At 42.1% G+C, this 70,376-nt stretch overlaps 3 protein-coding genes, 1 long non-coding RNA gene and 1 other non-coding gene across 5 annotated transcripts in view; 2 read left to right on the top strand and 3 right to left on the bottom strand.

Annotated features, from left to right (window-relative positions):
- LOC115783246 (suppressor of tumorigenicity 14 protein-like) overlaps positions 1 to 22,478 on the top strand; it is a 28,267-nt gene extending 5,789 nt beyond the window's left edge. Inside the window, exons 3-19 of the mRNA XM_030733984.1 lie at positions 1,718 to 1,863; positions 3,451 to 3,521; positions 3,762 to 3,955; positions 8,485 to 8,520; positions 8,738 to 8,966; positions 9,369 to 9,505; positions 9,828 to 9,925; positions 11,450 to 11,550; positions 12,697 to 12,830; positions 12,939 to 13,043; positions 13,874 to 13,978; positions 14,509 to 14,613; positions 15,221 to 15,346; positions 15,432 to 15,615; positions 19,841 to 20,112; positions 20,566 to 20,699; positions 22,003 to 22,478. Of these exons, the coding sequence (XP_030589844.1) occupies positions 1,718 to 1,863; positions 3,451 to 3,521; positions 3,762 to 3,955; positions 8,485 to 8,520; positions 8,738 to 8,966; positions 9,369 to 9,505; positions 9,828 to 9,925; positions 11,450 to 11,550; positions 12,697 to 12,830; positions 12,939 to 13,043; positions 13,874 to 13,978; positions 14,509 to 14,613; positions 15,221 to 15,346; positions 15,432 to 15,615; positions 19,841 to 20,112; positions 20,566 to 20,699; positions 22,003 to 22,164 (2,339 nt within the window). The 3' untranslated portion in view covers positions 22,165 to 22,478. The remainder of the gene's footprint in view (positions 1 to 1,717; positions 1,864 to 3,450; positions 3,522 to 3,761; positions 3,956 to 8,484; positions 8,521 to 8,737; positions 8,967 to 9,368; positions 9,506 to 9,827; positions 9,926 to 11,449; positions 11,551 to 12,696; positions 12,831 to 12,938; positions 13,044 to 13,873; positions 13,979 to 14,508; positions 14,614 to 15,220; positions 15,347 to 15,431; positions 15,616 to 19,840; positions 20,113 to 20,565; positions 20,700 to 22,002) is intronic.
- A 3,548-nt stretch (positions 22,479 to 26,026) lies between these two features.
- Positions 26,027 to 43,310, top strand: LOC115783245 (suppressor of tumorigenicity 14 protein homolog). Its single transcript, XM_030733983.1, has 19 exons — positions 26,027 to 26,386; positions 29,432 to 29,588; positions 30,502 to 30,632; positions 30,842 to 30,912; positions 31,176 to 31,369; positions 32,074 to 32,109; positions 32,244 to 32,472; positions 33,135 to 33,271; positions 33,410 to 33,507; positions 36,315 to 36,415; positions 37,745 to 37,878; positions 37,963 to 38,067; positions 38,241 to 38,348; positions 39,145 to 39,258; positions 39,341 to 39,466; positions 39,584 to 39,767; positions 40,596 to 40,867; positions 41,088 to 41,224; positions 41,578 to 43,310. Exons 1-19 carry the CDS (start codon positions 26,345 to 26,347, stop codon positions 41,737 to 41,739), a joined length of 2,538 nt encoding a protein of 845 aa, XP_030589843.1. The 5' UTR covers positions 26,027 to 26,344; the 3' UTR covers positions 41,740 to 43,310.
- A 1,995-nt stretch (positions 43,311 to 45,305) lies between these two features.
- LOC115783243 (uncharacterized) lies at positions 45,306 to 52,808 on the bottom strand. The gene is made up of 17 exons (XM_030733979.1): positions 52,733 to 52,808; positions 51,505 to 51,528; positions 51,060 to 51,395; positions 50,789 to 50,979; positions 50,497 to 50,688; positions 50,336 to 50,412; positions 50,158 to 50,244; positions 49,482 to 49,717; positions 48,951 to 49,399; positions 48,535 to 48,859; positions 48,202 to 48,447; positions 47,483 to 48,044; positions 47,160 to 47,384; positions 46,743 to 47,068; positions 46,371 to 46,630; positions 46,038 to 46,286; positions 45,306 to 45,938 (listed from the first exon to the last, which is right to left on the bottom strand). The coding sequence occupies exons 3-17, from the start codon at positions 51,393 to 51,395 to the stop codon at positions 45,362 to 45,364; spliced, it is 4,338 nt and encodes a 1,445-aa protein (XP_030589839.1). The 5' UTR covers positions 51,505 to 51,528; positions 52,733 to 52,808; the 3' UTR covers positions 45,306 to 45,361.
- Positions 52,809 to 53,500: 692 nt separating this feature from the next.
- Positions 53,501 to 61,010, bottom strand: LOC115783249 (uncharacterized). The gene is made up of 5 exons (XR_004020198.1): positions 60,883 to 61,010; positions 59,872 to 59,915; positions 59,654 to 59,707; positions 56,473 to 56,563; positions 53,501 to 54,510 (listed from the first exon to the last, which is right to left on the bottom strand). It is a non-coding gene; the product is annotated as an uncharacterized LOC115783249 (long non-coding RNA).
- Positions 58,696 to 58,802, bottom strand: LOC115783838 (U6 spliceosomal RNA). The gene has a single exon (XR_004020249.1). It is a non-coding gene; the product is annotated as a U6 spliceosomal RNA (small nuclear RNA).
- Positions 61,011 to 70,376: the final 9,366 nt, after the last annotated feature.

The following is a 70,376-nucleotide window of genomic DNA, read 5'->3' as shown; positions in this document are numbered from 1 at the left end:
AAACTGGAAACATTAAAGCAGTAAATCTCATTTTTATCCAGTAATGGCAGAAATAATGAAATCCTCAATTAAATAAATGAATAAAGTGAGGGTGCTGTTCCATCAATAGATTCCATTTTTACTGTACAATTATTTAAACAAATAACCATAACATGAACTGTCATAAACTGCAGCAAAAACAGTTTTTATTAAGTAACAAACTGACCTGAGGTGAGCCCCCCGGGGTCTGCTGCTGTCTCAGTCTCTATCACACAGGTCGGTCAGTAAACTCTGAGATGTTTCTCCACAGTTTTATCTTCACTTTCTGTCTCCTGCAGTTTGTCCGTCAGGCTCAATAATCAGATTTTATAAATTAAATGTAAAATTAGGATTCAGCTTCATCTGATGGAGATTCAAGTTGTGTAAATGAGGACAGCAGACATTATAAAGAAATGATATATTTGATAACAAACTTTTATTCTGTCTGTGATGATGTCAGAGTGGGTCAGGCTGATTAAAGTGACTCGTCACGCTCCACACTGACACGTGCGATCCTCCATCATCGGATTAAAATGGAGGCTCCGCTCTTTATTTACCCATTGCCATGGTGACTCCTGGTATCAGCGCTCCATTGATGATGGCTTTCTTTCCTTACTCACGCACGCGCTAAATCAGGGTGATCATACTCAGAGCTGATTGAACTGACTCTGATCAGCTGTTCTGGAACAGGAAACTCAGAGTTGATCAACTCAGAGTCTGTTTATAAACTCGGAGTTTGTTGGACCTGCTTCCTGGAATAGGGCCCTGATGTCTCTGATAAGAGGAAGAGAATAAAACCCTCAGGAAGGTATGAATGCTCTTAAACAGAATTCAACAAGGCTGCCTCCATCTGCTGAGACCAGGAGATGGTGTCTTATACGGCAGTTGAGAAACTAAAGCGCATAACTTCAGAGCTCTAGCTTAGACAATACTGTTTATTCATAATGGACTTCAGGTTTGCTATTTTGCCCCTCCTCTGGGTCCTTAACAGCTGACATGTCCTTCTCTGAGCTTTCACCTTCTTGCTCTAATGTTTGTCCATCGTAAAATCCTGTCTGCCTCAAGCAGCCTTCTGTCAAACCATGCATGATCCTTATTAGTGCAATGAGTGACCGCACAACCCAGGTTTAGGGTCATATGAAGTCTGCAGGATGCAGTTTCATAAAAAAGCTTGACTATGAGAAGTTATGTTAAAACAGTGTTTTAGTGTCCAGATCTATTTCAGGTGTGTTTTAATATTTTTTAAAATAAAAAGAAATTTCACCAGAAATCTACACAAACATGAAGCAGTTTCATTACATCACATGATTCTATGATCACACAAATCCCGATGTCCGCTATAAAATCTTTTACACGCCGGACGCGTTGCGTTAAAACGACACGAAATTCCAATTTGTTTGGATGCAAACTTGTCCTCATAAAACAAATCCTCTTCATAAAAATGCGTGAAAAAAATTAATTGAATTAAGAACAGGTGAGTCTGAGAAATATTTTTTAACACATTCGCACAAACTTTACGCGTCCGGTGTGTAAAGGCTTTAAAGACCTTGTTTGGGGCACTTTCTGTAAACAGCTTAGTGTAGCGGCATCAGTCTTTATTGACAGACTGTTTAAAATGAGCTTTTTCAATATGAATAAAATAAAGAAAAATGTTCACATTGTTTATTAAAATATTTGAAACATCTCTGTGTGTCTTCAGCACCCAAAGAATCAGTGGAGATCAGTGAGCCAGTGAAGAGAACTTACATCGGCTCCATGAGAATCGACAACCAGAGGTTCCTGCCGGAGTACGAAGATCCCAGCAGCGCTCAGTTTGCTAACCTGTCTGCTCAGGTCGGCCAACAGGTGAGACTTTACAGACTCAAAGCATCATGGGAGTTCTCTGCATTTACTGTGTCACATGTAGAATTCGTGAGGCCTGGTTTGTCAAGAGACAGAAGAATAGTATGAAATATGGAGTGCTTACATATTTATTAGACCACCTTTCATAAGACAATTTTTTTAACTATAATTTGGCATCTTAGTGAAAAAATAACATGCTTTACAATTTTCTTGATGCTTTTTCTGTAAAACAGAATTGAAAATGTATGGATAACAACAATGATTATATTTAAGCATTAAAAATATAATTTTGATTAAAAAGCTTGAATATTCTAGTGGATTAAACATCACAGACACACAAAAATAATTTTGGTAACCAGTGCTGTTAATTTAAGGCAGCTGGGCATCAGCTTTACGCTGAATGATCTAATAAATCTGCTGAGCACAGTGGAAAAAATGATTGAGATTAGAATATTTGCAACGTTCTAATCTCAAACTGATCCCCAGGCTTACTGGTCACAGGCCTTCTGTCAGAATGACCTGACAGGAAGGCAACAGTAATTTAAATAACCACTGGTTACAACCAAGTTATGCAGAAAATAATCTCTGAATGCATAACACACTGAACCTTGACGCAGGTGGGCTACAGCAGCAGAAGACCACAGCAGATGTCACTCCTGTCAGCCAAGACCAGGAAACAGGTTACAGTTTGCACTGGCTCACCAAAACTGGACGGTATGAGACTGGAAAAACATTCCCCGGCAGGAAGACTCTTGATTTCTGCTGTAATATTTGGAAGTTAGAGTCAGAATTTGGGGTGAACAACAGGACGTCACATCTTCATCCGGGCTTGTGCCAGCAGTTCAGGCTGGTAGTGGGGGTGTGATGGTGTGGGGGATATTTTCTTTGGGCCCCTCAGTACCAACTGAACACCATTTAAACACCCCAGCCTCCCTGAGTATTGTTGAACACGTCCATCTCTATATGACCTCAGTGTACCCATCTTCTGATGTCTGCTTTCACCAGGACGATGCACCAGGTCACTGGTTTCTTGAACATGATCAGCCAGTTTCCCAGTCATGGATTAAGCACGGTCCTAGACTAAAAGGAAAAAGTCAATGAAGCCCAAAATAGGAAAAAGTATTTAGTCCAGGATTAGACATAATCCCTGTACGGGAAACTGGGCCGATGAATTCACTGTAGATAAAGTCACCAGATCACAATCTGATTTGGATCATTAATGTGCTGCTAAAAAACCTGCAGCAACTGGGTCAACTGTATCCTGTCAATATGGATCAAAATGAGGAATGTTTCCAGCATCTTGTTTCACCTGTGGCACAAAAAAAAAAAGCATTTCTGAAGGCAAAAGAGGATCCAAGTCCAACCGTGTGCTAGCAGGAGGTAGCTGATAATATCTAGGATTAACTGCCCAAAAAATCCATTGCAACATGGTCCGTTTTGCTAAATGACTGTGTGCTATGAATCTGTATTGTAATCTTGATGTTATCACAAACCACTTCTGCTCTGCGGCTTCTTTTGTTGTGTGTTTCTGTATTGTTGAGGTAATCAAAGGAAGTAGGTGTAATTACATGTGACCTTTTTCTCTTTCAGCTGAAACTGATTTACTCCAAAAACTCAGTGCTGGCCAAATACTTCAACCACAACAGTATCCAGGCCTTCAGGTACTGTGAAACACAAACCTGACTGACTGCCACTGAAGGCCACAGGAGGTCTCGAATCTGGTTATTGAGACAGTTTGTATGCGCTATGTGTAAAAGTTCCCAACTTTATGTGTGAGCTATTAGACAGGCAGTTTTAATGTGGTGGATGGTTTATGCCCAAAATGTTGAACTCTTTTTTTAAATGTTGCCCTTCAAAAATAAAATCTGTATAAATCCTCTGTGTGTGTACTTGTGCTGCAGTGAGGGTGACAGCGGTGATGACAGCATTGTGGTGTATTACGAGTCAGAGTTTGATGTCCCCGTCCCTCAGCAGACCTCGCTGGATGAAGCCATTGGATCTGTGGAACCTCCCACGGGAAGTCAGTGGGATCAGCAGGGACAAGGGCTGCAGAAACCCACAGACACTCTGAACATCAGCAGCATCACCGCACAAGGTTTGATGGCTCACAGATTCACTCAGTTTACACTTTTCCACAGGTTTGTTAATCATTTGTTAGCAACTTTATTAACCAAACAATGCTTCCATGTTTTATGGAAATTACCATGATTTAGTTCATGTCAAATCATTAAAGACTCAAAACTTGCAGTCAGTAATCTTAACCAGTATTACAATAGCATTCAAGCTTTAGCTGACTGTGAGGACTTAACCATTTACAGCTCTACGTGTATTTATTTCCTCTAGTTCACCGTTTTTTTTTTGTTTGTTTGTTTGTTTGTTTTTAAACATATCCTGACCAGAAGCTTTAGCAAGCAATTCAGTTCAGTTCAATTTGTATAGCCCCAAATCACAACAGTCGCCTCAAGGCGCTTTGTATTGTGGGTAAAGACCCTACAATAATACAGAGAAAACCCAACAGTCAAAACGACCCCCTATGAGCAGCACTTGGTGACAGTGGGAAGGAAAAACTCCCTTTTAACAGGAAGAAACCTCCATCAGAACCAGGCTCAGGGAGGGGGGGTCATCTGCTGAGAGGGGGGGGGGGGGGGGGGGGGGGGGGGCTGAGAGGAGAGAAAGACATGCTGTGGAAGAGAGCCAGAGATTAATATCAATTAATGATTAAATGCAGAGTGGAGTATAAACAAAGTAAATAAGATGAATGAAAAGAAACAGTGCATTATGTGAACCCCCCAGCAGACGAGGCCTATAGCAGCATAACTAAGGGATGGTTCAGGGTCACCTGATCCAGCCCTAACTATAAGCTTGATCAAAAAGGAAAGTTTTAAGCCTAATCTTAAAAATAGAGAGGGTGTCTGTCTCCTGAATCCAAGCTGGGAGCTGGTTCCACAGAAGAGGGGCCTGAAAGCTGAAGGCTCTGCCTCCCATTCTACTCTTAAGTATCCTAGGAACCACAAGTAAGCCAGCAGTCTGAGAGAGAAGTGCTCTGTTGGGGTGATATGGTACTATGAGGTCTTTGAGATAAGATGGTGCCTGATTATTCAAGACCTTGTAGGTGAGGAGAAGGATTTTAAATTCTATTCTAGATTTAACAGGGAGCCAATGAAGAGAAGCCAATATGGGAGAAATCTGCTCTCTCTTTCTAGTCCCTGTCAGTACTCTAGCTGCAGCATTTTGGATCAGCTGAAGGCTTTTCAGGGAGCTTTTAGGACTGGGGTTTAATCCCGGGAGCCGAGATTCCCGGGAAATGCGATCAGAACCATTTCCCGTTTCCTGGGAAACGTTAAGACGGGAAACCGGGGAAAAAAGTCGCGCGAAAGAAAAGAAAGCTTCAGAATGTTACATTTAAGGAAGTATTGAGAGAAGGGTTCGTTTAATGCCAGAAGCATTACTCTTCATTTCAGGCACGTTCAGCCTCCGTTTAAGGCTTCAGCCTTCATCTCAAGCGTTTTAATAGAGGTATTACACAGTTGTACTTTTTTCCTCTTTACTGTTGAAATCGTAGGCAATGTGTTTATCCTAAGGTATATTGTATTATATAATTTTATATTATTATATATTGTTATATTGCATTATATAGCCTATAAAATATGCCTGCCCTGAACAATAAAGAAATATCTGTTTAACTTCGAGTGTTTCTTTTCCTCGTTTGCAGCTGCTAACTCACAATCATGAATTAGGACACGGGCCTAATGTGTGAAGAAATTATCATGAAATAGATTACTTTAACATATTTCGCTTTTAAAATGGAGTTGAGTAAAATGTATATTTTTAAGGATATAAGGATTGGCGGCTAGTTTTTCAAAAGACGATTCACAATGAACCTACTTTAACTCTTAGACACGGCGTTATAAAATTGTTGTTGCCAAAATGGCAATGACCAAGTCGTAGTGCATTACTCAAGGCCCTGTGTTATGTCATGTTATAGTGTAGTACGGTAGTTAACTTTTCAATGACTATTACAGCGTTCCACTGGTGGAACGGTGTGCACGACAGCGCGAGTGTCTGAGCCATTATCAATGCTGTGTGGAGATGGACCGTATTGTTTTGCACCAGCAATTGTAAAATTTCTTGGTATAATTCCATGAACAATGGAGGAATATTCAAATTATATTTAAGGGAGTGTTGAGGAACGATACAACACCGCATAGCTCGAGCACTCCAATGCCGAGATGTAGGTTTTATTGCATTAATCAAGCCAACGTTGCCCCCTACTGGGCATAACAGGACATAGCTGGAACGCTACCTCTACAATATCAGAATAGGTTAAGCCCGACACAGGCTACAGAAGGCCTAATTAAAATAAAGAAAAAAAAAAATTTTCCCGGGATTCCCGGGAAATGGCTCGTCTTTTCCCGGGATTTGATTCATGTCATTTTCGGGAAAAATATTAAACCCTATTTAGGACAGCCTGATAATAATGAATTACAATAGTCCACCCTAGAAGTCATAAATGCATGAATTAGTTTTTCAGCATCAGTCTGAGAAAGGATGTTTCTAATTTTAGAAATATTGCACAAATGCAAAAAAGCAGTCCTACATATTTGTTTAATATGTGCATTGAAGGACAAATCCTGGTCAAAAATGACTCCGATTTCTCACAGCAAAATTAGCAAAGCAAAATTATTGTCTACATGCTCTGTGCCAGATTTGCTGTGCCAAGACGAGCTGTATTATAGGCTCCTGTTATTCATTTTTAGTTTTAAATTTCATGGCCCAACAACACCGGAGCAGACAGGCAGGAAGTCCCGGGGTGTGCGTCTGTGTGTGTGCATCTATAATAAAATATAAAGGCACACAAAAAAAAAAAAACAAAAAAGCCCCGGACCCAGGGCCAACCATACACGCACAGGGGCCGCACACGCAAAGGCTGCGCACGCATGCACACACACACACACACATGCATACACACACAAAGACAAAGGCACCATAGGACACATTCATCCACTCATCAACACATGTGGGTGAATGAGTACCCCGCAGTGTTCACCTTTTGTTTGGTCTGCTTTGTGGATGAGTTCCTGAACCTGTAGTAAGTGGTGCTTTCTGGGCACATGGTGGTTCTGTAAGGAACTGGTTCAGACTCCCAGTTTACTTCCAACTGGTAATCACTCAACTGTCACCAACAGATGGCAGCTTAGACAGGAAGACACACATACTCCATGAAGAAGCCACATGTCTTTGAATATCTGTATTTTGAAAAGCGAAAAATTATCTAAGTTCACATATTAGTCTTTAAATTTGGAGCACTGTACTCTCTGTTTGACAAATCTTAAATTAAAGTATATCTGACAGGCATTTGGATATTTTAAAGATGAATGTCGCTTCCAGTGGTTAATACAGTCTTTAATTTAACTATTATCATATTAAATGAGCTTCTAGTGACAGTGACCAAAATCATGCAAACATGAGTTTTAATCACAATGCTCCATTCTATTCATCCATTCAAAAATATATTTCTTTTCATTGTTATGCCAACAATTGTCAGGTCTATATTCCACTGAAGCACCAGCCTCTCCTCCACTGCCTTATTAGCATCAGGGGTTGGATGCACTAAAGTTTCTGAATTATGTTGTGTAGTTCCAGTAGCACCAGCAGTATCGCCCTGCCTTTCCTCTCTGGCCCCATGATAAAAATCATTATCACAAATTTAGATGTGAAAATGGATCTGACTTTAAAACTCGATACTCAGGTAGACACAGCGGTAAAATCCTGCTTTTTTTCACTTGCGGCAGTTGCCAAAAGTCAAGCCTCTTCTGTCCAAATACAGTCTTGAAACTATAATACGCTTTTACAACATCTCATCTTAAATACTGCAGTGTGTTTTTTATGTGAATTAGCCAGGCCTCCATTGCTCGCCTACAGCTGGTACAAAATGCTGCTTAATCTGGTGAAACCAAGCGACAGCACATCGCTCTAATTTTAGCTTGTCTTCACTGGCTTCCAGTTCATTTACAAATCCAATTTAAAATCCTTTTATTTGTTTTTAAGTCTCTTTCCGGTCAGGCACCATTGTATCTGTCTGAAATGCTGCACATATTCTCTAAAGTCAGCAGACTGCATGATTTTATTTCTTCCAAAGACACAACATAAACTCAGATGTGAGCTTTCAAAGTTGATTAGTTGCAGACGTTATGAATAATTCAGCTGGGTGAACAGTCAGCTGCTGAAGAAGGCACTTTAAAAGAAAAGCAAAGTGATTATGTAGAAATAATCTCTGAGGATGAAATAGGATCTTTTTTCTCCCATATTTTGTGTTTTGCTCTTGACTTTTTGCACTTTCCTTTTTAAACAAAAAAAGGAGATCAAAGTAAAAACATCTAAATAAAAGGATTCAAGACATGTGAAAAGTAAACACAATAAATCACTATGTAAAATATGTACAATAATGTGGCTCTATAGAGTAAAAATGCTGAATAAATTGAATGAAAGCAAAATAAAACAATACATTATTAAAAACATATTTTTGATTTTCAGCAATATTCATCTGAACATGTCGGCATTGTGTTGTGTTGTGTTGTGTTGTGTTGTGCTATGTTACTAATACATTTAACTTTGTGTTTGCAGCTATGGATCAGCGCTTGACCACGACCCCGTTAGCTGGTGAGATCTGGTTTTCTTGTTGGCATTCCTGTGTTCAAAGTTTGAATTTTAATCAAATGTAAACAGATTTAAGTTGGCTCATAATGTAAAGGAGCCTGTTTAAATATGTCGCAAAATGTGAGAGGGTGTACCTTCGTACCCTGGTGTAGATTAAATATACTTCATTGATTGTAGCACCACTGTGGCTAAATCTGCACTTTTGTCAACATATTTTCAGAGAGGAAGATCTTCAACATCCACGTCAGAAATCCGGGTCATGTGCATTCTCCGGGATTTCCAGGCTCTCTGTACCCTCCGAATATCAACATGCAGTGGAGGCTCCGGGCCGACCCGGGCCACCGAGTCCGGCTCGAATTTCACAATCTGGTCCTGGAGAACAACTGTCAGCACGACTTCATCAAAGTCTATGATTCACTGGCCCCCATAGAGAAACACGCTCTGACAGAGTGAGACAAATATCACTTTCCCAGAATTTAAACTGTCGCAGTTTGAGTAAACTGAATGTTTTGGTTTTGAAGGTTGGGTCTGACAAGAGACATTTGAAGATAGTTTGAATTACTAATATAAATGTTTGGCATTAAATATACACTGCTCAAAAAATGGCTCATTCTACCAGCAATGACACTGAGCCTAGCCAAACGCAAAACATTCAGAAATGATGAGGAGGGAAAAAATGTCAGCGACGTCCACTTTTAAAAACACCCCTGGTTTTTTTGGGGGGAAGTTGCTTCATTGTTGCCCCTCTAGTGCGCCTGTCGTTTGATTATCATCAAAGCAGCTGAAAGTGATTAAAGACCCCCTCTGCTACTTAACTGACCAGTCTTTCTGTCTCCGTGTTTATTCCTCAGGCAGTGTGGAAACCCTCACCACTCACTGTCCTTCATCTCCTCTGGAAACATCATGTTACTGACGTTTGTCACCAACAAGGAGAAAAACTTCCCCGGCTTCAGAGCAAAATACTCCCAGATTCCTCTGACTAACCAAAGTAAATCAAGACTCCGTCTGAGCTGGAGTCACTTCTTCATTTTTTTTTTTTGTGGGGAAAATAACTTATTTTTACTGGGACTTAAAGGCATGAAAATGTAAAACTGTGAGGAAAATACATGAAACACGTGTCAAGTAGTTGAAATGTTACGACTGATGTTTACAGCTTAAACATTGTAAAGTTAAAATAGTAATTTTTCAGTCAGATGTTTTGTCTGAAGTGGGATCGCTGTCAGTGTGAACTCCATCTACTGACATTTCTGGTCTTCTGATAATCATGACAAAAGGAAGATGACCACAGTGATGATCTGTCTGTTGTTCAGGTTGTGGCGGCGCACTGACTGGAGACAAAGGCCTTTTCTCTTCACCATTTTTCCCCTCCAATTACCCACCACAGACATCGTGTGTCTGGAACATTGAGGTAAATCCACGAGATTCCTACCTTTGATTTTCTTTTCTAGTGAGAAGAACGACACACCAACAGGCCCTCAGCACCACATACAGAGAAGCAGGAGTCTATCACAGTCCACAGGACCCAAGCTGCAGACTGTGCAAAGGTGCCTCAGAGACAGTCCAGCACATAACAGAATATAAGATGCCAGCTTGGACAGCATACACTGACAGGCACAATCAAGTGCCTTAAAAGTCCCCATTTCCTGGTGGTTTAGAACAGCAGTTTGCCACGGACCGCTCTTTGGTAGGCATAAATGGGACCCCAGTGCAGGACTCAGAAGACAAGACTGAACTCAAAAATACTCAGTTTTATTTGCTGGCAACACACAGATTATACTAAATACAGAGAGCGCTGCACTGGAGCCAGGAGTACAAACTAAGAATCTGAGGAAAGACATAGAATTAAAGAACACACAGCAAGAGGGAACAGAGAAAGACTCAAACAATATGTACACATGAGGTAACCAGGGGAGAGGAAACAGGTGGGACCAGTCACTGAAGACAAAACGAGGGAAGTAGAACTAGATATAAAACACAAGATACAAGTGACTATCAAAATAAGACAAGAACTAACAAACGCTGAGACCAGGACTAAGACTTGACACATAAACACATTTAATGCAGGTTACACTAAGGATTAAACACAGAGCTCAAACTAGGACTGAATAGAAATACTAAAGGAAATGAATAACCTATCAGCTAAAGCAGGCAGGGAACAAAAGACAAAGAAAACAGAGGGACATAAGATAAACATTACACAACTAAACAGGAAACCAGACAATCAAGGGAACAGGGCACAGAGACAGGACTAAGACAGACTGCAAACTAAATGAATTTAATGAGGAACCAAGAACTAGTATCAAAGCAAACAAATTCAAAACCACTAGGAAATAAGGTCATATAGAAAAGAAGATGTAGAACCTGAAAATAAATCATATCTTCAATTCAAAAGAACGAAACCACAAAACTCAAAAGACTCCATTCAAGACCCAGGGACCATGACAAAGGTACTTTGGGACTTCAAGTCTCAGACAGACAGCAGCTGCTGGAAAAACCAACAAAACACAGTGATGACTGACGAGGAGCAGAAGACTGTGGTTGTGATAGATGTGGACAGCAACATCAGAAAGGAGGAGTAAATGAAAAAGTACCAGGGGTTGAAAGAATGACTGAAACAGATGTGGAAGGCAAAGTCCATACATGCAGATGACAACTCGCTCATTGTTCCATCCATCCATCCATCTTCTTTTGCTAGTCCTGGGTCGCAGCAACAGCCTAAACAGAGAAGCCCAGACCTCCCTCTCCCCAGCTACCTCCTCCAGCTCATCTGGGGGGACACAGACATTCCCAGGCCAGCTGAGAGGTCTCTCCAGCATGTCCTGGGTCTGCCCCGTGGCCTCGTCCCAGTGGAACATGCCTGGAACACGTCACCCAAGAGGCGGCCAGGAGGCATCATTTCTCATGTCTCATTTATGTTACATTTGTTTTTCAGGTTGCAAAGGAAAAGTTTGTGAAGGTTCGATTCAAAAAGTTTTTTGTGGGAAGTCAAAGCAAACGGTGCCTCCATGATTATGTTGACATCAATGGTGAAAGGTCAGTAAGCAGCAGTTTAATTCCTCTTTATCCTTTACCTGTTTTGTCCATCATCCATGGTCATTGGATGATTGCAGCAGTTCCAAATTTAGACTGCAGAGCTGTGAGTCAGAAAATCTCAAATCAAGACAAAAACTCCCCAGCATCACCGTGACTTCAGTAGACCTTTGTGTGGCCTCTCAGTTCTGTCTGAAACAAGCTCCTCCCCCTTTAAACTGACTTTCTTTAAATGGACCGACTCCCACAAACAGAATGTTAGAGCAGCGGTGGGTGGAGCTATGTGCCCGAGATGACCATATTAAGGTTTTCCCCTCTTACTGACGTCATACAGAGTCCAGCGTAGAAAATGATTAGAGAGTTCTGAAACCTGAAATTTTGACTCACTGCACTTATACTGACTCTTAAACTGCCCATTTCTAACACTCTGGGTGAGGGCCACCGAGGCGGGATGACTGTCGCTGTGGATGGTTATATGTAGACACAATACTGGCCCATCCCTTGAGTTATGTGCCTTTTTTATACTTGGATGATTCACAGGTCAGTGTTAAGTGGTTTGACAAGCAAAAAACAATATTCCTCTAAAAGTGGTCGGGTACAAGGACTGGACTTAAAGACTTCCATTTATTTATTTGATTGTTATTGTTTTATTCCTGGCTTTGTTTGAATTTAGTATTCTCTTTTTGATTGTCTGTCAAAGCATGTTTAAAACTCTGCTTTTAAACTTTGCAATTTAAATAAAGTTATTATGACTGAAGACATGAAACTTCTTCTACTGGCCATAATTGGTTAATTGACTGGTACTATATACTATACGGCACTTTTCTACTATATTTGAAAACTCAAGCACTTTCTTAATTGTATTCACGCACACGTTCATAAGCACTTTAACCTAAAACTCTGATGGATGCATCAGGAGCTACCCCAGGATTAAGTTTCTTCTTCAAGATTACTTTGACATGCAGACTACAGCAGATGAGGATCATTGTTCGTTATTGTTCAGCAGAGCCAAACTGTGTCTGTGCACAACTGAAAGATTTAGTTAGCAGTTCCTTTCTGTTGTAGACTGTGTTGCACTAGGTTATGTGTACGTGTGTGCATATACTGTATATAAAAAGTCCAATTAATAACTATTTCTTTTTGTTGTAGGCTGTGTGGCAGTGACTTAAAGAGAACAGTGATCACCATCAAAAGTAACAAGGTGACCATTAAGTTTAACTCAGACTCCTCCTACGTCGACCAGGGTTTCACTGCTGAGTACGAGGCCTTCAACCGACCTGATCGTAAAGAGAACTTTTTTTAAATAAACATTTAATTAAAGGATTGCAGCATTTTCTAAAGAATGTAATGAAATGAAAGCTTTTTTTTTTTTTTTTTTTAAATCTTACCAGCTTGTCCGGGAAGGTTCCAGTGCAGCAACAACCTCTGCATCAGCAAGAGTCTGCAGTGTGACGGCAGGAACGACTGTGGAGACAACAGCGATGAGCTCAACTGCAGTGAGTCCAAACCATCAAACATCTTTCTGTAAAGTCTGAAAAGAGTTTTAAAAAAGGGTTTAAAAAGAAATTTGGATTAAACTCAACTGGAAATGGTCTCCAAAGAGCTGAGAGCCACAAATAGTTATATATTCCCCAATCGCCCTGCAGGCGGTCTTTGTCCTCCAAGCTCAGGTCCTCTACCAGAAACCTGGGAGTTTGAGGGGCCTGCACAGTATCTTAGCTGTTCCCAGGACTGCACTCTTCTGGACTGAGATCTCAGATGTCGTTCCTGGGGTCTGCAGGAGCCACTCTCCCAGTTTGGTGGTCAATGCCCCGAGTGTTCCCATTACCGCAGGGACCACTGTTGCTGTCACTGTCCACATCCTTTCTAGCTTTTCTCTGAGCCCTTGGTATTTATGGAGCTTCTTGTGTTCCATGTATGCCCTGCCTGCCCTGCCTGCTAGCATCTTGCACCCTGCTGTTGTGTAATGGATTGTCTCAGGTGCATCTCTGCACAGCCTGCACCTGGGGTCTTGCCTGATGTGGTAGACTCCAGGCTCAATGGATCTTGTGCTTCAGAACTTGTTCCTATGCTGCCATGATTAGTGACTGTCTCACTGGGGATGAGACTCCCTTACTGGGATAAATGTGACTATAAAAAGCAGCAGGCTGACCATTAAGTTTAACTCAGACTCCTCTGATGTCAACCAGGGCTTCATTGCTGAGTACGAGGCCTTCAACCCACCTGATCATGAAGAGGATTTATTTTCAAATAAACATTTAATTAAAGGATTGCAGCATTTTCTGAAGAACGTATCCAAATGAAAGCTTTTTTTTTATTTTATCAGCTTGTCCGGGAAGGTTTAAGTGCAGCAACAACCTCTGCATCAGCAAGACTCTGCAGTGTGACGGCAGGAACGACTGTGGAGACAACAGTGATGAGCTCAACTGCAGTGAGTCCAAACCATCAAACATCTCTTTCTCTAAAGCCTAAAAAGAGTTTTAAAAAAGCTTTAAAAACAAATTTGGATTAAATCTCTGGAAATGGTCTCGGAGGCACTGACAGCCACATACAGTCTCTCTCAGCACATTCTTTTCTATTCCACCCATTGCTGGGTTTTCTTTGTGTCTCAGCTTGGGGGCCAATGCATCTCAGATACAACAAAATAAAAACAGTCACTGTAAACTAAAATTATGGCTGCATGATGGGCTTGATGACCGTGGAGACAACAGACAAAGAAAACTGTGTTGATTCCAACAGAAACTGAAATTTGATGTATCTATTTGATCTATTTTGTATTTACTGGGATATATGGTGACTATAAAAAGTAGCAGGCTGACCATTAATTTTAACTCAGACTCCTCCTACATTGACAGGGCTTCACTGCTGAGTACGAGGCCTTCAACTCATCTGATCCTAAAGAGGATTTCTTTTCAAATAAATGTAACAAAATGAAAGCTATTTTTTATTTTATTTTATCAGCTTGTCCGGGAAGGTTCCATTGCAGCAGCAACCTCTGCATCAGCAAGAGTCTGCAGTGTGACGGCAGGAACGACTGCGGAGACAACAGCGATGAGCTCAACTGCAGTGAGTCCAAACCATCAAACATCTCTTTCTGTAAAGTCTAAAAAGGGGTTGCTTTTGTTTTTTTATCCTCGAGACTTTCAGGTCATACTCGGCACAGATGTTCCTGTATACTATGCCGGCCGCTTGGTTATCTTAGATCCACTAGACACTGAGCATTGCTGTTATGTGCTGCAGCCGTCTCCAATATGCTCTTCCAGTATTGCTCCATCTCCAGCTTTGATGGGGCTGTTCTCGTGTATGAATGTAAGAAGTAAGGCTAAAATAAAGCCAATGCCAATTTATTTATAGAGCACTTTAAAACAGCAAGCACTGACCAAAGTGCTGAACATGGAAAAATAAAACACAACAATACACAAAGGTAAAAGTCAACACCCAAAATAAGAGCATCAATAAAATATAAAAATAAAAATAAAATACACAATTGGTCAAGAGTCAGGATAAAAAAAGAAACTAAATAAATAAATAAATACACAACAATACAAATGTCAAACTCCTGGCGTTTGACCAAGCTTGAAAAAGAAGAATGGTCTTCATGAAAATACCTTGACTGGTATTTAAACAACATCTGTCTATAACAGTTTCTTACTGTGTGTCTCCTGTCATTCAGCTGTTGTGTTGCAGCAGTGCTCAACGTTCAGCTTCCGCTGCAGGAACAGACACTGCATCAATAAACTGAACCCAGAGTGTGATGGAGTGCAGGACTGTGTGGACGGCTCTGATGAAGCGGACTGTGGTACGTTTACCACACACTCACCCACAGACGGCTGCAGTCTGACATTTCTAGTTACTTGTGTATTAAAATCTGTGTTTGCTTTCAGAGTGTGGGAGGAGTCTGTACCGGAACACTCGTATTGTGGGAGGTGAGGCATCTCGTGAGGGTGAGTGGCCCTGGCAGGTGAGCCTGCACTTCAAGGGGCTGGGACACCTGTGTGGAGCCTCTCTGCTGAGTGACCGCTGGCTGCTGACTGCTGCCCACTGTGTCCAAGACACCAGAAGACACAAGTAGGAGCTCCTCCCTCTGAAGTGATAGGGCTGTGTGATTGATAAAGTGTGACCTTGAATCTCTGGGTTCTGGCATCTAAAATTTTAAAACCTCACCTTAATCACTCTCCTCAAAATTTCCAGACTGCTTCCCAGAGCACATAATATGCCTCCCTGTGGCTTTATCAATAGATATGTGGAGACTGTTTCACTCGATCAAATCCAAACCACATATTTTTTTTTAGGGTTTGAAATAATATATTTAACTGATTTTTTAAGGTCTTTTTAATTGTCTCAAAAGTAGTAGTAGTAGTAGTATCAACTTGCCAGTAACAAATGTTAATTCACCTCGGTCTATTTCCTTTAGAAATGTAAAAAATATCGATCATCTCACCTTGCTTGACAGACTTCATAGTCTTCCTAGTAAAAATGATTTATCTACTCTGGATGACCTGGTTACTCATTATAATAGTGGACTTCAGAACATCTTGGATGATATTGCTCCTGTTAAAACTCGAACTGTATATTTTTCTCATTCTGCACCCTGGTATACTCCAGATCTTTGGCTCCTAAAAGCTAAGGGTCGCCGTCTAGAGCGCCTCTTTTGGAAGACTGGACTTAAGGTTCATAAAGATATGTATGCCAACCATATTCAGGCCTATAAGAATGCTCTGTCCACAACCAAGGCTGAGTATTATGCCAATCTCTTTACATCTGCTGAAGCAAATCCTAAAATACTGTTCTCTACTTTAAATTCTATCCTCAAACCTCCTCATCTGCTATCATGTCATATGTATACTACTGAATATTGCAATAATTTTATGAACTTCTTCAACTCTAAAATTGTACAGATCCACAAGCAATTAGCCTCTCAGAGCCTTTCTGTACCTGCTTCATCCCAAATAGTCTCTTGTAATTCACCTAACATTACTTTTTCTAGTTTTTTGCTTCCATCCACTAGTGAAATATCTGCCATTATTCAGAAATCCAAAGCTTCCACCTGCCAATTAGATCTCCTGCCAACCTACCTGGTCAAAATTAGCTTATCACCTCTGTCCCCACTTATAACAAATATCATGCATCTCTCTCTTACTTCTGGTCAAGTTCCTTCGCCATTTAAAACAGCTGTTATTTCTCCATTGTTAAAGAAGCAAGGGGCTGATCCCAGTAATTTGAATAATTTTCGGCCCATTTCTAATCTTCCATTCCTTGCTAAAATTCTCGAACGAATTGTAGCCAACCAGGTTTACAATTACCTCTCTAATAATAATCTTTTCGAGGAATTTCAGTCTGGTTTTCGTCCTCTACACAGCACCGAGTCTGCATTGGTTAAAATCACAAATGGCCTTTTAATGGCAGCTGACTCTGGTCTCCTAACCATACTCATTCTTCTCGACCTTAGTGCGGCTTTCGACACCATTTCCCATCCAATCCTCCTCCACAGATTAGCTTCACTAGGTTTTACAGGTATTCCTTTTCTTTGGTTTCAGTCATACCTTTCTGGTCGCACCCAATATGTACAGCTCAAAACTGCCAAGTCATTCATCACCCCAGTCTCCTCCGGTGTTCCTCAGGGCTCTGTCCTTGGTCCTCTTCTGTTTGTTATTTACTTATTACCCTTAGGACATATTTTTAGGAAACACGGCATCCATTTTCATTGTTATGCCGATGACACCCAGCTCTATGTCTCTTCTAAACCAAATGCTCTTCTCCCCCCGCCTTCCCTTTCTGACTGTCTTTCTCAAATAAAATCTTGGTTTTCTGACAATCTTCTCAAACTGAATAATGATAAAACAGAAATCCTGCTGATTGGTGCCAAATCCACCCTTGCAAAATCCAATCACTTCACACTCACCATTGATAATTTCACTGTCCCCATCTCCTCCCAAGTTAAGAGTCTGGGTGTCATCCTCGATAGCACTCTTTCTTTTGAGGCTCATGTCAAAAACCTCACTCGGTCTGCTTATTTTCACTTACGTAACATTAATCGTCTCCGTCCTTCTCTTACATCTACCAGTACTGCAACTCTTGTCCACGCCCTTGTCACTTCTCGACTGGATTACTGCAATTCACTTCTCGCTGGTTTACCACTCAAAATTCTCCGTAAAATCTCCAGATGGTTCAAAACTCTGCTGCACGTATCATTACCCAAACCTCCTCTACTCAACACATTACTCCCATCCTTCAGGACCTACATTGGCTTCCAATAGACTACCGTATCAAATACAAGATTCTTCTTCTCACCTTCAAATCTCTTCATAATCTTGCTCCCCCCTACATTGCTGCTCTAATCCATTACTATACTCCCTCACGCCCACTTCGTTCTTCTTCGTCACTGCTCCTCACTATACCTTCTGTCCATTTAGCAACTATGGGGTCTAGAGCCTTTTGTCATATAGCACCCCATCTCTGGAATGCTCTACCGCAACCATTAAAGGTCATAAACAGCTTATCTCTTTTTAAATCTCGTCTAAAAACCCATCTGTTCAAACAAGCTTTCGGCCTATGACTCAGTGGGTTCTTGGATTTTATCCTGGTCTTAACTATTGTTTTGCTTTTCTTCAATTTTTTTTATTGTGTAATTGTAATTGTGCCTTCTCTTTTGCTCTTTTTATTTTTCATTTTTGATTGTTTTTTACCTGTAAGGCGACCTTGAGTGCCCTGAAAGGCGCCTATAAATAAAATGTATTATTATTATTATTATTATTAAAAATACATCAGTATTTTACACCCTAAACATTAAATTTCATGCTTTGAATCATATTTATCTAATAGAATCCAATTTGTCTATGTAAATGGGGAGTCTTCACACATTAAGGTTAATTACCACATGGTTCCATGCTAGGACCAGTCCTATTTGCACTATAGATGTTCTTGTACTCGGCCCCACAAATCTTAGAAACATGGTGTCTAACCAGATACTTACTCTGGATGGTATTACTTTGGCCTCCAGTAACACTGTGAGAAATCTTGGAGTCATTTTTGACCAGGATATGTCCTTCAATGCACATATTAAACAAATATGTAGGACCGCTTTTTTGCATTTTGCGCAATATTTCTAAAATTAGAAACATCCTTTCTCAGAGTGCTGCTGAAAAGCTAATTCATGCATTTATTACTTCTAGGCTGTACTATTGTAATTCATTATTATCAGGCTGTCCTAAAAGCTCCCTGAAAAGCCTTCAGCTGATCCAAAATGCTGCAGCTAGAGTACTGACATGGACTAGAAAGAGAGAGCAGATTTCTCCCATATTGGCTTCTCTTCATTGGCTCCCTGTTAAATCTAGAATAGAATTTAAAATCCTTCTCCTCACATACAAGGTCTTGAATAATCAGGCCCCATCTTATCTCAAAGACCTCATAGTACCATATCACCCCAACAGAGCACTTCGCTCTCAGACTGCTGGCTTACTTGTGGTTCCTAGGATACTTAAGAGTAGAATGGGAGGCAGAGCCTTCAGCTTTCAGGCCCCTCTTCTGTGGAACCAGCTCCCAGCTTGGATTCGGGAGACAGACACCCTCTCTATTTTTAAGATTAGGCTTAAAACTTTCCTTTATGATCAAGCTTATAGTTAGGGCTGGATCAGGCGACCCTGAACCCTCCCTTAGTTATGCTGCAATAGGCCTCGGCTGCTGGGGGGTTCCCATGATGCAGTGAGTGTTTCTTCTTCGCCCACCTCTTTTCACATTCTATAATTATTATATTCACTCCCAGGTGGTGGCAGCAGATGGCTGCTCCTCCCTGACCTCTGTTGTACTTTAGGTTTCTTCCTGTGAAAAGGGAGTTTTTCTTTTACACTGTTACCAAGTGCTGCTCATAAGGGGGTCGTTTTGACTGCTGGGATTTTCTCAATATCACTGTGGAATTTGTGTTTTTGGTTTCTGTTTTTGAAGATGTGAAAACTTTTTTTTATTCAAACTTTGTGTAAACTATAATAACCCAGATAATTTACTGTTAGATTGTTCAACAGTTCAAGATGACATTTTGGCATTAAAAAAAACTGTAACTGGGGTGAAAATGCACAAAAGGCTGCGTTGTCTTTCCTCAGCATCACACCCTGTTTAATTCTTTGGTTAAAAGCACATGTCTAAAAGTAAAGGTGACCCCCTTAAATATAAGTATAAATACATTTTAAAAGCAACTATCTATTTATAGTCTTAACAACTGATATAACTGTTTTAAATAACTGTCATATTTTTTAATTCAAAGTATTAGTTGACAGCACTGCCTGTTTTATTGATGCAGGCTCTCTCAGGCTGACAAATGGGAGGCTTTGCTGGGCTTCAACGTGCAGAATGAGACCAATGAGTGGACAGCAAAGAGGGGCGTGAAGCGGATCATCCCTCACTACTTCTACAACAAATATAACAATGACAACGACATCGCTCTGATGGAGCTGGACGCCAGCGTCAACCTAACCCAGCACATCAGTCCCATCTGCCTGCCTTCCTCCACCTACTACTTCCCATCAGGCCGAGACGCTTGGATCACCGGGTGGGGGAGTACAATGCTGGGAGGTGAGCTGATAATAATCAACAGAGTTCATATCTTTCCACACTGGAAGTGATGAGGATGTTTTTGTTTTTCTGAAATAAAGAGGAAGACAGATGTTTGGGTCGTTAGAATGAGCCGAGCTGCAACCACAGAAACTGAATCTGTGGAGGTCATTTGGTTTATGTTGCACTATTCTATCTCACTTTTCCAGGTTCAACAATACAACTTTATTGATTATGATATATAGCTGTTCATAAGATGTGTCTGTCCAGACCATATTTTTCACTCCACAGTGTGTACTGCTGGAAGGTTTTTAAGAGATAACAAAATAGAAGACAAACGAATGAGTTCAAGCTTTTAGCCGCTTGTCACAAGCTAAGATCACTTCCTGCCTTTTGAACCTCATAAACAGGATCAAACATCTGTTTTGTTATCCATCTACGAACTCTACAGGATATGATTTTGTTGTCTGTCAGGCGATTCAGCCACCCTCCAGAAGGCGAAGGTTAAGGTCATCAACAGTTGGTTTTGCGATCTTTTCCTGAGTCACACAGTCACAGATAACATGCTGTGTGCCGGAGTCATTTCAGGAGGCGTCGACACCTGTCAGGTACAAATCATTTACACATGCTTGTGTTAGTGAGAGGAAATATGAAATAATATGCTACTGCAAACAGTCCCCACCTGTTCCTCCTGATGTTTCTACAGCGAGCAGCTGTTTTCGGAACGGGGATCTAAAAAAAAACGAAACGCATATTCAGAAGCAGAAACACTTTATTGATCCCAGCGGCAAATTTCAAACCAAGACCAAAAACACTCTGATAATATAAAAACCAAAAAGATAAATTTATGGTATCGACATGGAAATTGTTATGAATACAGTTAAGGCGGTGGCTGTGATAATAAATATAAATCTAGAATATAAATCTGGAACATACTGTATAAATGTACACACCGCTTTTTTGCATTTTGCACAATATTTCTAAAATTAGAAACATCCTTTCTCAGAGTGATGCTGAAAAGCTCATTCATGCATTTATTACTTCTAGGGTGGACTATTGTAATTCATTATTATCAGGCTGTCCTAAAAGCTCCCTGAAAAGCCTTCAGCTGATCCAAAATGCTGCAGCTAGAGTACTGACAGGGACTAGAAAGAGAGAGCAGATTTCTCCCATATTGGCTTTTCTTGATCGTATAATTGCGTTTAACTAAATTGAAAAATGTTATTTTCTGGAGACAACAGCGATCAAATTTGGGTGCAAAGATTAAATGTTATTAGCTAATGCTAGCTTGTTTAGCAAGCTGAATACAACAAGGCTGCACACATATACTTGCTAGTTAGTGCTAATGCAATAACAAAAAAACAATATACTGGAAGTAACATTTATTGTGAGGGTGGTATCATACAGCCATCACAGGTTTCAGTTAATTTAATTCAATATGCCTCAAGAGGCACCAACATCATAAATGTGGCAGAGAACTCAGTTTTCTGAAGTAAACTTTAAACCTTAAGGAAAACCGAGAGGGTGCTTGATTTCAAATATTCAAATATTCACAACCTTATAGATGTTAATTGGGGGAAATTGGCTATACAAACTAAAATGTACTACTTTTGGTGTAAACATGAGACTCTATTGTGAGTAACTCACAGAGACATACACAGTAGGAGCAAATGATTTCTGTATAAGTTGGATACATTTACTGACAATATTAAAAAATAGAATATTGCCAGCAGTGGATTTCAAAACAGTTCAATTATACAATTTATTAAAAAAAAAAAACACTTAAATTTTATTTTGTCTCTAAGATGAAAACACATTTAATATGTTAATGGGACTCAGTTGGACATATTTCAAAGTAAATTGATTGATTTTAAAAATCAGGCTCTCCTGTGACTCTCCTCTGACTCTCAGGGTGACTCCGGTGGGCCTCTGTCTGTCGCCAACCCCAGTGGGCGCTTCTTCCTGGCAGGTGTGACAAGTTGGGGGAACGGCTGTGGTCTCATGTACAGACCTGGCGTCTACACCCGAGTTACCAACTACCGCAGGTGGATAAAATACAAGAGTGGACTGTAGCAACAGGAAGGTGGGCAGGTTTTCTGGATTACGGGAATTTTTCTTGGAAATGGAGCCAGATGTTGGAATTTTTAAACCTGTTTTTTTGTTTTGTTTTGTTTTAGTTTGCAAATCATATTTCATCATACTAGCAGAAACTGAATGTGACTGTATTTTTTCTGTACTTCTCTGAATTATACCCAGTTAAATGTCAGTTAAAATGCAGATAGTCTTAGTCTTTCATTGAGGAGTCACTGAACGTAATTTGGGATTTTGCAGAAACAGCTGGCTGTGAGTCCTTCCTTTGCCCTCAATAAATACCTGCAGCCTCATGCGTCTCACACACACATTCACACACATGGTCCAGTAGCTGTGACTACATTAGTCCCTATCAGTGACCAAGAAATGAACAAAATAGCTGCGGTAACTGAACTTAAAGATACTGGACATGTGACTAAAAAACAATAAAAAATGCATATGCTAGGCTACACTTTTGTACGGTTTTTAACCTCACAATATAAAGCGCCTTGTGATGACTGTTGTTGTGATTTGGCACTAAATTGCATTGAATTGAATAAATCTTAAAACAAACAAGAACACAATAAACAGAAATGAGGAACTGATCAGAATGTTAAAAAAAGGAGAGAAAGTTAACATCACCTGTAGCAGCTGGTGGAAACAGCAAATTTGCATCAAGTCATCAGGTCATGGAAGTCCCATCTAATGCTAATTAGATAGGATGTCTGGTCTGGAATACATATTTCCTCGGAGGTAGGAGCATCAGAAACCGTGAGTTTGTGAGTGTATTTATTTTTTTGGTAAGTAGTTTGCCTGAAGCTACTTCAGAGTTACTGCCTGGAGATCTATCTTGGATGCCTTCATTGGTGTCAGTACATTATTGTTTCTCTCTGACTTCATGCACTTCGAATTTTTGTATCTTTTTACCAAATCAACCAATAACTCTAAATTCTGACTCTCACAGCAGTTACTGTTAGTACTGCTGAAGAGGCCGGTTCAAGTGGAAGAAAGCAGTTGAATACTTGAAGTGAACCGATATTTACTAACGTAATGTTCTTAATAATAAATGCACTTCAACCTCAAATTATGTTTCTAACACCAGCAGCTCTTGGTGTGTGGTGAGAGTGGGCTTCCCCTTGAATCTAATTTTACTCCTTATTTCAGAGCAGCTTTGGTTGGTCTGCTGTGCTCTGTATCTGGTATGTCTGCTGTTGTCCTGATGAACGACAAGAAAACCCTGCTGAGCTCATAAATGGACACAAAGGGGCCCATTTACTAATCAGGCAAATTAGAACGACGCCATGAAAAAAGCTTTAAAAGTTCTACAGGTGATCTGCTAACAATGCACTAATTTGTAACCAAAGATGCAGCAAGTTAATTTCGGTAATGACCAGGATTCTACCAAGAGCAGCATGAAATTGCAGTTTTAAGCATTTTAAGATATCAACATTGATCCGAGTCAGATCTGAGTCCCATTTGTTGTTGAATCTTCAGATATAGTGAATGGTAAATATGGTGATAGATCTGATACCCCAGAGCTTTTCTGGGGCTTTTGTCTCTACACATGAAGAGTGAGGCCTGAATAAAGGGTTAACTATCCACCAGTTATGAGCTTTGTATAATAATTTTGCCTCCAGGCTTCGCAAATGGACTGACTTTGGAAGCTGGAAATAAAGACCTGCTTTTTCAGTGTTAACTTTAGCTCTATTTGTAGTAAACTGTGTGCTGCAAACTTAGTAAATGCTGATGAGTAATCAGGAAGATCACAGTCATGTGAAACAGAACCCTGGTACACACCTTAACTTTTGATCTAACCTTTGAAAATCAATGAAGGTAATGAAATCAACCTTCCCACTATGTTTCAAAACTAAATTATTATAAAAACCTAAGTTAAAAATTGTTGTTCTGTTGTTTACTTCAAGGTTTAGTGTGTAAATATTCTGTATTTGCAGTAGTTTGGGGTCCTGGTGTTCCAAATTGGCCAAAAGCTGCAATTCAGGAATTCAATAAACTGATCCAACAAAATAAACTTCTCCCATAAATGTTTGTAACACAGTGTACAACTACACTAAACTACACGAATAGCATGGCCATGCACTGTACTGCCTGAAATACACCACATTTTGATGGCATTAATATATGATTTCATTTTAAAGGTTGAAGGTCACCAAAGATTTTTTAAAAATGTTACAAAATCCTCATCTCATCATCACCTAAATATTAAAATTCATATCTTAGTGAATGTGTCATCTAACGCAATGAAATTTGGCACTCAGGTGTGAACAATTACAGTTGATAATTCCCCATCTTTTTCTATTTAAAATTGAAATTGTATTTTAAATTATTAACTCTCAATAATGCAAAGTAAACTACAAATCCTACACAAAAATCACACACAATTCATATCTCAGCAAATGTTTGTTTTCCTTATTTTCATTTTGATTGTTTTTTTTAAAGAGGATGCTACATAAACATAAAACTATATATGCCATTTTCTGTTCATGTGGATCTAATTTTTAATTCAAATTTAAAATCATATTTTAGAGTTTTTAAAATCCAAAAGAGGAAATTTCTAGCCTTGTGTTGGTGTGCGTGTGTGTGTGTCCTGACCTGACTCCAAGAAGATCTCCACCTCTGTGTGTAATATTGTCATTGTACCTTTTATTAAAATTTTACATTTATTATCTTGTTTTTTTTTAAGGATTTTTCTGTTCTCATGGTTGATTTATGCTGTTATTTGGTCTGATTGTCATTTATTCTGATTGTGAATACCTTTGAAATATGTCATTCTTGCATCAAACCTGAATGACTTTGCACTCTGAATAAATTCTTTATTAATATCCAGTGAAAGTATTTTTCAGCTACTGTCTTGTCACAAGGGGTCCCCACATCGGGCTGCATCGTTGTGTTATTGTTCAATGTTACTGCACAATAATAAGCTCAAGAATTAAACTTTATTAAAATATCATTGTGTATATATAAAAGTAATAGTTCAGTTTCAATATTCCATTTTCTAAAAAGGCTTGAAAAATGATCCATTTGGTGGAAAGAAATTCATTATTTAATAGAATACATATCAGTGATTTGTAATTAATAAGTATAATTTTAATTGATTAGCAATTTACGTGGCCTGAACTAGCTGATGAATTTAGTAACCTTTTTAACTACGTAATATTGTGGGCTAGAGTTAAATAATAGAAAAGTTCTTTATGGATATCCATCAGTGAAAATGCCATCATTGAAAGAATAGAACAGATATGAAGAACACATTCTGTTGTTCAGTTTTCTTTTTAAAACATTTTTAAAAGGATGTTCCAGGGTCATAATAAATAAAATATGAAATAGATAAATAAAGGAATAGTAAGCAGTAATAAGTAATGATGAAGGACATCGTCATGCTTTCTTCATCAGCAAATCTGAGTCAGTAGAGGAAAACCTGATGAAACACTGCCCTCTGGTGTCTCTTAGTTATATTACAAGACAGTAAATTTCAGTGTAGCGAAAACTGGTTTGTTTTTATTACTTCATTTTCATATGAAACGCCAAATGCTTGCGCATAGAGGGTCGTTTGATTGTTGGGGTTTGTAATAAGCGCAGTATAAAACGCTCTGAGGCAGCTGTTGTGTTGTTTTGCTGTTGTATAAATAAAACTAAATTGAATTGAGACGAAACTTGTATTTTGTGTGTTGTGTTGAGTTTTCTGCAGCGAGGTCCTGATGGTGAGTGTGACGCACAGACGCATACTCATCTGGCTCTGGACCGATTCTCGTGAGTTTGGCCGCGCAGTGGCTGATGGGAACTATATGGGTCAGGTATGAGGCGTGCGGTCCACCTGCGGCACCCAGTCTCCTCCTCCTGTCAGGCTCTCCGGGCCCTGTGATCTCTGCCCCGTTTCCTCATTCTTGCCCCAGAACCCGCTCTGACACCGACCCGGAGACAGCACCGAGTCTCACGCTCAGGCTCCAGCGACCTCAAACTATCAGAAAAAACTTTTAACAAAGTAGAGTGCTGTTTAGGTTTCTACTCGGCTTCCACCGGGGAAAAGACAGACACACCTGCCGCTGCTCACCTGTCGGCGCCATGACAGCGCGACGCTATTACGGTTAGAGGAAAAAAAAAAAAAAAGAAAGAAAGAAAGTCAAAGTGACGGCGAATAAAAAAAAAAAAAAGGACGGACGGACAGATGGATTCACTGGATTCAGGAGAGAAGTTCAGTCCCACTCGGGTGAGTCCAATACCGGGAGTGTTAACCTGCCCGTGACGTCACATCGGGAACGGGCTTGTCGGTTTCACCTGAGATTAAAAAAACAAACAAATATGCCTGAGTTTATATCTAAATGATAAAAGTACTGATATGCGTGCTGAGCAGGAGAATGTCTGAACTGGTTTCCACATCACGCTGCACTGGTTTTATTGGTGTATGTGTGATCTGTACTGTGAGGACTGGTTTCTGTTAGACTCAAGTGAAACCTGACAGTGAACCCAAAGACTGCAGGTTTGGTGTCCACGTTTATTGATTATGTGATTTAACTGAATGAATCATTTGGTGCAGTTTCAATAATCAAAGACATTTAGAGACCTGTCAGTGTTTCCAGGTTATATGTGACGATTAGATGATGGTGAACTGATCATCATGTTTCTGATCAAATATCTAAAGCTAGAATCTGATGGCAGCAAAACATGGAAACAGCTGCTTTGCTTCACTGTCTCATTAATGTGGTAACATCGTTTAGTTTCACTGTGTGCGTGTTTTTGTTTTTGGCATCAACAACTGTGTCATTGCTAAACCAGAAGCAGACTGAAAAGTGGTCGTGCATTGAAGAGGTGGATGGTTCCACCTCCTCCGCACCTCCCAGCTGTGTCTACATCAGTAAGTGATCTGTGGACACGGTCTGTGGGCCCCTGTGATCGGTGACCCACAGCCGTCAGCTGGCGTTCTCCCAGGAAACCGCTGTTAGTGTGTTTTTTTTTCTTGGGCCCAGCAACGTTACAACTCTTGTCCCACAACCAGTGGTGTGTGTGTGTGTGTGTGTGTGTGTGTGTGTGTGTGTGTGTGTGTGTGTGTGTGTGTGTGTGTGTGTAAATATATAAAATGATTTCCATATTGACTACACTGATTATTTCTTGACCTTTGGCCATTTGTGATATTACAACATAACCTGTCTAACAAAGCATTTTTCCTCACAGACCTCAGTTAAAGCAGACTAACTCTGACCTTATTAATGTAACACGACGGGCTGTGTCATTGATCCGATTCTAACGTTAATGTTAAAACAACATGTTTTGGTTTTTGCCATAATGCTCGTTTTGTGCTTTATATTTGTCCCTCCATACAAACTCAAACAGTTCCACAGATTTCCTACACTCTAAAATTGATTGTGATAAATAATCATCATCTCACAGATAAACGATGTTATCCTCAACTAGAGTTTCACTGTATGTCAACATTAGTGGGCACACACACACACACACACACACACACACACACATGCGCACACACGCGCACACACAGGCTGAAAACTGCATCTTTTTGATTGTTGACTAATACAGCAGAACTCCTTAAAGATGATGGAAACATGAGGCTGCTTTGCTGAACAAAACTGGAGCTCATTCAGGAACCAGAAAAAGCTGCTTGAAAAGAAACTGATTTTCATTTTATCATCTGGAGAAAAAGCTTCTCTAAAAGTGTTTTCTCAGTAATTTCTCTCAGCGCGTCTCTGAAGCACTCAGTGACTGTTCTGCATGTACAGGATTAATAAGGAGACACAGTGTAGTTAGAGCAGCTCTTGACGTCTTCACGCAGCTTCGCCTCTGAGACAAACTGTTTTCTGGGTGTTGGGAGCATTTACGTCTCACCGACTCTTTTTTAAAGGACTGTATTAGAGTCTAATGACAGGTGCATGAATCAACATGCTGGTTTAACATCGAGTCACAGAGACATTCCTGTGCAGCACCACCCTGCTTCACCTTAGCACGGCCGAACAGGTTCACAGAGCAAAGAGCCTGAACACACCGTGTCCTCATTTACAGATGTCAGTACAAAAACAGAGACTGATACCTTTTCAGGACTCTGTCACCAACTTTGAACCAAAGGACCGGCTTTTTGTGACGTCCCTAAATCCCTTTACAAACTGCTGACTGTAGATTCTGTCTGTCTGCCGTTCACATCATTTGATCGCGTTCACAATGTCAGCAGTGACTTCAATGGAGGAAGAAGTTAAGGTATGTGTACTTGGTAAAGACTAGATAAAAAGAAATGAAAGTGAGAACAAACATGGAAATCTGGGTCAGGAACCAGCAAATGATTTTATGGTGTGGCTACAGTTAAAGAGATTTTGGAAAGACATACAAAGAAAGTTTTGAAAAATTCTCTACAAAACACAACTACAGCTGCCACCTAAAAATAAAAGGTCAGTGTCACTGAACTTCTGGGGGAAAAAACACAAAATGGAAAAAAGTCAAATTTACATGAGATGGCCTGAGAAGCTTTTGTTTCTCCCTAGCTGGGAAAGAGGAAGTATATTTGAAACAATGCTCCCACAGACTCCCATATTAAAATGTTGAAATTTACACCAGAAATAAACATGTTTACATCCTAGTGCAGTAAACTGGTTTGGCCTGTATGGCTAGTTTTTCCGTTTCATCATAACTGTTTTTATAACTCATCTGTTTGATATCTTTAAGGCTTTAAATTAGGGGTGTGGCTAATTTTATTGCCAGCTGAGCAAACACAGGCTGCTGAAGCAGGTAGCTGCTGACTAAAAGTCCACTAACTAACTTCATTTTGTTTGGTGCCTTTTGGGCTATTTTTAATGGAATTAATAGACTAACTCTTACGCCTCTGTTTCTCGAGCACTTGCTTGGCTCAACTTCGCTGGACTTGGTTTTCAGGGTTCTCCATTAGGGGGTAGTGCCTGGTACCAGGTGGTTTTTTTTAGTACCTACTCAGCCAGGGCTCCTGCCTTGCTAACCAAGCTTGTTAGTTGTTTGTCAGGAGTCCACTCTGTGGTCCAGTTATGGTTTAAAAACAGCAAACTGCTTGTCGAGGCCTCAGACATCACAGTGACCTCGTCTGTGGTGAAACAAAAGCTTCTGCTGTGGCACCACTGGACTCAGACTTCAGTCCAGTCTTAGAGACCACGATGCTGCTGTCACCATTGAACTCCACAAGTCCAAACCGTAGACCAAAACCAATGGGTGACCTCACAGTCACTAACCCCATCTTTTATGTAGAGTCTTGAACAAACTGTTAAACTCTCTCTGTGTGCAGGATCGTGACTGGGGTGCAGACCTACAGTTTCTGCCGGCTACAGACTCCAAGCAGCTGGAGAAGAAACTCTATGAAAAGAAGCGGCTGTGGATCGGAGTCGGCATGCTGATTTGTGCTCTGGCTTTGATGACTGGGCTGCTGGTCTGGCACTTTAACCGTAAGCTGACTTTATCAGACTTCGTTCATACATCCAGTGTTTCAGTGTCTAACTGAAACTAACCGAACCTCTCCTCCTGCTGACTGGAAGAAACAGGGAACATCTGTTTGAAATGACTGCGGCACTAATCATGTGAACAATCCCATAAAGCAACTCTAGCCTATCATATGTTAAAAAAAACAAATGCCTCCAAGGAACAGCAGTAATGAATGTGAACTTTTAAAAACTGCTATAAAAATAAAACAAATTAGTTTCATTTTTCTCAACATTTTAGAATCTATGAAATGGAAATTTAAAGCAAATAAATTAATTCAACTAAGAACATCTGAAAATGAAATAAGATCACCAACAACCATGTTCAGAATCACTTATATCACCTTTCTGCCCCCATTCTGATGCTCCGTTTGAACTTAGGCAGGTGTCACTGAGTTGCTGCCATGTGATTGGCTGATTCACTTTAATAAGCAGTTGAACAGGTGTAGTTAATAAAGTGGTTGTTAAGTGTGTATAAAAAGCAGTCACCATGATGTCACTCTTAGTTTCTGGAGTCTGAATGTTGAAGTCTCAGCGTGGGCGTTTTGGTGCCATCAGGCTGGTTTGGCTGAATTTAGAAAGCTGCATTCATGTGGATGCAAGACACAAACATGCAAAACTGATTTTAAGTAACAGACCAATAAAATACCTGAATTTCACTCACCAAGATTGAAGCACAGACTTCTGTATAACACACAGCAGGTCATATTATTCAGATAAACCACACTGAACTTTAAGCCTGAAGTCCAAAGGGGTGAATTATGAGAAAAATTAATCCATCAATTTTGAAGAATGGAAAAAATACACATTTATGAACAGAATAAAGTTTTTGTTTGATGATCATGTTGTGTATAAACATTTGAAACGTCTGTGTCGTCAGACCGCGACGGCGTCAAAATGAAGAGAATTTATGTCGGCGCCATGGAAATCAGCGACAAGCACTTCCTGCCAGAGTATGAAGATCCCAGCAGCTCCGAGTTTACTGAGCTGGCTGCTCAAGTCGGCCAACAGGTGAGACTTAACTGCCCCGAATCACCATGGGAACTTACAGCACATTACCGCTACAGTCACTAAACGATCGCCGACCGTGACACTCGATTGTAATACTGTCGTTATTTCCGACTGCTTCTCCTCTGTAGTTCCTCTGTCGTGTGTTTCTCTATTTGTTGAGGCAACAAATGTAAATATGTATAATAATATGTGACCTTTTTCTCTTTCAGCTGAAACTGATTTACTCCAAAAACTCAGTGCTGGCCAAATACTTCAACCGCTCCAGCGTCCAGGCCTTCAGGTACTGTGTGCAGATTTAGTTAGATAAGCTAATCGTGGACACTGATAACAAAATGAAGACAAAATGAAGATCTTATTAAGGGGTCAGATCCAAAGGCATCCAAAGTGTTATGCCGGAGCTGCATAACACTAATCAGAGTTTAGCTGAGGTGGCTGATTGGTTTATACCTGTAATGCTGAGCTATAGTGTGCAGTCACCTCTGTTTTAATGTTGCTCTCTGTAAATAAAGTCTGTGCAAATCCTCTGTGTGTCCTGCGGTGCAGTGAGGGCAACAGCGGTGATAATGGCATCGTGGCGTATTACCAGTCAGAGTTTGATGTCCCCGCCCCCCAGCAGACCTCACTGGATGAAGCCGTCAAGTCTCTGGAGCCTCCAGAAGAAAGTGCGGGGGGCCGACACGGGCGACTGCTGCTGAGACCCAAAGACTCTCTGAGTGTCAACAGCGTCATATCACAAGGTGTGACAGCTCACAGATTCACACAGATTACAGCTTTTCAGGGATTTTCATCATTAACCAAACAGATCAACAATATCACAATAACAGCTTTGCTTTCACTTCATACACGCAGTCAGAAAAGACAAGGAGGGAAAAATGTGAGTGTCCTCCAGCTGTAAAACCATTCCTGTTTGGGGGTGTCTCAGTGTTGCCCCTCTAGTGCACCTGTTGTTAGTTTCATTAAAACCAAAGCAGCTGAAACTGAGTGTAGTTATAGCCATAACTATAATGTTTGCTGGACAACAGTATTACATCTGTGTGTCACAGCTGTTCACACATGACGAGCAGTAGATTTGAACCAGATGCAGCAAAACTGCAGGATTGTTTCTGATTCGCTGCTCATACGAAAAGTTTCAGATGAGGAGAAATGAGACACCAGAACGTTCGGCCCAGATTCTTCTGTAAGGCTGAAACATCTGCTCTGAACTCCGTCACCAAGATTTTAACATCTTATATCAGAAATTCTATATTTGTGTTCATTTTTGACACTAGCAAATTGAATATATAAAAATATGTTAGGAGAATTTTTTATTTAATCCAATAAATAAATGATATATAATGATTAGATATACTTACTTATTATTCTGTATACTTTATGTGCCTGTTTTGGTTAGTAATGAAGAACTGATATGTGGTTTACTAATACATCATCTTTTTGTTCACAGTGATAGATCCACGCTTGACCCGGACGCCGTTATCTGGTGAGAACTGGTTTTCCTTTGCACAGATTTGTATGTAAAGACTGTTATTAAACTGTGTTCAAACAGCACTGCACTGATGCACTGGTGTGTGTTAAACAGAACTTCAAATCATATTTTTCTCATCATATTTTCAGAGAGGAAGTTCATTGATATCCACGTCAGAAGTCCCGGGCATGTTGATTCTCCGGGTTTTCCAGACTCTCCGTACCCTTCAAACGCCCACATGCAGTGGAAATTTCGTGCCGACCCGGGACACCGAATCCAGCTCGACTTCCAGGACCTGATCCTGGAGGACAACTGTCAGCGAGACTTAATCAAAATCTTCGATTCGCTGGCTCCCATAGAGAAACGCACGCTGACAGAGTGAGATAATCACTGTCCCAGAACTAAAGTGTCAGTTACCTCAAACCGAAAATGAGAGTATCCCCATGTTAATAATCAGTCAAAAATGATGCTTGGACTAACATAACCAGGGTGCTGATTATTGTTTACCCTGAGACACTGACTCCGGTCAGGTTAAAAAAAAAAAAGAAGATAAAGAAGGAAACAGTTGGGGAAGGAGACGCACCTGATACGTGTCAGCCTGAGATGAAAAAACTCACTGGAATAGTAAAAAAAAATAAAGATTATTCTTTCATTTTTAATAAAAGGTGAATCACGATTAGAAATGAGTCCATCAGAGGGACAGCTCAGGGTGAGCAGTTTGGAGACAACATTTAGAGAGGTGAGACTGAGACAGATTGGACATGTGCAGAAGAGGGAGAGTGGATAAAGGATGATGAAGATGGAGCTGCTAGGCAGGATGAAAAGAGGAAGACCTCAGAGAAGATTCATGGATGTAGTGAAGGAGGACATGCAGAGGGTTGGTGTGACAGAGGTGGATGGCTTGTTGGGGTCAGAAGCTTATATACACTCATCTTGGGCATTATGCAGGACTGTGTTATCAGGGATGAAACAGGATTTTCAGCCTTCTGTAAAATTCCTCTTTAAAAATGTGTCTTTTTGTCTCGGTGATGTCTTCTCAGACAGTGTGGATACCCTCACGGCTCACTGTCCTTCATCTCCTCTGGAAACGTCATGTTACTGATGCTGGTCACCAATGAGGACAAAAACTTCCCCGGCTTCAGAGCAGACTACTCCCAGATTCCTCTGACTGACCTAAGTAACAGAAGTCACTTCTTATTTGTGAAATAATTACTCCAATAATTACACGATCTTCTGACAGCTCATAAATGGAAGTTGGCTGGAGCGATTGTTCCTGTAGATGATCTTACGTCAGTATGAACTGTCTCTTGTTCAGACTGTGGTGGCACATTGACTGGAGAAAAAGGCTCCTTCACTTCACCGTTCTTCCCCTCCAATTACCCTCCTCAAACCTCGTGTGTCTGGAACATCGAGGTGAGTGCATGTTATTCCTTCATTTTATTGAAGCTTTTTGCGCAGTATCTTGGCCGTTCCAATGACTGCGCCCTTCTGGGCAGAGACCTCGCATGTTGCACCTGGAATTGTTGTAGCTGTTCTTCCAGTTTGGGGGTTACATGTCATAATGCTCCTGTCACCACCGGGCCCACTTTATCTGCTGCAGTTGTTCTTTCAGTCCCTGATATGTTTCAATTTGCTCAAAGTAAATTTAAAGGGTGGCTGTGATTCAGAAGGTAGCGCAGGTCATCTACTAATTGGAAGGTTGATGGTTTGATCCCAGGCTCCTCCAGTCTACATGCCAAAGTATCCTTGGCAAGTTAATGAACCCCAAGTTGCAAGTGTGAGTGTGTGTGAATGTTAGATAGAAAGCATGTAGATGTAGAAAGAAGTGCTTGTAAGAATGTGTGTGTGAATGGGACATCCATAAGAACTGGTCCATGTCCATCTACTCACGCTCCCTCAGTTTGATGTTGCTGTCAGCTCAGATTGCCGCATCTATCACAACTACAGTGTTCTGCTCCTTGTCACCCACGACTGTGTCTGACAGGTTAGTCAGCAGCTGCTTGTCTATGTGGAACTTCAAGTATCACAGTACTGTAGCCATGTTGTCCTCAGCCACCTTCTGAGGAATCTTTCATCAGGACTTTGGGACTTCTAATCCAAATGTGGCACAGATGTTCCTGTGCACCATCCCAGCTTTCATCATGAATCCTGCTACTATGTGCTGGACCTGCAAGTTGGATCCTGTTGACCACGGTAGAATCCTCTGTCCATGAATCTTGTGCTCAGAGCCTCAGTCTTTTTTTTTTTTAACTGTCAGGACTACCATTGAAACAATTTGGAAAGGCGCACCTTTTCCAAATTCCTCCTTGGACACTGTTATTTCAGTTTCTTCAGTTGGATTTTCTCCAGCCTTTTTGCCTTAGCAGTGCTGCCTTCTCTTTTACAGCGTCATTACTGCTCTCTCCACTTCACGTCGAGGTAAACCTGGTTCCTTACGTAAAGATGTAGGGTGTGGCTGTAGGCCAATAGCATGCAGATTACACAAGCTTGTTGATTTACAAGCTGTTTGATTCACTAACATACACACCACTGTGTGTATGTTGGCTAGTGTGAACCCACTGGTAATTTTCTGTGTGCACTTGCTTTTTGTGTAGGATAAGAAAATGTCCATGCACATATTAGTAAATGAGGTCCATTGGTCCAGAGGTCTGATGGTTTTTTTAGGTGCAGCTTTGCAAGTCTAAGCAGACTTTCTCCTGGAAACCCTTCCAAACAAGCTGTGTTTTGTCTTTTGAATGTTCCTTTAACATGCTAACTGGGACTTGATTTTCCTTATTTAATTAATGCTTTTCTTAGGGTTTATACTGTTTATGGTAAATGGACTAGATCTTACATAGCTTCTCTACTCATGTTTACATTTACCCATTCAGCAACTTGGGGCTCAGTATCTTGCCCAAGGACACTTTGGCATGGAGACTGGAGCAATCAGGAATCAAACCACCAACCTTCTTATTAGTAGATGACCTGCTCTACCTCCTGAGCCACAGCCACCACACAATTATTACCCCTATTTCACTTAGTGTGTTCTTAGTTCTGTTCTTGGTCCCTATTTAATTAGTATTCCATCCTTTTGTGCCAAATCTCCCTCAGTGATGTTTCCCATGTTTGATTATTTTGGTAAGCTGTGTCTTGTGTGTTTATTTAGTTTACTTCCCTTGTCTGGTCTTTCTTAATTTGTTTCAGCTGTGTTCCCCTCCAGTTTCCTCTTCCCTCATTAACTCTTGTATTTATTGTCATATTTATTGTGTTTATTGTTTCCTGTTGCCCTTTATTGAGTCATCCCACAGAGCTGTGCTGTTCCTGATGTTTTTCCCAGTGATCCTTCATGGCTTTTGGATTTTCTTACCCGTTTCGGGATTGCAAGTTACTCAGTCATCTCATCCAAACATTGAACTTTATGTTCCATGTCTGTCTCCTGCATTCTGCATTTGGGTCCTCAATCTACCACCACACCTTGCTGATACTTGGGAAGATTGGCATCAGTCGTGAATGTTTCCCACCTGTGAATAATCTTTCTCACTGTAGAATGATGGACTTGAAATTGTTTGGAAATGGCCCGATGGCTCCCAGATTGATGGGCAGTGACAGTTGTTTCTCAGAGATCATTGCTGAAGTCTTTCCTCATTAGTATTGTGTTAACACACACCTGAATGCTCCAGACCAGCAAGCTGCCAAAACATCTGCTTTTATAGAGGTGCTTGCACTGGTAATGATCAATGAATAAAGCTTTTTGTTCTGTTTCATGATCCATAAAACCTCAGAATTTAAATGGGATTTACAAATGTAAATTCTGCCTCTTAGCGGAGCAGCTCATTGGTCAGCTGAGAATGAAACGGACCCATATGTAAATCTGTGCTCAGGTTACAGATTTGCAAATGCTTTCCTGCAAACCTGAACAGGAACCTCTGAATCAAAATTCATTAAATTCCACTAAAATGACACACTTCAGGAAGTTTACCAAACTTCTCTCTGACACTGAGCAACTGCGTCTTCAGAAAAACAAAAATACATTTCTCAGTTATAAAGACAACACCCACAGATGATGAAATACTTCCATCATTGCTCATTATTTTAAGGTTACTGAAAGTACAAATCAGTAAACCTGACCACCCACACGAGTCCCTTAATTACAGACTTATTTTTTCAGTTAATAATATTTGGTATTTTGGTAATATTTGGTTAGTCTTGTTTAATAATTTTTTTGTTTTCTCGTTTTTCAGGTAGCAAAGGAAAAGTTTTTGAAGTTTCAGTTCAACAAATTCTTCGTGGGAAATCAAACTGAGCAGTGCCTCCACGATTATGTTGAAATCAACGGTGAAAGGTCAGGAAGCAGAAGTGTTATGCCTCATTATATTATTATTATTATTTCTTCATTTCTAGTATACATTATTGTGCAAAGGTCTTGAATTCCCACTTCATTTTGCTAGGATGGGAAGCAGGTGTAATGGAATATATAGAAATCCAGTAAATAAGACAGAAGAGTTTGTAAATTTCCAGAGTCTGAAAGTTGATGTTTGGTGTGACCACCTTTGATCTTCAGCACAGTCTGAACTCTCTCAGGCAGCTTTGTCGTATTTCTTTAAGAAGTCTTCAGAAAATGTTCTTCAGGCTTCTTGAAGGACATCAAAGCTCTTCTTTGGATGTCGGCTCTCATTTTGTTCATCTCTGTCTAGATGAGCCCAACCTGTTTCACTGATGTTGAGGTTCAGGCTCTGGGGAGGCCAATCCATGACTGATGGTGGTTAATTGTGTGTTTTTCTGCATTGCTGCACTGGCAGTGTGTTTGGGATCCTTGTCATGCTGAAAAATGAAACTGCTGCCAATCACATGTTTTCCAGATGGTTTTTATGGTGGATCAAAATCTGATGGTACTTTCCTGCATTCATAATTCCATCAGTTTTGACAGGATCTCCAACACCACCGACTGAAATGCCGCCCCAAACCATAACAGAACCTCCACCATATTTTACAGATGACTGTTGATACTCACTGCTGTACCTCTCCCCTGACCTCCTCTGTACCCTCTGCCACTGGTTTTCAGTCACTTAAGACTTTCACAAACTGTTCATCTGTTGTAGATCGCTTTTTTTCCTAGACTTGGCACTTCTTCTTTTGTCCTCCACTTGTTCAGTTTCCTCAATTTCTTCAGAAAAAAATTGGTGTAAATAATACTTTATGCCTGTCAAACTGTGTCATCATTTCATCGATTGATCTAAAGAAATGGGAACAAATGATGTGTTTTTGCTAGTAATAAAGTGCCTAAAGATATCATTTAAATTTTGTTATTTGTTAAGTTGTCTGTTGTGTGTGGATGTAACACTGGTTCATCCTTTGGGTTGGGTGGCTTTTTTATGCTTGGAGCAATTCACAGGTCAGGGTTCAGTGGTTCAACCCCAAAAGAAAGCATTCCTCTGAAAATGGTCAACAGGAACAATGGTCAGGTACAAGAAAATGAGCGAAAAAGCAGCCAATGTCCAAAGAAAGCTTTGAAGGGTCTTTGTTCAAGACCACTTTAAAATCTCACTAGAAAATCTGTCTCCTTTAAAGCAAAATATAAAGAAAGGAGGGGTGGCTCAAGACTTTTGCACAGGTGTGTGCGTGTGTGTGTGTGTGAGAGACGCATTGTAAAACCTCGCTATCTTTGTTGCAGACTGTGTGGCAGTGACTTAAAGAGCACAGTGCTCACCATCAAAAGCAACAAAGTTACCATTGAGTTTAACTCAGACTCCTCCTACGTGGACCAGGGCTTCGCTGCTGAGTACGAGGCCTTCACCCCAAACAATCGTAAGGATATATGTTCAAATTAAGGACTGCTGGCTTCTCTGAAGCAGGCGGACGGATGAAGGAATTTTGTGTTTATCTTCTCAGCTTGTCCGGGAAGGTTCCAGTGCAGCAACAACCTCTGCATCAACAAGACCCTGCAGTGTGACGGCTGGAACGACTGTGATGACGGCAACGATGAGGCCAACTGCAGTGAGTCCAAACCATCAAACAAACTTCTTTTTCTGTAAAATCTAAAAAGAGTTAAAGAAGGTTTATTAAAGCACCAAATATGGATTAAACCTCAGTCTCCAAAGATCTGGCAGCCACACGGTACATTCTTTTCTGTGCTGATCTGTGTTGGGTTTCTTTGTGTCTCTGCTCAGAGTGCGATGCGTCTCAGATACTGTGTAAAAATGGTCACTGTAAACCAAAATTATGGCTGTGTGATGGGCTGGATGACTGCGGAGACAACTCGGATGAGGAAAACTGTGGTGAGTGCCTCAGAAAGTTAAATTGGACCAATCTCAGTAGGTGCTGTTTGTCTTAAACATGGCGTAAAGTTTTTAATAAAGCTCTAAACACTCAGGCGGCATCATCAATAAGAGGAGATATCCCTAATATGGTCAAGTTAGACTCTGGGTACACTAGCCTCACTCACCTGCTATTCAGATTGTTAGTTTTAGGGAGGGGCAGCCAATCAGAAGAAACTTCTAACAGGATAAACTGAGGGTCTGCACAGAGATAAGTAAGGACCATTTCAATCCATGAATCCAACAAAGCCACTCTGAATTACTAAAATTAGCCAATTAGGTTCCCTTTCTAAATGAGTACTGACACACAGTCTGAGGACTTGGTACCAATACAAACCCAATGACTGTAGTTTTGTGTAATATATTGACTCTGTGGCCTCCAATGTTTCAATGCAAAGAATTTATTGAAACTTCGTCGCAGCAAGAGGCTAATTTTATCATTTTTCTCCATCCAGTTTCATGCAGTATGCACATAAGCAGTACTGAAATAAAAATGTGGCTACAAACACGAGCTGACAGATAAGTTATGAGGTGCTCCAGCCGGTGGAGCCAGTTTTGTTGAAGAATGTAGGAATGTGTGCAGAGACGTGGAAACATTGTGTCAGACCGGCCTTAGAAATGATTTCTACTGAAACAGACTTCTTCAAAAGAGCTTTGGAATTAAAATGATGACAGCTTAAATTATTGAAGTTAAGGTAGTAACAAAGCTCTAAATGTAACAGATTTTTATCAAAGTGAAGTTTCTTTTGCTTTATAGTAAAATGCAAAGGGCAGTTTTCCTGCAAAAATGGCCGCTGCGTTCCGGAGAACTTGAAGTGCAACGGCAAAGATGACTGCGGTGACGGATCTGATGAGTCCAGATGTGAAAAATGTAAGAAGGAAAGCTGCTGGGAATTCAAGGACACCTACAGATTAGAGTTTCTGACTGATACTGTGTGTCTCCTGTCACTCAGCTCTGGTACTGCAGCAGTGTTCAGAGTTCACCTTCCGCTGCAGGAACGGACGCTGCATCAGTAAACTGAACCCGGAGTGCGACGGAGAGCCGGACTGTGAGGACGGCTCTGATGAAGCTGACTGCGGTGTGTTTACCACACACTCACCTGCAGATGGTTGTAGTGTGACCTTCAGTAACTTGTGAGGTAACGCCTGTACGTGTGTGTGTGTGTGTGTGTGTGTGTGTGTGTGTGTGATTTCAGAGTGCGGGATAAGGCCGTACCGCAGCTCTCGCATCGTGGGAGGTCAGGCGTCTCAGGAGGGCGAGTGGCCCTGGCAGGTCAGCCTCCACTTCAAGGGAATGGGACATGTGTGTGGAGCCTCTGTGCTGAATAACCGCTGGCTGCTGACCGCTGCCCACTGCGTCCAGGACAAAGACAAACAGAAGTAGGAGCTCCTCCGTCAGTGTTTGTTCGTGTGAAGGATGATCAGAAAGTTCCAGGAACAGACCTCAAAAAAATCAAAAATGTTTTTTCCTCTTCAGTGTCCTCTTAGCAAGAAGTCGTGCTGCTGGTAGTTTAAGTTCCCCATTCCCACTGCTCACACTGATGGGCCTCAGTCCTGTGCAGAGAGCAAACATCAAACTGACTGAAACTATAACCGAGCAGTTTCCCAGTTTTTAGAGGGACCTGTCTGAGAGGGATCATTAAGCAGAAATGACTGTGGTCGTTCCATCATCTTCTTCCATCACCAGCAGCACTCTTTACCAGGTTTTCAGTTTTTAACTTTGCAGAGGAGTATAAGGTATAAGGGGACATAATGGGACTTCTGTGATCTAAAAATATGAGACACATTCAGCAGTTTCTTTGTGGTTCAGAATCACGATGTTTTAGTGCCGGTTAATTTGTATTAAATCCAGCTTCTGTTAAATTAAAGATGGCACATCTGAATTTATGAGCAGAAATACTTTTTAAATATTTTTTGGTAGAATATCTTTGTAATTATCGAAGGGCGTCTGTGACAGGGTCGTCTTGATATTCGTAACTACATTCCCATCTTCTGCTAACAAGTCTGTAAATAATTTATTTGTTACTTCATCCCGCTGATCGGATCTCTGACTAAAAAACCAGACCAAAGTCAAAGTGGAGACTCAGCTATTTGTGCACCACTGGTTTTATTGCTTTTTTTTTTTATGCCACAACTGATTATTAAACGTCATGAAAATCAGTTCTGTAAATGCATTGAAAGAGTTCCTTGCCTGTTCTTGTTGTGCAGGTTCTCTCAGGCTGACCAATGGGAGGCACTACTGGGGCTTCACGAGCAGAGTCAGACCAACAAGTGGACGGTGAGGAGGGGCGTGAAGCGGATCATCGCTCACCCGGACTACGACCATCTCTCCTACGATCACGATATCACTCTGATGGAACTGGACGCTAACGTCAACCTCAACCAGAACATCTGGCCCATCTGCCTGCCCTCCGCCACACACGACTTTCCAGAAGGCGAAGAGGCTTGGATCACTGGCTGGGGGGCTACCAGGGAGGAAGGTGAGCTGAGCGAGGGATGGCTGTCAACAAGCTACTCTTAAAGAAGGGAGAAAAGGCTGAGGTGTTCCAAATGGCACAAGAACTGGACTGAAAATTTGTGGCATCTAAAAGAGAGTAGCCAAATAAGTTCAGAGTTTTTGCTACACATGCTAATTTTTAAATGATTTTATGTAAGCATTAGATTTGTCTTCTGTGTGTAATGAAGTGATTTTGCTGTCAGGCCTCAGCGCGAACGTACTGCAGAAGGCGGCCGTGCGGATCATCAACAGCACGGTGTGTAAGAGTCTCCTGGAAGACTCGGTCACCGACAACATGCTGTGTGCTGGAGTCCTGAAGGGAGGCGTGGACGCCTGTCAGGTACAAACCATTCACACGTGCTTCTAATAAATAACAGGTGTGAGAACACCTGGAGGGATATGCCACTGAAAATATCTCCCACCATGTGGTGCCAAAAAAAAATGGAAATTATTTCACACACCAAAATTGGATCAGAAATTTCTTTGGCACATTAAAATACAGCAAGCCATAATTAATAACAAGGCAGCAACAGCACGAGGACAGTGACTTAAACTTTAATCCTTAGCAAAGTCCGAACAGTTAAAACATTCTTAAATTTTATTTAAGGGTTAACACGTCCTTTGGTTTTTATTGGGACTCAGCTGTAGATATTTTCACAGCAGGAAATGATGCGTCTGCTCTCTGATCCTCAGGGTGACTCTGGTGGACCCCTGTCTTTCACCAGCCCCAAGGGGCGAGTCTTCCAGGCGGGTGTGGTGAGCTGGGGCGAAGGCTGTGCTCGCAAGAACAAACCTGGCGTCTACACCCGAGTTACCAAATACCGCGACTGGATCAAGGCAAATAGCGGAGTGTAGGGGTGGGAGGGTGCACGGGTTCTCTGGATTTATGGGTATTTCTCTTGGATATTTGACACAAACGCCTCTGCATGGATTTCCTCAGCAGTGCAACACAAAACTCTGCAACAGCCAACATCAGCTCTCGTTTTTTTTTTTACTTCCCTGCAGTATCATATCTGTTACCTAACAGTGAAATGCCTTTCAAAATACATTTATTTACATGATGCAGGTATGAAGCTTGATGGATTAAGTCTGAATCATTTGTTGGGTGTTTGTTGCCTGCAGCTGACTGTGAGTCAGATTTTTTCCTTTGACTTTAACCGAAACACGAGGACAATGAGCACATTTCCACACACAGCAGCTCTAATTTGATCCACACCTGGAGTCTGATTGTTTGGCTTTTCTCTGTGACAGTTTTGGGATGCAGGTGAGTGTGTTGTTGTGAATTGTGAGTCCCTTATATCAGAACGTCCCACAGCTGCCTGTCGTTGATCTGAAGCTGCACTCTTACCTGTTATTTTTGTCAGGATATTACTCAGTTCTGCTCTCGTGTGCGACCCGCTGAACTGCGCTGCTGTTGGTTGTTTGTGAAATGTGTGTTTGTAAATCTAACCACACGTCTTCCTTGTGTGACGGTGAGCTGCTTGTAAATAATGGTGCTTGAAACATTCTCAGGGCAAAATGGAAACTTTGTGACTATAAACAGCTGCGTACATAAAAACTGCAAATATCTTTGAGGCTCAGGATTTTTTGAATATATTTATTTTTTATATCTCTGGGTTAATTATCATCAGCTCACCCAGTGCTGCAAATACTTAATTTGGAGTAAAAGTTCTGCTAAAGGTGTATTTTTAATTTGAAGTAAAAATGAGGAGCAGACCTGCTGTAAACGATCAGGTGGGAACTTTTATTGTAGCTTCACAAAATTAAATTCAGTTTAAATTTGTTCCAGCTGAGCATAAAAATGCAGCAAATTTAAAATTCAAAGAAAAGCTTTACCCAGTACTCTGTCTTTAAAAATGTATACACTCAAAATAAATGCATTTGATTGTTGAAATGATAAAAACTTTTATGAAATATTAATTTTTTTCTATAAATTATAAATATTTTGGATTAGAATAGTCATTAGCTAATAGGAAGTAGTTGTAGATCTGCAGTAGAAATTGACTTTAAAAAGTTTTGTATTTGTAATTTGAATTTTTTGGGTTAATTTTGTGTGTTTGTGCTGGTTTTTTTGTGCTGTTCTCTCTGAGCGACGATGCATTAAAGCAGCTGTTCTTACACTCATTTTTGTATTTGTGCTCTCCTGCTGGCTGTTTTTGTGTGCACAGTGTGCGTTTGTCCATCTTTTTATCCTAAACATACTTTTAATGAATGAATGCTTAACATTGAAAGAAATAATAACAATGTCAGACCATAGCAATAATCTGCTTCAGATTTATTATCTCAGATGTATTGACTGGACTTTATTTCTATGGCTAAAATGCAGGAAGAAAATGTGGCTGCAGTTTTTTGGCCTAAAAAAAAATGTTTTTGAATTTTTTTTTTTTTTTTTTTTGTCTTTGTTTACATTTTAAGCTCTAAAAATCCACACAGGTAATTGGTCATGTCAGTGTTTACTTTTAGGAAGCAGCTGCCAAAAATCATCCAATAAAAGCATTCATGAACAATACATTATATATTTATGTGGCTCCTTTATTGTTTTTGCTTATATTTAAATAAAGTGTTTGCTCATAGGGGGTCGTTTTGACTGTTGGGTTTTCTCTGTAATTATTGTAGGGTCTTTACCTTACAGTATATAGTGCATTGAGGCGACTGTTTATTGTGATTTGGTGCTATGTAAATAACATTGAATTGAATGATCTGAGGCATATTTTGCTGCTATTTTGGTGTCAAGTTAATTATGAACTTGTAAAATGCAATGGGGACAGGACTAAGGCTGCTGTCCGTTCTTCTCTGTGGGGTGAGGGGGAGAGGGGGGTCCTGCGCCATGGGTTTGCTGGGAAGCAGAAGGTCGCCGGTTCGATCCCAGCTCGGCACAAGGATGTCAGCTAAAGTTAGCGTGGGAAAAGAATGAAAGATAAGCCCTGCTGCTGATAAAGAACAGAGTTTATCAAACCCTATGATATCTTTGTGCAACTGTGTTTCAGATTCATAATGTACATATGTTTATTAATGCAATTTGCACTACTCTCCTGCACAATGTCAGTCTGTTACTTTTCTTTACTTAGATTTTAATATTTTCATTTTGTTCTATCACTATTATATAAAATTATATATAATTTATAGTTTGAGAAGGAAGGTAAGAAATCCCTTTATTAGTCCCACGATGGGAAAATTGAGTGTAGCATCAGCAAAGGTATTGCACAGAGGATAAACAGTAATGAGGTTACAATAAAATAAAAAGTGTCCTGTTGGCTTCTGAACTGAAGGCTGGTTTGGATGCTGCTTCAGTCCTGCGCCGGGACCAGATGGACTCTCATCCTTCACTCCAGCAGGAGGACAGAAAAGACTCCAGGAGGAGCTGAAGGCTCATTTAACTTCTTTACTGGAGTAAAAGTGAAAAACTGCTGGATCTGAAATGTACTCAGAGGATTCTTCTCGTGTTCTTCTCTGTGGGGGTGAGAAGAGAGGGGGGGGGGGGGGGGTTCTGCCCCATGCGTTTGCTGGGAAGGAGACGGTCGCCGGTTTGGGACCAAACGTTAGCATGGGACAAGAATGAAAGATAAACCCTGCTGCTGTTAAAGAATGTCCTTTTATAACACCTTTGTGACAGGTGAACACACCAGTCACACCAGTCAAGATCCCCAGTCGCCTTTTTTCAAGCTCCAGAGACTACTATGACCTGGATGACTGAGAATCCACACAGACACACTTCTGTATTACATCTTTTTGCAACTGTGTCTGTTTAGTGTAGATTGTACTATGTTCTTGCTGCTCTAACTCAATAATTTCCCTTGTGGGATCAATAAAGTATCTATCTGGAGTTTGTAGGCTGCGAACAATAAATGGAGAGAGCACTTCAGACTGAATGAGATGGCTGTCCTCACACAGATCCTGCATCAGAGCATCCTCACTTTCTGCACTACTGCTGCTGCAGTAACTTGTTACCTGCTAATAGATGGAGATCGCAAGGCCTCCTTTAGGAGCCTTAAAGGCCAAAATATTATGAAAACGTATTTTTAGCTCCACGCTGTGTATTAAAATGTGTTAAAGTAGGGACGTAGCACTGTGTGTGCTTTTGTCTGTCCGCAACGCCTCTGATGTCGCTCTGCACATTTTTTCTTTCTGCTTCAACATGACTCAGTTTGACACTCGGTGTGAGTGAAGAACTAAAATGTGTGGTTAAGGCAGGATACTGACTTTTTTTTATTTATTTTTTTTGGTTCTTGAAATGAAGTCCATGATGTAACTGTGAATAACTGTAATTCAGTGTTCAGGAGCTGAAATCACCTCTCAGAAACTGCTATGAAAGCAGGTGTGTTGTAAATAAAGTGTATATGAACTGTTTGACCTGTTGACCTTGTCAGGTTGTTTTTCCATGCAGAACAATGAAGGAAAGAAGTGTCAACAAAGATGCATCTTTAATTAAAAGAAAACATTAGTAAAATAACTTGAATACAGAACAAAATGAACATGTTCACGGCTTTGGGGGGTCACGCCGTTTCATGTCCTCCTTCCACTCCTCCACAGTCTTCCCACCGACAGCCGCACAGTAGGACACACCTGCAATGCGAGTGTGGCCAGTGTCGAGCCTTTTAGGCTGGCCACACTTGCTGCAGGTGTACTGCATGGGCTGCCGGCGGGCTTTGTGTCCTTGGGGGGGCACCTGCCCAGCAGCAGCAGCAGCAGCAGCAGCCTCCGCTGCTTTCCTCTTCCTGTAGGCGGTAGTCCGGGGAACACGCTGCGGTCCAGGAAAAGGAGCCGAGGGAGTAGCCGAACCTGAGGTGGGCAGGAGAGGTGTCCGCAGGTCAGGAGGAGATGGAGGAAGGACAGCAACGGGCCCAGGCTGGTCTGTTGGAGGTGGCAGTCCCCTGCTGGAGGGTCCCAGCTGCTCCTCTGGGAGGTTGTAACTGAAGGGCTGTCCTTGTCCCACCTGCTCCAAGGACAGTCCTTTAGCTGCTGGGAGAGGCTGGTCAGCAGCAGCTGGAGCAGGAACCATTCCAAGTCCCTGCTCCAGCACAGCCCTCTCGCAGGATTTCTGGCGTCTGCAGAACCTGAAAAACAAACCAAGGCTGCCTTTAGGCTCCTGATCTGCATCCCACGATAAACTTTAACATAGAGACACAGTAAAATAGTTTAATGTCAGCCCTTACCACTGTGACAGGGTCCGTTGATTCAGCTCGAAAAGCTGAATGTTGGTCTGAGCCATCAACCTCGGGCTTGTCAGCACTGCCTCTTTGATGGCCACATAATCAGTGAGAATGAGGGACCACCGAGTTCTCAGAATCCCACGGACACGCGTGGCTGCAGGGTGAAGACGGCAGAGCTGGCTGCAAATGGCCTCCACCAGGCGACTGGCGTTGGGCCAGCTTGCAGGGCCCGAGTTCAGTCCAAGAACACAGCTGGAGGACAGAAGGTGTTTTGTTAACATACATATTCACACATATTCACTGAAGGAGGAAACGGCATTTTGAAGAGCGTCGTACCGCTGGAGAGACTCCTTCCCCGGACAGGAGGTGTTTTTCCCCTTTGCTGCCTTAAACCGCCCCCTCAGTTGCCTCTCCCGGTGTCTGGGAGGGTAGACCACTCGCTGCTTGTCCCTCTCTGGCAGGCATTGCCAGAGAGTGACGAGTCTGTCTACCCTCTTGGTGGAAAGCCCCTGAAGGCTCCTCACGTTCACCAGGGCACGGGCAAGCTTTAAGACATGCTGATACCCTGGCTGACCATCAGGACCCTGGACCTCATCCTAAGAGTAATATCAGACACAAACGGAAGATGAGGAAGAGGAGAGCAGCATAAAATAATACAGTTCCCACGGTGACATCCTCATTAGCAATGTGTGTAGCACAGAGTGTTACCTCAGAGTCTGAGGAGTGCTGAGGAGCAGGAGCCTGGACCTCAGGGGCCTCAGCAGGGGCATGTTGATGGGGGGCAGCTGGAGTAGATGGCTCAGACTTGGGTGCTTCAGCTGGATCAGCTGACTGAGCTGCTGCCACTGTGCTGGTGGTCGGGGGTGGATCAGGTTTAAAGATGGTGGGGTCCCCGACGTCCTCCTCGATCCCCTCATCCACCTCCATGAGGGTGTCAACGGCAGTAGCCTCATCCGGAGTGTCAGGGTCCAGGCTGACATCCTCAAGCACGACGCCTGTTTGCTGGTACAGGTACTCCACCCCGATAAGCTCCCCTGTAACAGGGTTCAAGCTGGTTGAAGCTCATGAAAGCTGCTAAAATCTGCTGGTTTTAAAAGTGATGGGAATGTTTTTTGTTTTTATTACCTGTGTACGCAGCAGGCTTAGTGAAATCCTTAACCATCTGAAGGCCAAGCACCGTTTGGCTATTCTGGTTAAGGACGTGCTTGAGGTGGCCATTGTAAGAGTACAGAGATGCCACGTGACCCTCAGCTGCATCTCGGGGTGCAGCTGCTGCTGCGCGGTCCTCATTCCACCTCACCAGTCCATCAACCAGAAATGCCTGGAAGTACTTAGCGCTCGCCGTCGTCCCTGAGGAAATGTTTGATATTCAAATGTATTTTACATTTACATAAAATCAATATAATTAGAATATATTTCATCCCGGGCTGAGAGACACCTGTATTTACCTGGGATGAACTGGTTGAGGTGAAGGTGGAAGGACTCCAGAGAAGTGGAGCCCCTCGCGCAGCGATAAACTGGCAGACTGATTCCGCCCTTTGTCAGCCTGCCGGTCTCGGTGTACAGCTGCACACCCGGTGGGTCCTGAATACAGGTGAGGTGGCGCATCTGTGTCCTCCAGATGTCCTGGATGCGAAGCGCGTCAAGCAGCGGGACGTCCAGGGTGTCACGTCCTGCCGCACCACCAAAGGTGTCGAGGAGGTCCTGGATGAGGAGCGCAGTCTCCACGGCCCCGCGTGTCCTGCGACGACAGTGGAGCTTCCACTCCTCTCTGGAGATCCTCTGGATCACCTCGGCCTCTGTCAGGCCGACCATCCCGTGCTTCCCCTCCAGCTCGGACCGCTTGGCCTCGGTGAGACGGCGGGCATCCTCGGGGTCCACCTCGAAGATGCAGTGAGACAGCTGCCTCATGAAGGTGGGGTACAGCTGGTGGCTCTCTGTGGTGACACCTGATGCAAAGCGCCGCATCAGGTGCCAGATGTCAAGACGAACCACCAGCTGTCCCCACTCCTGTGACAGGGAAAAAATGATTTGTGTTTTAACACCTGAGATGAACCCATGTTTGTTTTTGGCTCATAGGAATAAAATGCAGTTTTGATGTTATGTTTTGCCTGTTTGTACTAAAATAAGACAAATGTACAGAATTAATAATAATGTCAGTTCTTACTGGAAATAAGGCAGCTGTCTTGGACACGCCGTCTCTGTTGCAGCAGTCCTGTTTCACATAGATCAGCTGGGGGGGAGGTACCCCAGCATCTCGGTACCGCCTCATTAATCCGGCCGCCATTCGGGTCAGGCCGTCAGAGCCCTCAGTGCAGGTTAGGACACTGATGAGCACCTGGCCGTGCTCGTTGCCGACATTAGTGACCCAGGCGGCCGTGTCTGAAGCGGTACCTGTGAGCTTCTTCGTCACCTGCACAGAGGGAGGCTTCAGTAAGTACAAACACAGGACTGTGGTTTTAAAAGCAGCTTCTCTCAAACAACAACAATTTTTGCTCACCTTCTTGGTGGAATCCATCTTTAGGATGGATCCAAAGGTGGATGTGATCCTGGCCTTGTTTTCGTGCAGCCGTGTCAGGACATCGTAGCCGTACACTGTCAGCAGACAGACAGGTGATGGCACAGGGGGCATCGGGGGCGGTGGTGGAAACTGCCCCCTCAAGTTGGACAAGGCCAGGAACTGCTCGCAAACGCCGAGGTACTGGATTGCTCTCCGCATCCAGGACTCCGAGTGCTGCTCCTGCAGGGTGTTGTAAAGCAGATTGGCACTGTTGCCCAGGGCGCGTGACCTCAGCTGTGCAATCACCCTCTGGTCACAGGACAGCCTGCACAACAACAAAAGCAGCATTATGCACAGCTTCATCAGATTAATGTTTGCAGCAGACAGCACACATGGATGGGATACTTGTCTCGTACTTGTACGTCAATACAGCAGGGAACTGGCAGCTGTAGGTGGGGGGCAGCTGCCTTATCATGCCCTGTGACCACCCTGCGACCTTCTTCTTACACCAACGGCACTCGAGGTACTCGGTGGCCATGAGATACCAGCCGTCGATGTCCAGAACCCTCCGGATGGTCCTGTACAGCCCAGCCTTTGCCATGGACCCATGACATAAAGGCTGGGGGCACGTCAGCTGCAGACGCCAGATCCTGTGGGGCATCCACAGGAACAGCCGACATGCAAAGAAGGGGTCAGGGGTTGCGGGAGGCTGATTGTAGACCGGCCGGGTTTGGGGAGGGTACCACCACAAGTTCAGCTCGGTGATGAGCCGCGGCCTCCCCGAGCTGTCGCTGGTAAACAGCACCCGGCTGATCCACTGCTGCTGCTCTGCAGTCAGAGCTGCCCTCCAGGACTCGGGTAACAGCTGAGGAGAGAACAGCAGCTTTATTATCTGTGGCACTGACAAGCACGACTGAAGAGACAGCGATTACTCTGTGCAGCCTCACCTCTGTGCTGCCAGCAGGTGCAGGGGGAGGGATGGAGGCTGTTCCTGCCTGGGGTGGTGGAGGAGCCAAAGATGGAGGGGGAGCCTCATGGGGAGGAGCAGCAGGAGCTGTTGTGTCCACAAGTGGATCCAGCTCCAGTGAGGCCTCCAGCAAATCCTCACCTATGGGCTCCTCCCATAAGAAAGTGGTAGGAGGTGGATGCAGGTGCTGTGAGAGAGGTGCCTGTACGTCAGAGGCTGAATGAAAGAGAAACAGATGTTTTAGTTCACGAAGAGTTTGATTTTTAAAGTAAAGACAGAGTAGAAGCAGGAGAGCAGAGAGACACAGGGGCCAGGGGAGGACGGAGTGGAAGGTGTTCAGATGAAGGTGGAGGACTGCACTTGTTGATGGAGGAATGCAGGAAGGTGGAGGAGAAGCCACGTGTTTAAATAATGAGATTAATTATCTGAGGGTGCTCTGATTAGCTGTGATGTCAAAGCTGAATGGCAGCAGCTCAGTTAGTGAGCAGAGAGGAAACCCACCGAGTATTTAATGAAACACAAACCTTCATCTGCTTTCCCCTCTTCTGTGTTTGCATCAAAATATAAGAAAGAAAGAATAAAAACAGCAGAGAACATGAATGCAAGTCTTTCTGTTATTATAAAAATGTGACATGGATAAAAGTTCAGTTACTTACACTCCTCAGTGTGAACTGCTGCCTGAACCAGCTCTTCATTTGTAGGTTCTTCAGATGTTCTGGAGGGAAGAGCTGGTGTGAAGGAGGCTGGAACAAGAACACACAAACAATAAATGAGGCTTGAAGAAAAAAAGCAAACAGCAGTTTTGTGTTTACATGAAACAGAGCTTCAGCTCACCTGGAAACACAGGTTTAGGGGCCGCCTGGTTTTTAACGTTCGCCTGCATTTCCACCACAGAGACAAAGGCTGCAAACCTGAAACAGGACACAACATGAGCATTTCTTCTTCAAATATGTTCAGATGATCAAACGCAGACAAACACTAAATGAAATGCGTACTGTGAAGTGCTTTTGGGCCCCATCTTTGCAGCCGAGACAGAGGCTGTGCTGCTGCTGATGCTGATGATGGCAGCTGTGGTGGCGGCTGTAGCAGCCCTCGCTCTCTGTCGGTCTCTCTTCTTGACATAACGGACGGCGTTCTCCATCTGTGAGCCAGGAGCTGGTGCCATATTTCGCAGGAAGTTGACAAACCTGCAGAGAAGAGCAAACTTAAAACTTACAACTGAGGTTATTCAGGAAGAAGCTGACTTAGATGTTAGTATGGAAATCTTTTATCACAGCTACAACATACTGTTTCTTCTTGGGCTCCTCACAGTCATACAGGCTCTGCAGGGTCTCAGATTTGAAGTCCCCAAAGCCAACCAGAGCCTGTCCCTCCTGATTGGGCTGGAGGGTCTTCACCTGCGTCTCTTCAAACGCACAGTGGCACCTGACCGCCTCCACAAAGTCAGGGTACGCTGAGGAGTAGCGGGTGAAGGCGTCCTTCAAGGCGAGTACACAAAGAAATGTTAATGCGTTCATCAGACTGTTCAATATGAATGAATCTGGCTGACAGAGCCCACCTTGTTGGCCATGAGTGGGGACTGAGACCCCGTCCTCTCTCGCTCCTTCTGATGGGAGGCAACCAGGTTGACAGCGTAGCCCACGTCGTTCTCCAGCAGCCAGTGGAAGGTCTGACCCTGATAACGGCCAAACTGAACCTTCCACCGGCTCAGCGTGAGGATGGTGTTGCTGGGATCACCACCTTCTGAGGCGACGTGTGCACAGGCCTCTGCATCCACCTCCTCCGGGCCCTTTGCTCTGTAGCATCCCTGCCGAGGCCCAATGGCCTGAGCCTCTTTGGAGGCCTTGAACACGAGGGTCCCATTGGGGGTCCTCCTAAATTTAGGATGCTCCATCTAAAGAGAAGACAAAAGTATGACTGCAAGAGCGCTTCGAGATAAGTCAGAAAGCTGCTGATTGTGTGCGAGATTAAATGGAGTGATTAAAATGAAAATTCAGACTCACTTTTTCTTTTAAAAGCTGGTGAAACTGAGAGGAGAAAACACAGAGTTCAATTATGCTTACATCATCTCATTTAAACTTTCAGTCATTTTCTACAGTTAGAAACAAGCTATAAGCTGACAGCTACAGATGTGAGTTTGTTAAACCGCACGAACACTACGCAAGAACATTGGAGGCAGGAGAGAGATGCACGTTTTCTAGCTGGAAATCCAGGAACTATTTAGAGTTTGTGTCAGCTAACGATGACAATATTAAGGTTTGTGCTGGTGACAGAGTGCTATCTAGCTTCAAAAACACTACGTCAGAAACATTTGGAGAAGTTGGTCGGATAGTGTGTAGTACAGGAAATGTTGCCCTTAAACACAGCTGACTCGCCCTCTTTTCCTGGTTGTCATTTTTATGTTGGGTGGGTGGGGTGGGGGGGGGGGGGGGGGGGGGGGGCGTTGTGCCATAAAGTGATCCTGATGTTTCTGTGTTTTTATGTGTAATATCTTTGCTTATATTGGTAAACAGAGTGCAGTCAGCATGATTTATGAAGGGCTTCTCTATAAAATGAAGAAATAACCTGGTTTTCAACAATCTTTAGGAGTCTGTGTTATTGTACCTACATTATAATCAAACCTGTGCTTTTTGGCTACTTCAAATATCTTTATAGATCTGTGATGTTATGTTTGTTGTGATTTCTGCAGCCTTGTGAGCCCGATTTCTGTTTAAAAAGACATTTTTAATGTCAGACAGTTTTTACCTTCATTTAAAAAAACAAATATATAAAAACCACTTTGCCAAAAACTGAGTGCAGCTTCTACCTTGTGATAGAAATGCTGTTTCTCACTCAGAATGACCTGAGAGAATGATTCATGAGAGATATGTCTGACATATAACTAATAAACTAATAAAGTAACTTGTAATCTAACATAGTTACTAAAATTAAGTAATCAGTAACGTAACTAAGTTACTTTTTAAAGGAGTAATCAGTAATCTGATTACTTGTTCACGGTTACTGTGCCGTGGCTGTCTGTTAGTGGCTGGGTGATCCGGGCTTTAAGTTCCGGCCGCTACGTTAGCTAAACATCGTAAAACAACAAGTTCACAAAGTCCGAGTAAACAAACAGCACGTTAGCTCAGAGAGCGTCGTGAGAGTCCCTGCGAATAATACATTTGTAACCGGTTTACATCAGTTTTTTTTCCCATTAAAATAGAGCATATAAAGTAAGCACAAATCGGTACTTACCGCCTCTCCGAAGCGCTGAGCTTTCTGCCGGTGGAGGGTCACAGGAGAAATTGAAACAAATCCGGCCCTCCCATTGGACGCTAAAAGTGTGATTCTCGAAATTAGAACAAATAGAGCGATGTGATTGGCCACGATTTTGGCCCGGGAAAGGCAGGGGGGAACGAGTTGGAACAAATGAGGCGCAGCGATTGATCACAAGTTGGAAACGATACTGCACCTCGATCCCGCTCCCTGTGAGAGAGGGCAGCCAATGGGAGCGGAGCAGAAAAATTTAAATTTGAACACTCCTCGTGCACATGAGCAGCAGCGGCTCCTTTCTGTGCTGCTCACATGCTGAGAGTTGAGGTCCCTCAGCCTCCCTGAGCTGCTCTCAATGTAACAGGGTTGTTACTAGATGAAGCTTCATGAAGCTTTGAAGCTTTCCATCCAATCAGCGAACCCATGGGGTCGAAGCTTCATGGTGCTTCATTTGCTGTATTACGCCATCAAGTGGACAGTGAATGTAAAACAGGTAGAGTGATTATAATCTAGTGACGGTGAGATGAAGCTTCAGGAAGCATTTAAGCTTTTCAGTCAATCGGTGAACCCATGGGTCGAAACTGCGCCATCAAGAGGACAGTCAATGTAAAACAGACAGACTGATTACAATCAGACCAAGACTTTGGTGCGTGAAGCTTTGAACAACGATTTTTGTGATGACAATAAATAAATCCTGAACTAACTAATATGGTGTCTGTCCTTATGATACAATGTTGGGAAATAAATTGGGGAGAGAGTTGTGACGTGATTGTGTTACTTGGTTGGTAAGTGTGCTCATTAGGGACATTTTACTTATTCGTTTTAGTTAGAAACAGCTTTGCCACAGAGCTGAGCTTCAGAAAAGTCTCCCTCAATTACTCGATACACGTTTCGAATCCTCGACACAGAACGACACATCACTAGTTGTTACATTCTGAATAAAGTTAACAGGTTAACCTGTTAACTTTGTAGCTTTATTCAGGGGGAGGTGCAGCAAATGAACACACAGGACCACAAGTTTAACATGTGCACGACATGTTACAGAGAGTGATGTGGCACTGAAAGCTTCCTGGATCAAAATTCAGAGTCAACCTTTGATTGGATTTGCTGCAGTTTTTGTGTCCTGTTGGCTTCTGAACTGAAGGCTGGTTTGGATGCTGCTTCAGTCCTGCGCCGGGACCAGATGGACTCTCATCCTTCACTCCAGCAGGAGGACAGAAAAGACTCCAGGAGGAGCTGAAGGCTCATTTAACTTCTTGGGAAGGAAAGGAGGGGCCCTTCCCCTTTGCTGCCTTGAACCTCCTCTGGTGTTGCCAGAGAGGGATGATTCTGTCTACCCTCTTACCAGAAAGCCTCTGCACATGTCAGCTGCAGACCCCAGACTCTGTGTGGCCTCCACAGGAACAGCACTGCATGCAGAGAGGGGTTTGGGGGGTGTAAACCGGCCGGGTGTGAGGATACCACCAAAAGTTCAGCTCAGTGATGAGCCGTGGCCTCGCTGAACTGTCTGCGGTAAACAGCACCTGGCTGATCCACTGCTGCTGCTCTACAATCAGAGCTGCCCTCGGCGACTGACCCAGCACTAGTGGAGGATCCACAGACAGACGGGCAGCCTCATGGTCAGGAGCACTAGGAGCTGGTATGTCCACAAGTGGAGCTCCTGTGAGGCCTCCAGCAGTTCCTCACCTGTGGGCTCCTCCCGTAAGGAAGTGCTGGAGGTAGATGCAGGTGTAGCAAGAGAGGTGTCTGTAGGTCAGAGGCTGAATGAAAGAGAAACAGACGTTTTAGTTCCATGAAAAGTTTGATTTTTAGAAGACGACAGTGGATCAGACTGCAGTTCATCGCCTTAGAATTATAAGGTTCTAAACCAATAGGAACTTGAAATGTTCACAAGAGAGCCAATCAGGTTGCTTCTTGTTTGTCATGTTGGTGCCCGGCACAATGACAAGCAAAGGAGATGCAAGAGAAAATGTTTCATGGTAAGCTGGGGCTGTTTACAAGACATCTAAAGGTTGAAGATTTCAAAAATGAGTTGACAACAGACAGAAGCACTAATGGCAGGAAACGAAATTGTCAGATTTTTCCTGAATAAATACAACCGAAACAAAGCAGTTCATTGTCAGTGACATTTTTATAGCAGAATAATTTTAATTAAAGATCCAAGTTTACAAATCTACCTTTTAACTGGAGTGAGTTTTTATTTGGATTTTTGTACTCATTGGACATGGACTCAGAATCTAAATGTTTATTCAGTATTTTAAAGAATGCTTTTTCAGGTATATTGCAGCTTGTAAAATGTAAAAAGATCTGGGCTAAATGGGGAAAAAAACATTCTGGCAAATTATCCAGAATTTATTTGACTCTGTACAAATTTTTATTGAAATTTGAATTTATTTATACGTCAAAATATACCCCTCCTAAATTTATATATAATGTTTATTTTATTCTATTTATTTATTATAAATTTAAATTTTACTTGTTGGTTTTCATATTGGTTTTCACTTTGGAAAAATAAAGGATGGGGAAAAAAGAGGGCTCAGTCTGCCAACATGAATTTAATGAAAAGTTTGTTTTTTTTAATTGTACAATTTTAAAATTGTGTAATAGATGTTGTGCAGCAAGGTAGCGTGGTGGTTAGCACTACTGCCTCACAGCTAGATTGACATCTAGGCCTGGGCTTGATTCCATCTTGGCCTGGGCCTCTCGCTCTCTCTCTTTGTGGAGTTTGCGTGTTTTCCCCGTGTCTGCGTGGGTTTCCTCCCACAGTCCAAAGACATGCACTTTGTGGGGTTAGGTTAATTGGTCACTCTAAATTGCCCGTGAGTGTGAGTGGTTGCCTTTCAGCTGTGATAGGTTCCAGACCCCCCCCCACGACCCTGAACAGGATAAGTGGAAGAGAATGGATGGATGGAGATGTTGTAGCATTGAAACATTCAAAGATAACACTTTGTCAAGCATCGTCTTCTTCTAGTAAAGGGAAATGTGTGCGTAAAACCAGTTTGCCATGAAATAAGAACCTTTAAAACTGCCACAGAGTTCATTAAATTTCATTTAACCATACTTGTGGACACTCGACTATATCTATAATTTTATGGTTTAAAATTACTATAAGTTAACTATTTTTCATTCCTTGAAAATCAGTAGTAGTTATCACATTTTGCAGATAGAACCTTAAAATTCCAAACAAAAAATGAGTTTTTAGAATTATAAGGTTCTATCTGCATTTTACTTGTTCAAAAAAACCCCATTTGCACATGTAATAGGATTTTGATATTACTGATTTAGAATACATAGAGGGTGTGTTTCATAATATTGTGTGAACGAAACTTACTCCATGTGTAATTTGGAGTAAGTTTTACAAAAACTTTAAAGCTCAATATCTCAAAACTGGTCAGAACGCAGATAGAACCTTATAATTCTAAGGGGACGAGTTGTTGATGCAGGAATGCAGGAAAGTGGAGGAGAAGCCACGTGTTTAAATAATGAGATTAATTATCTGTGGGTGTTCTGATCAGTTGTGATGTCAAAGCTGAACGGCAGCAGCTTGGTTAGCGAGCACAGAGGAAACCCACCGAGTATTTAATGAAACACAAACCTTCATCTGCTTTCGCCTCTTTTTCTGTGTTCACATCAAAATTGAATAAACTGAATAAAAATAGCAGAACATGAATGCAAGTCTTTCTATTATTATAAAAATGTGAGATGGATAAAAGTTCAGTTACTTATACTCCTCAGTGTGAACTGCTGCCTGAACCAGCTCTTCATCTGTAGGTTCTTCAGATGTTCTGGAGGGAAGAGCTGGTGTGAAGGAAGCTGTAACAAGAACACACAACAAATGAGTAATCACTATCTTTGCAGTCATGCTTGTCAGTGCCACAGATACTGAAGCTGCTGACCGACAACAGCACTTATTTTGTTTACCAGTTTATTAAAATATATTTTACATCCTTTTGGTTTATCTGTTGTTTATATTGCTTTTTATTTCCTGTTCTGGTTTTTAAATGTGACTTTTTGGCATCTTTGTGTCTCTCTGTGTTAGCCCTCCAACAGGTGTATCCTGCCTCTCGCCCTCTGACAGCTGAGATAGGCTCACTGACCCTGGATGGACATTTTAACAGCAGTTTAGTGACGGTGAGATGAAGCTTCACGGTGCTTTATTTGCTCTACTGCGCCATCAAGTGGGCAGTAAATGTAAAACAGGCAGAGTGATTATAACCACACTGTGGCTTTGGTGTGTAAGGCTTTGAAGTGAATAAATGAATGAATGAAGTTTGTGATGCTGACACATAAATTCTGAACTTATTAATATGGTGTCTGTCTTTATGATACAACGGTGAGGTCAAAGGTAAAGTAGAAACAAATTGGAGAGAAGGTTGTGATTTGAATGTTCCTGTTTTACTTGGTTTGTAAGTAATAAAAATATATAACAAAAATTATAAATAATTATAATACATATTTATACATTATAGTATATAATAAAAATATAAAATGAAGCCCAGGATTTTTGCACAGTGCTGGGCTTCAGGTGTTTTTTTTTCTTCTTTGTTGGTGATTTCACCTCCTTCAGGACACAGATGAAGCTGGGGTACCGAGAAAAGCAAAAACAAGTTTATACAAGGTGGGATGTACATTTTTCTTTCCTTCCCAATAATCTAGGGCAGGGATCTCAAACTCCAGGCCTTGAGGGCCGGTGTCCTGCAGGTTTTAGATGTGTCCCTGATCCAACAGATCCTTACCTCCTCAGTATACAGCCAAGTTCTCCAGAGTCCTGCTAATGACTTCCATTTTTGACTCAGATGTGATGAAGCAGACACATCTAAAAGCTGCAGGACACCAGACCTCGAGGCCCCTGAATCTAGAGGGATTCTCCAATCTTCCAGTGTTTGGTTCACTCAGGTACAATCTGACAGGTTGTCACAGTTATTCCTATTATGCTGCTTATTAATAGTAATAATACCTTATTAGAAGTTTTTACTTTAACCCTCTGAGTACATTTCAGATACAGCAGTTTTTCGCTTTTAAGGCCGTTTCACACGGATGCGTTGCGTAAAAATGACACGAAATTCCGCATCTTTCGGATGCGAACCTGTCGTGTAACGTTTACACACCAGACGTGTTGCGTTTTTGCAGCTAAATCGTCTTCATATAACACACGGTGAAGGAAAAAAAAAAAAAAAGCAGTCGACATTAAACGATGATGTAATGAGTTCCTGATGTTTCTAAACAAGAAAAGGAAGAAACAGATTCTGGGTTCATCCAGCTCATAAGAAAGCAGCAGCAGGGAGAGTTTCATGGTTTGATCCCGGAGTTGATGCTGCATCACGGATGCTTTCGCGCATATTTCAGGATGTCAGTGGGACAGTTTGAGCTCTCGTTGGCAGAGTTGGGACCACGTGAGGAGGCAGAGAATAATTTCAGAGAGCCGACTGACTCAGAACAGCGTGTAGCTGTGTGTCTGAGGTAAAATAGTACGAGTTTACTGTTCCCACATTACTGTATGTTCAGTACATTTTGAGCTACATGTTGCTAAATGCAGCGCTCTGATTGGTTAGATCTGTTTGTTCACTTGCGAAAGTCAGAAAAATCTAACTTGATCCAAAAAAAAAAATGCCGCAAATTCGTCCTGTGAAATGACGCGGTCGGTGTGAACGGCTGCATTAAGAACAGGAGAGTCCGAAAAATATTTATAAAGCGCGAAACATTCGCACGGATTTCATGCATCTGGTGGGTAAAGGTCATTACTCGAGTAAAGAAGTTAAATGAGCCTTCAGCTCCTCCTGGAGTCTTTTCTGTCCTCCTGCTGGAGTGAAGGATGAGAGTCCATCTGGTCCCTGTGCAGGACTGAAGCAGCATCCAAACCAGCCTTCAGTTCAGAAGCAAAACAGGACACAAAAACTGCAGCAAATCCAATCAAAGGTTGACTCTGAATTTTGATTAAAAAAAAGGAAAATGAGGAACGCTTCACGAATTTGCGTGTCATCCTTGCGCAAGGGGCCATGCTAATCTTCTCTGTATCGTTCCAATTTTAGTATATGTGCTACCGAAGTAACACAACAACCCCAAGCACGTCTCAGGAATTTAAGGCCATCTGGCCTGGATGCTGGCAGAGCCAGGGTTAGCTGGAGAAGAGAGGCTTAAAGTGGGTTCAAGCTGGCAGGAAACAGCAGCTCAAACACCTCTGGGTGCTGCAGGCTTGGTTATATATCTGTAATCTGTCACAGGGGCTCAGTGAGAGCCGGTCTGAGTCTGTTCCTGGTTCTCTGGTTTCACTTTGAGCCTGTGAGAGACACAGAGGCATTGTGGGAGATTTACAAAGGCTGGTTATACGTCACAGGCTAACGATTGGATGGCTAAAGGCACCAGAACAAAAGGCTGAGTCAACACCCCTCCTCCCACAGTCCTGCTGGAAGGTTATCTAACCCCCAACCACCACCCCACCCCCAGGGCTGGCAGACTGAGGTATTCAGGAGGGGGGAGGACAGAGAAAACAGGTCTGACTGCCTGACATCACTGTGCAGCACTCAAACAGGAAGAGACAAGGACAGAAAAACCCAGCCAGGAGGACAGAAAGACCTCCTCAGGGTCTGGATCCCACAGCAGGATTTGGATCAGGAGGCTTTTCTGAAGCCCAGCAGGACCTGGACTCTCATTCTGTTCTTTATGCTGCAGCTGACTGACTGTGAAACAGCTGCTGTCTTGTTTGCTGCCACACACACATCAACTGTGTGTGTGTGTGTATGTGAGTGAGAGTGAGAGTGAGAGTGAGAGTGAGAGTGAGAGTGAGTGAGTGAGAGAGAGAGAGAGAGAGAGAGAGAGAGAGAGCTTAAATCTGCCTGTTATGTCCTGGCTTAAACTGTGACTATGCTTTTGTTGAAATTACAGAACAGCTGCAGTTCTACGAACCTGCCACAGGGCGGCACTGTTTCACTGCTGCGATCCAGAGTGGGATTTCAAACTCTGAAAGAGGAGGAGGGAAAAACAGCTGGATATCACAGAAAAGTCAGAAACACACTATCATACATCAGTAACTTCTTACAGCTGCTGATAAACAGTTTGTTTCAGTATTTCTCATTAATGCGGGTAAACATTACGTTCAAGACAACAGCGGCAATTCCACTCACCTACCACAGGGTGTCGCTGTCTGACTGAGCTGCAGCATCAAAGCCTGAAAGAAGAAGAAAAAAACCCAGCAAAGTCAAAAACACTAAAATGAAAATCACAATTTTGATTTATTTAGAGATACACGACTCATAAAACAGTTTGTTATCAAAAATCCTCCTGCCAGAAGTGAATTTGGTGTGAGAGGTCATATTCTGTCTCGAAACGACATCCGTCACCAGACTCCGTACAAAAAAAACTAACATTTAGCATTAAACCGGCAAAACTCTCTCCATGTGACCCGTAACGATAAATATTACTTATTACAGCTTAATGGGGAATTCGGCTAACAGGCTGCTTCAGTTTCAGCTAAATGTGGGCAAAAACGCTGATAATGCCTAAAAACAAAAGCTGCAGTTCCAGGGCCTGCCTCAGGGCGTCGCTGTCTGACCGCGGAGCTGCAGAGTGACTGCAGGAGGAGAAAAATCAGCCACCAAGCACTCTCTGTTAAAGCATCGCAATTATTTGGGCCAAAACATTAACGTCACAAAAATGACGAATAATAACGAAGCAGTGGAGTCAGCTGACAAATTCGGCATGAAATGTGTGTCAGACCTTCGGCTTTATTCCCAAATTTCTGCTACCTGAGGGCAGACAGGTGATGACGAAACACTTCGGCTCGAGTTCATGAACGTCTGCAGAACTTAATGGTTAGAATTCAAACTTAAAGCCGTCATTGTTTCAGTCCGGAAAAAAAGCGGTTTTACTGCAAAGAATTAACTTGTGTGCATTAATTAGACAAACTCACTCCGACTTTTACCTTCGTTCTCATCGCTGGAACGCTGCGCGAGGACTGCGAAGCTCCGCAGAGCTGAAACAACAACCAAGTCTATTAATTCCTGTGACACAAACTCGCTCCCTTCGTCACTCACCGGAGACACGCTGATTGAACTAACGAACGTCTTTTTAGCGGAATTTCGCTAAAGTGGATTAAAATGTCAATTAACGCAGAGATAACCATGAAATTCACCCACAGCTTTCCTCCACACGGTCCCTGCAGCCTGCTCGGCATCCACGTCAGTCACGGTGACTCGGACTGTGGGAAACTATCTCTGCACACATATCCGAATTCAGCGCAGCCTGAAAACCTCTGTGCTAACCCTCAGGTGAGTGGGCGCAGAGTGACGGTGGGGTCAGCTAATTCATAAGCTGTCCTTCAAAATAAAAGCCCTGCGCGAGTGAAGATTCAGGGCAGCTGTGAGTTTTCATAGTGACAGTAAATACAGAATAAAATATTTAAATGCTTTTATTAAATTTTATATGTTTTAATATTTATGTCTGACAGAAAACTACAATCTTTCAAAACTGGACAGCAGCACGAAAATGAGTGTTTGTTCCTTTAGGAGCTCTTAATGTGAAAAATCCCATTAACCACTAACTTTTACAACGGCCTCCATTTGTTAAGCTGACAGTCATTTCGAGCTTAGTCATAAACTATAAACTTCAGAAACAGATTCACATCATGCAGTGTGAGAGTCTGCACCAAATGCACGACGCTCTCAGATCAACACGGACCAAAGTCTGTGAGGAGTGTTTCAAGCATCTCCTTCAATCTGTGCCACGAAGCATTTGGACAGTTCTGAAGGCAAAAGGAGGTCCAACAAGACACAGAGAGTTATTACTCATTAGGTGCAGGAATAAGGCAGCAGGTGCTGCACACAAATATAAAACAACGAGGCTGCTGACAGAGAGGAGGCTCACAGCAGGACTGGGATGATACAATATTTACATGTAGTGCAAAAGAAAGTAGAGTCTTCTCACTGTAATGATGTCAGCATCCGTCTGTATGTCTGTTCCCCAACTCCTCCAAGATACATTCATCAATATAAATTACACTTAGTATATTAACAGGCCAGGGTACCAGGTTTATCAGCATCTATACAGCTTTGGGAATTCATTTTTATAAATTAATGTGTTGGTGCATAAAGAGAAACATGTTCTCTGGAGGACCAAGTAGAGCATCTACTTAGGAAAAAGGAATAACTTGAACTTGACACCAAAATAGCAGAAAATATGCCTCAGATCATTCAATTCAATTTTATTTACATAGCACCAAATCACAATAAACAGTTGCCTAAAGGCACTTTATATTGTAGGTAAAGACCAACTTGGTGTTGGCTCTCACTGCGGTATTGTATCACTTCCTGTTGCTGTTTCGGAGCACAGTGTTTTGCTGTCTGTTAGCTGTTATATCTGTATAACTCGATTTATCTGGATAATAACATATTTTAGTGTAATCTTCACCTACTTTAAATAGCATACTCTTTGCTGAATCACCTGTATTCACATTACTCACTTTATTTGTTTTTAGAAATTCGCTAGCTTAGCTCAGCTAGTAGCTTAGCCCTTAGCCGACTCACTACCAGCATGGCTTCTTCTCCTGTCCCTCCTGCACTTTCCTGCTCTGGGTGTCACATGTTTAGTTACTCCTCGGCCTCCTTTAGCAGTAACGGTACTTGTAATAAATGTAGTCTGTTTGTAGCTCTGGAGGCCAGGCTTTCTGAACTGGAGACTCGGCTCCGCACCCTGGAAAATCCTACATCTAGCCAGGCCCCTGTAGCGGGTGCGGACCATGGTAGCTTAGCCGCCGTTAGCTCCCCCCCAGCAGATCCCGAGCAGCAGGGAAAACAGGCCAGCTGGGTGACGGTGAGGAGGAAGCGTAGTCCTAAGCAGAAGCCCCGGGTACACCACCAACCTGTTCACGTCTCTAACCGTTTTTCTCCACTCGGCGACACACCCGCCGAGGAACAAACTCTGGTTATTGGCGACTCTGTTTTGAGAAACGTGAAGCTAGAGACACCGGCGACCATAGTCAAATGTCTTCCAGGGGCCAGAGCAGGCGACATTCATGGAAATTTGAAACTGCTGGCTAAGGCTAATCGTAGATTTGGTAAGATCATTATTCACGTCGGCAGTAATGACACCCGGTTACGCCAATCGGAGGTCACTAAAATTAATATTGACTCGGTGTGTAACTTTGCTAAAACGATGTCGGACTCTGTAGTTTTCTCTGGGCCCCTCCCCAATCAGACCAGGAGCCACATGTTTAGCCGCATGTTCTCCTTGAATCGCTGGCTGTCTGAGTGGTGTCCAAAAAATGACGTGGGCTTCATAGATAACTGGCAAAGTTTCTGGGGAAAACCTGGTCTTGTTAGGAGAGACGGCATCCATTCCACTTTGGATGGAGCAGCTCTAATTTCTAGAAATATGGCCAAATTTATTAACCCTCCTAAAACCTGACTCCCCAGGGTTGAGACCAGGAAGCAGAGTTGCAGTCTTACACGCCTCTCTGCAGCTTCTCTCCTCCTGCCATCCCCCCAAAACCCCATCCCCATAGAGTCGGTGCCTGCTCCCAGACCACCAAACACCAAAGCTAAAATCAGCAAAAAGCTATTTAAGCATAAAAATTCAAAAACAATAAATAATACAGCTTCATCAACTGCACCAAAAAATAAAACAATTAAATGTGGATTATTAAACATTAGGTCTCTCTCTTCCAAGTCCCTGTTAGTAAATGATTTAATAATTGATCAACGTATTGATTTATTCTGCCTTACAGAAACCTGGTTACAGCAGGATGAATATGTTAGTTTAAATGAATCAACACCCCCGAGTCACAGTAACTGTCAGAATGCTCGAAGCACAGGTCGAGGAGGAGGATTAGCTGCAATCTTCAATTCCAGCTTATTAATTAATCAGAGACCCAGACAAAGTTTTCATTCTTTTGAAAGCCTGACTCTTAGTCTTGTCCATCCTAATTGGGAAAATCAAAACCTGTTTTATTTGTTATCATCTATCGTCCACCTGGTCCTTACTCAGAGTTTCTGTCTGATTTCTCAGACTTTTTATCTGATTTAGTGCTCAGTTCAGATAAAAATAATTATAGTGGGTGATTTTAACATCCATGTAGATGCTGAGAATGACAGCCTCAACACTGCATTTAATCTATTGTTAGATTCAATTGGCTTCTCTCAAAATGTAAAGGAGCCCACCCACCACTTTAATCATACTCTGGATCTTGTCCTAACATATGGCATAGAAACTGAAGACTTAACAGTATTCCCTGAAAGCCCCCTCCTGTCTGATCATTTCTTAGTAACATTTACATTTACTTTAATGGATTACACAGCAGTGGGGAATAAGTTTTATTACAGTAGAAGTCTTTCTGAAAGTGCTGTAACTAAGTTAAGGATCTAATTCCTTCATTGTTATGCTCTTCAGTGCCAACACAGTACAGAGCAGCTACCTAAACTCTGCTCCCAGTGAGGTCGATTATCTCGTCAATAGTTTTACATCCTCACTGCGTATAACTTTGGATACTGTGGCTCCTCTGAAAAGGAAAGCTTCAAATCAGAAGTGCCTGACTCCGTGGTATAATTCACAAACGCACAGCTTAAAGCAGATAACCCGAAAGCTGGAGAGGGAATGGCGTCTCACTAAATTAGAAGATGCTCATTTAGCCTGGAAAAAAAGTTTGTTGCTCTATAAAAAAGCCCTCCGTAAAGCTAGGACATCTTACTATTCATCATTAATTGAAGAAAATAAGAACAACCCCAGGTTTCTTTTCAGCACTGTAGCCAGGCTGACAAAGAGTCAGAGCTCTGTAGAGCCGAGTATTCCTTTCACTTTAACTAGTAGTGACTTCATGGATTTCTTTACAAATAAAATTTTAGACATTAGAGAAAAAATGATTCATAACCATCTCAAAGATTATTCTTCATGTTCGGCTGCTTTCAGCACTGCTGGTATTTGTTTAGACTCTTTTGCTCCAGTTGATCTTTCAGAGTTAACTTCAATAGTTACTTCCTCCAAACCAGCAACATGTTTATTAGATCCCATTCCTACTAGACTGTTCAAAGAAGTCTTTCCAATTATTGATGCTTCAATCTTAAAAATGATCAATCAGTCTTTATTAGTTGGCTATGTACCACAGGCCTTCAAGGTGGCTGTAATTAAACCTCTACTTAAAAAGCCATCACTGACCCAGCTGTCTTAGCTAATTATAGGCCAATCTCCAACCTTCCTTTTCTCTCAAAGATTCTTGAAAGAGTAGTTGTAAAACAGCTAACTGATCATCTGCAGAGGAACGGTTTATTTGAAGAGTTTCAGTCAGGTTTCAGAATTCATCACAGTACAGAAACAGCATTAGTGAAGGTTACAAATGATCTTCTTAGAGCCTCTGACAGTGGACTCATCTCTGTTCTTGTCCTGTTGGACCTCAGTGCAGCTTTTGATACTGTTGACCATAACATTATATTACAGAGATTAGAGCTTGCTATAGGTATTAAAGGTACTGCACTGCAGTGGTTTGAATCATATTTATCTCATAGACTCCAATTTGTTCATGTAAATGGGGAGTCTTCTTCACACACTAAGGTTAATTATGGAGTTCCACAGGGTTCTGTGCTAGGACCAATTTTATTTACATTATACATGCTTCCCTTAGGCAGTATTATTAGAAAGCACTGCATCAATTTTCATTGTTATGCAGATGATACTCAGCTTTACCTATCAATGAAGCCAGATGACACACATCAATTAGTTAAACTGCAGGAATATCTTAAAGATATTAAGGCCTGGATGACCTCTAATTTCCTGCTTCTAAATTCAGATAAAACTGAAATTCTTGTTCTCGGCCCCACAAATCTTAGAAACATGGTGTCTAACCAGATACTTACTCTGGATGGCATTACTTTGGCCTCCAGTAACACTGTGAGAAATCTTGGAGTCATTTTTGACCAGGATATGTCCTTCAATGCACATATTAAACAAATATGTAGGACCGCTATTTTGCATTTGCGCAATATTTCTAAAATTAGAAACATCCTTTCTTAGAGTGATGCTGAAAAGCTAATTCATGCATTTATTACTTCTAGGCTGGATTATTGTAATTCATTATTATCAGGCTGTCCTAAAAGCTCCCTGAAAAGCCTTCAGCTGATCCAAAATGCTGCAGCTAGAGTACTGACAGGGACTAGAAAGAGAGAGCAGATTTCTCCCATATTGGCTTCTCTTCATTGGCTCCCTGTTAAATCTAGAATAGAATTTAAAATTCTTCTCCTCACATACAAGGTCTTGAATAATCAGGCACCATCTTATCTCATGGGGGTCGTTTTGACTGTTGGGTTTTCTCTATATTATTGTAGGGTCTTTACCCACAATACAAAGCACCTTGAGGCGACAGTTTGTTGTGATTTGGCGCTATATAAATAAAATTGAATTGAATTGAATTGACCAATAATAATTACAATAATTACAGAGAAAACCCAACAGTCAAAACGACCCCCCATGAGCAGCACTTTGTGACAGTGGGAAGGAAAAACTCTCTTTAACAGGAAGAAACCTCCAGCAGAACCAGGCTCGGGGGTGGGGGGGGGGGGGGGGGGGTGGGGGGGGCTCATCTGCTGTGAGGGGAGAGAGACAGGACAAAAGATCTTAGATAGATTCAACTCATTGTCATTGTGCACACAAGGCACACAACAAAATGATCGTTCCAGATCACTCATCCAGAGACGAGCATCTGCGGTCATGCAGCCAGAGACAGGCGCTACCGTTAGGCAATGTGGTTTAAGTGTCTTGCCCAAGGACACAATGCAGCGCAGGGACAGGGGCTCGAACCTGCAGCCCTTTGGCTGCAAGGCAAGCAAGTGCCTACCCACTGCGCCACTGCCACTTTTTTAATGCTGTGGAAGAGAGCCAGAGATTAATAATAACTAATGATTAAATACAGAGTGGGGTATAAACAGAGTAAAAAAAGGTGAATGAAAAGAAACAGTACAGTATGGGAACCCCCCAGCAGCCTAGGCCTATAGCAGCATAACTAAGGGAGGGTTCAGGGTCACCTGATCCAGCCCTAACTATAAGCTTGATCATAAAGGAAAGTTTTAAGCCTAATCTTAAAAATAGAGAGGGTGTCTGTCTCCTGAATCCAAGCTGGGAGCTGGTTCCACAGAAGAGGGGCCTGAAAGCTGAAGGCTCTGCCTCCCATTCTACTCTTAAGTATCCTAGGAACCACAAGTAAGCCAGCAGTCTGAGAGCGAAGTGCTCTGTTGGGATGATATGGGACTATGAGGTCTTTGAGATAAGATGGTGCCTGATTTTTCAAGACCTTGTAGGTGAGGAGAAGGATTTTAAATTCTATTCTAGATTTAACAGGGAGCCAATGAAGAGAAGCCAATATGGGAGAAATCTGCTCTCTCTTTCTAGTCCCTGTCAGTACTCTAGCTGCAGCATTTTGGATCAGCTGAAGGCTTTTCAGGGAGCTTTTAGGACAGCCTGATAATAATGAATTACAATAGTCCAGCCTAGAAGTAATAAATGCATGAATTAGCTTTTCAGCATCACTCTGAGAAAGGATGTCATAGTAGTCTCTGGAGCTTGAAAAAAAGGCAACTGGACTTCTTTTTGTTTCTTGAAGACGTTTCACCTCTCATCCGAAAGGCTTCTTCAGTTCTCAACCAAATGGTGGAGAGACCCAGGTATTTAAACCCCTGTGGGGCGTAGTCCCCTGGAGGTGGTTATGACCCTCTATTGTTCATGTGTGTAAACACATGTGCCCAGGTGTGAAGGGAGGCGTGGTTCATTTCCAGGAGCGGAGCTTCTGGAGTGGCTGGGAGGGCGGCCCGCCCCCGGCCCGGTTCTAGCGGGGGCCCAGATGGGAGAGGAGAATAAGATTTCAGGTAGCCAGGCCTCTGTCACGTCCGAGACAAGGTGGAGAAGGAGGGCCCTGTCTTGATTATATCGCAATATGCATGGCTCAATGTGCACAGTATACAACCCACTATACATCACCCATCATTCATGTTTTACGCGGGGGTTTAAAGGTTGCCACAGTCAGGATCCTTTCACACCGGATGCGTTGCGTAAAACGACATGAAATTTCAAATTTTTCGGATGTGAACTTGTCATGTAACCTATATACACACCGGACGTGCTGCGTTTTTGCGAATAAATCAGAGCGCTGCATTTAGCAACATGTGAGTTCATAGCTCAAAACGCGCACTGATGTACTGAATATACAGTGATGTGGAACAGTAAACTGGTACTATTTTACCTCAGACACACAGCTACACGCTGCTCTGAGTCAGTCGGCTCTCTGAAATTATTCTCTGCCTCCTCACATGTGATCCCAACTCTGCCAACAACAACTGCCCACTGATGATATGAAATGTGTGCGAAAGCATCCGTGATGCAGCTTCAACTCCTGGATCAAACCATGAAACTCTCCCTGCTGCTGCTTTCTTATGTGGTGGATGAACCCAGAATCTCTTTTTCTTCCTTCTCTTGTTTAGAAAAATCACAACCTCATTACATCATCGTTTGATGTCGACTTCCTTTCTTTCACAGTGCATTTTATGAGGGCGATTTAGTCGCAAAAACGCAGCGTGTCCGGTGTGTATGTAGGTTACACGACAGGTTCACATCCGAAAGACTCGGAATTTCATGTTTTTACGCAGCGTGTACGGTGTGAAACGGCCTTAAAGGCCTGAGGTGGAGCATTTTTACAGACTAAGCTAACATGAGTGGCACTTCATAACATACACATTCCCGCTGTTCTGGGCATGTGTATGTTATAAAAGTATGTTATGATGAGCTTTATTATTTGGGTATAAAGGGCCCGGTCATTTGCCCCGCCCCCGGCCCGGCTCTGATTTGTTCCGTTAGTGGTCATTTCAATCAGTGGTTTCAGTTGAAACCAATTTAGGACTTCGCTCTATTGTTTCATGTGGCTTATTGAGGTCACTGGAACAAGCTCCAGAGACTCTGAGAAAGAATGTTTCTAATTTTAGAAATATTGCACAAATGCGAAAAAGCGGTCCTACATATTTGTTTAATATGTGCACTGAAGGACATATCCTGGTCAAAAATGACTCCAAGATTTCTCACAGTGTTACTGGAGGCCAAAGTAATGCTTGGCTTCAAACTGGAAATAAAGAGCCTGAAAGAGCAGTTTCAGCAGAGGGACAGTGAAATCCTGAACCTGAAACAGGAGAAAGAGACCGTCTGCCGAGCTTGCATGCCTTCAGAAAGACAAGGCCACTCTGGAGGAGTGACTGTGCAATGAGACAACCCACATAGAGAAACTGGAGAAAATCCTACAGGAAGAAATCAAAAACTCCTGGAAGAGCAGAAAGTGGCTTTTCCAGAAGAAAAAGTTAAAATAGCTATCATACAATTTCAGGAAGCAAAGGAAAAAAATTCAAAGCGCCTACCCACAAAAACAACTAAAGAAGGGAAATAAATGTATGCAAGTAAGTCAGGCCAAGAAAGAAACTGAAAAGAAAGAATGAATCACAGGAAGTGCTGATAATACTGGACGAGCGGAGGAAAGCTATAGAAGAAGCAAAGAAAGACAATGAACAGGAAAAGAAAAAACTGACAGAAATGCAGACTCACCAGAAGAGAAGATAAAACAAAAGCAGAAGGCAAAGACTACAAAACTTTGAGATAAGAAAAGTATAAAAGATGAAGAGAAACGGCAAAGAAAAAATTAGAAGTGCAGAAAGCAGTGGAAGATGAGGGAAAAAAGAAATACAGGAGACAAAGCCTGAAAGAGCAGAACTGGTAAGAAACTGGAAGAGACAAACAAGAACCTGCTGGAAAAGAAAGATCTGTAGGCTGGACAGTCAGACTTGGCAAAGAACCATAAAGAAGCTGCTGAAGAGAAAAAGAAATAGAAAGTCAACTGCTGAAAGTTAAAGAAACAAAGAAGATGAAAAAGAAAGCAGAAGAAGAACAGAAACTGCAGAATTTAATGAACACCAAAGCAGCTGAAACTGATTAAAGTCCTGCGACCCCAAAACTCTTGTTTGGGATGCATTTTTAATTCCTCCTAGCTATTTGTGATTAGTTGGACCTGAAAAGTATATGAACTAAGCTTCCTCTTTGAAAAGAAAGTCATTACTTTAAACAAAGTTATGTCCTCATCAGGGTTATAATAGTTTTGGATTTTACATTATAGTTTAGTTTTAGTTAGTTTTACTTTTTTTTCTTTAATTCAGTTAGTTTTAATTAGTTTTTCAGAGTGGATTTTCTCGTTTTTATTAGTTTTTATTTTTGGTTTCATGCTTAGTTTTAGTTAGTTTCAGTTAGTTTCAGTATTAGTTTTAGTATTTTCATACCTAATCAGGTGCAAGATTCAAGGCGCAAAAGTGACTGTTGTGTAATGAAAACTTGACAAAAGATACAGTTTAAAGAAATATATTCAACAACCAACTGTTCACAAGACATGCTAAATGTGTGTAATATTAAGGACACACATGAACATCAACAGGGAGAAACAAAGAAAAACATGAACTCCCAAACTCAACAAATTCTACAATAAACTCCACAATAAAGTTCAGCATCAGTGCAGTAGATTAACAACAGCTACATGTGGTGTTTGACAAAAACAAACTCTTTGAAGGAGTCAAAGCTCAAATCCATCTGCATCCTGATGTTCTCACCACCTGAAGCTGCTTCAGTTTTG

The sequence above is a fragment of the Archocentrus centrarchus genome, chromosome 7 (genome assembly GCF_007364275.1).
Source record: "Archocentrus centrarchus isolate MPI-CPG fArcCen1 chromosome 7, fArcCen1, whole genome shotgun sequence".
NCBI lineage: Eukaryota > Metazoa > Chordata > Actinopteri > Cichliformes > Cichlidae > Archocentrus > Archocentrus centrarchus.
The sequence above is the reverse complement of the archived record's forward strand: the minus strand, read 5'-3'. Positions and strand labels throughout refer to the sequence as shown.

Bases quoted from the DNA above. Each gene is read 5' to 3' on its own strand.
- LOC115783245 (XM_030733983.1), top strand. From the start codon at position 26,345: ATGGATTCACTGGATTCAGGAGAGAAGTTCAGTCCCACTCGG. The intron at 33,272-33,409 runs GTAACAGAAGTC...TCTCTTGTTCAG, and splicing joins GATTCCTCTGACTGACCTAA to ACTGTGGTGGCACATTGACT. The intron at 36,416-37,744 runs GTCAGGAAGCAG...TCTTTGTTGCAG, and splicing joins GTTGAAATCAACGGTGAAAG to ACTGTGTGGCAGTGACTTAA.
- LOC115783243 (XM_030733979.1), bottom strand. From the start codon at position 51,395: ATGGAGCATCCTAAATTTAGGAGGACCCCCAATGGGACCCTCGTGTTC. The intron at 50,245-50,335 runs GTGAGCTGAAGC...TTCTTGTTCCAG, and splicing joins CCCTAAACCTGTGTTTCCAG to CCTCCTTCACACCAGCTCTT. The intron at 47,385-47,482 runs GTAAATACAGGT...ACATTTCCTCAG, and splicing joins CCTCAACCAGTTCATCCCAG to GGACGACGGCGAGCGCTAAG.